The following is a 62,107-nucleotide window of genomic DNA, read 5'->3' as shown; positions in this document are numbered from 1 at the left end:
GAATCCGACGTCTCTGAGAACCCGGGTTGTAGAGTGTGCCACAAATCCTCGACAACCCACTTGTCGAGGATAAACCCAGACTCTCCATCCTCGCTGTTCCGCTTCAGTGGCTAGTTGAGCATACCGCAGTTTCTTCCTCTCATACGCCTCATCTACAGCATCCTCCCATGGCACTGTTAACTCTACCAGGTGAACAAGGCGTGCTGATCCAGACCACAAGACAATATCTGGTCGAAGGTTAGTGGTGGCAATTTCAGGTGAAAAAATAAGCCGTTGACCAACATCTGCCAGCATTTTCTAGTCTCTAGCAGCTTCCAGTTGTCCTGGGTGAGGATTGGTTTTAACACCTTTTCTTGGTGGTTGCTCTCCTGGGCGGAGGAATGTTGTCTTTTGTGTGTAATGTTTTGATGGAACAGGTGGCAACTTATTGGTCATGTTACGCTTGTCTTCCAATGCTAAGGCCAAACATCACAGCAACTGGTCATGGCGCCAAGTAAACCGTCCTTGGCTAAGAGCCACCTTACATCCTGTCAAAATGTGCCTTAATGTTGCAGGTGATGAACACAAAGAACATGAGGGATCCTCTTCTACCCAGAGGTTTAGGTTCTGTGGTGATGGGAGAACATCATATGTTGACCTGATGAGGAAACTGATCCTGCTCTGTTCCATTGACCATAGGTCTTGCCAGCCAATCTTGCGTTGTTCCACACTCTCCCATCTCATCCATTCTCCCTTTGGCCTGGGAAATGGCCTTTATACACCTCATCCTCTCCTCCTGCTTTTGCACCTCATTGACTACCAGCTTCCTCCTTTGAGCTGGGGCTGCCTTGTGCCATGTAGGAGGAGCTGAATTGAGACCAAGACCCCCTCCTCCATGCTGAACTTGCCCCATGATATCACCAATTCGAAGGGCAGCCTTTGCATCTTCCACAGCTTTCTTTGCCGCCCACTTTCTTCCAGTTTTCAACACAGGTGCTGCCTCCCTTACGCATTTGTAGCGTGACTCTACTAATGTCATTTCCAGTCTGACCTTGGCGCACTTAACCTCCTCAGTTAGAGCGGAGACTGGTAGCTGCAGTATTCCTTTACCATAAAGTCCCACTCTGCTGAGGCAGCGTGGAACTCCCAACCATTTCCTGATGTATGAACTGATTAAAGCTAACAGCTTCTCTACTGTTGTCAAAGAAACCTCGTACACAGTCAGTGGCCACAGCAACCTCGGCAGTAGACCAAACTGAAAGCACCAGAGTTTTAGTTTGCCTGGTAGAGCGCAGCTGTCTATGCTCTTCAACCCTTCCACTGCTTGTTGTCTAACTTCTCCCACACGAACTGTGTCCTTTAGATCCCCGTCGTACCATCTCCCAAGACTCTTCACTGGCTTCTCAGACACTGTTGGTATTGCCTCACCATTAATGAAGAGTGTTTTATCTACTACTTTGCCAGTAATTATAGAGATGCTCCTTGATTTAGTGGGCTTAAATTGCATTCGTGCCCATTCAATGTTATTGGTTAATTTGCCCAATAACCGATTAGTGCAGGCTACTGTTGTAGTCATGGTTGTCATGTCATCCATGTATGCTCGAATTGGTGGTAGTTGCATTCCAGAAGCCAAGCGCTCTCCTCCTACTACCCATTTTGATGCTCTAATGATGACTTCCATTGCCATGGTAAAAGCCAGTGGAGAAATGGTGCATCCTGCCATTATTCCAACCTCTAGGCATTGCCATGTAGTGCTGAATTCTGAAGTTGAAAAACTAAATTGCAAATCTCCAAAGTAGGCTTTCACTAAATTTGCTATTGTCATCGGTACACTGAAAAATCAAATGCTGCCCAAAGAAGTTCATGTGGCACTGAACCATATGCATTAGCCAAATCCAGGAATGTCACATGGAGCTCCTTCCTCTCCTTTTTAGCTGATTGAATTTGTTGCCAGATCACATTGATGTGTTCTAAGCATCCTGGGAAACCTGGAATGCCCGCTTTTTGTATTGAAGTGTCAATGAAGCAGTTCTTTAATAGGTAAGTTGACAATCTCTGAGCAATAATGCTGAAGAAAATCTTGCCTTCTACGTTTAATAGGGAAATAGGACGAAACTGACTGATGCTTGTAGAATCTTTTTCTTTAGGTATAAAGACTCCACTTGCTCGGCGCCATGCTCTTGGTACAACCTGTTTTTCCCATGCCAATTTCATCAATTTCCACAGAATTCGTAGAACTCCTGAAGCACTCTTGTACACTCTGTACGGAACTCCATTAGGCCCTGGAGATGATGAAGCCCTTGCTTTTTTCACAGCTTGCTCTACTTCTTTCCACTTAGGTGCACAGTCCTCCATTTGGTATTCTGGTGGATTGATAGGTGGGATGTCTGACGGAATTGACATAGGCTCCTGTCTTTTTGAATCTGTATGTGTTTCCTCCAAATATCTCTCCAGCTCAACCTTAGATGCTTTTAGTGTGCCATTCTTCTCACTGGTGAATAACTTCTTTACAAATTTGAATGGGTCTTTATAAAAGTTAGCTCTCACACGCTCCTTCTTTTTGTAGCGTTTCCGTAGGCGCTCAGCTGTGCGCAATGTTGCAAGCTTATCTTTTATGGCCCTTTGTAAGAGATTGAGTCCCTCCTTCTGACTTTGTTCTGCTCTTCTCCATTGCTTCCTCAGCTGTCTCCTTTCTCTAACTAAGCGTTCAATCTCCTGCTGCCGTCTAGACTTTCCAGGAATAGTCTGTACTTTTTCCTTCCTTTTTTCAACTCCAAACCTCTCACTTCCATATGCGTAGATGACGTCCCCAAATTTATCCAGCTTCTTTTCAACTGCTCCACTTAATCTTTCCAATGCAAAGCAGAGATCTGTGTTTACTGTGTCCCATGCAGTTTTCTCACAAGCTCTTGGCCATTTAACTCCAGGCTTGTGCCCCTTGAGGTTCTTTTCTCTCTTATGCTGGTTTGTCTGACCGGGTTCACAAGGATCATTAGGTTCATCACCAACTGTGTCCATGCAAGTCCTCCTCACGTCTATGACAGGGGTGCTGATATCCTGCGAACTGTGGTTTGCTTCCTGTCGCTGGATTTCATTCGACTGACTTGACTGACTTCGTAAGAACTACTGATCAATGCGAAACCCTTGTCCCTTCTCCCTCAAGCATTTCATTCTCCCTTGATGAATCTTCAAACCCCTGACCGTTGTCGCCTTGCTCCAGCCACAGACACAAACCTGGAGTTCAATGTCTTTGCTAACTGCAGATCTTGAACTAGTCTTTTGTGAAGTACTCTCCATACTCATATCCGTTTCCATTCCTAAGTCGTTAACCGTGTTGTCCAACATTGAGTCATCTTCCGCCCCCGCTCTCGCATACTCTAGGGATATTTTTCTCTTTAATTTCTTAGAAGCCTTGGGCTTCACTGTGCGTGCAGGATGGGTGCGGTTGTATCGGTCTGAGAGTTCTGAGTCTCGCTGTGTACAAGTCTATCTCAACACATGAGAGTTGTGAGTCTCGCTGTGTACAAGTATTTCTCAACACATGAGAGCTGTGAGTTTCACTGTGTACATGTCTACCTCAACACATGAGAGTGGCATGAATGAAATGTTTGAACATAGGCAGTCTCCTCCACCTCTTTCTGATGATCTGCTCTCATCCATTGATAAACACTTTAAACGACACTTTGCATTTGCTTTCAATGACTTTTACCCTCTTTCGTATCCAGTTATCATTTCACATGTGTTCATGCAATTACAATAGAGACAATAGCCATGCATGCATTCACTGGTGCAGAATTACATGAGATTGTGCTGAATGGAATACACAGTTCTGTGCTACAGTTCCACCTGGTGGTCACAGCTGCAGAATGTATTTGACTTGCTCTCCTGGGTCCTGACGGTACCACTGCAGGTATATCCTGCTGGAAGCTGAATGGGTAAAATTGCAGTGTATTGTAACCGACTGGTCTTCTTGTGCATGCAGTGCAGCAGGCCATTGTGTAACAGAGTCTTGATCTTCAAAACTGGAACCTGTGGAACGGGAACAAGAGGTGATTTTAGGCTACAACACAACAACAATTATTATTTTGTAAATTGATATTCTAAAAAGAGGCCTACAATGTAGCACTACAGGGAGATATTGTACCTATAATTCCAAGAACTGTACACAGAAGAAGAAGCAGGTCCATGTCTGCAGGCACTCTGCAGTATTGAATTAGTGCAGTGATGGATATCGATGAGGGGTCTGTGTATTCGTCTGTTTAAACCTGTTATTCTAACTGAGATACTGAGTGCACTGCATGTTTATGCTGTCTGATCTCCTTTTGCTGGGCTGACCTGATTTTACTGAAATGAGTGTACTGTACCACCACCTACTGTCTGAAAATAAGACTAATGTGCTAATAAGTTCAATTCCAGAGCATTTGGTTATGAGACTGAGTCACCAGTTTATTATGATCTCAATATCTCAGGTTCTACTCTAGTCAAGCCCGTTCTATATGTAGGGGCTGGTCGTATTAACAAGGCTACAGATGGATCTGCTCAGCACTGTATTTTTAATAACATGTACTGTGTAGAATAGGATAATCTGTGTTAGTACATCAGAGGATGTTTTGAAAATGCAATATACATGGGAATTTAAAATAGCAATATAATAATACAAATACTAAATAATAATAATAGCTCAGTTATTCAGCTCTAAAGAACTCTCAACAGTTAATAATGAGCAGGTTTATTCATTTGCCTGTTTCATCAAGTGTGGATGTGGTGTTGTTGTATTCAGTGTTGGACTAACATTAAATGTTGCAATGACTGTGTTTGCTCTTACCAATTGTTATACAGTATTTAGAATAACAAGCTGCCAACATACTCTTGTTCACAAGATGGCAGCATAGACCCTTACAGTAACATAATTACATTGTGTAACTCATATCAACCACAAATGAAATATTACATATAGAGCCAGTAATAACAATGGTGTTTATGGTGCAACACATAAGAACCACTACACATGACCTGAAACTTGGGGTATGCATATCTTGTTCTTCACCTTATTACTTAAAATAGTTTTCTTGTTCATGTTGGTATCTGCAGAATTAGTAATAATGCATTAGGGTACAGACAATGCTAGTTTTACCATGGGGCCTGGGAAAGGTTCAATTAAAACATTAAACATCAAAGCTGCTTGCCACAGTTTAAAGCATTCACATTTCCAATGCAATGCTGAAGTGCAAAGAGCAGCAGGTGGTTGTTGCAGGGCGAGGTGTAGAGTTCCTGTGACTGTGGGCCTCAGAGCACAGTAATACACCGCAGAGCCAGTGAGCTCACACTGCTGTATTCTCAAAGGCACTGTTCAGCTACTGGGGTTCAGCTCAGCTTAGAAACGGGCTGGAAACTCACTTGAGGGATCACTCAGATACTGGCTGGTGTGCAATATATATTCAGGAGATTCCCCATGGTTTTGTTTATACCAGAATAGATAAGGGCTGCTGTCTGTTGTATTATATTGACAGGTTAATGTTGTTTCATTTCCTATAGGTGTCAATATCTCAGCTGGAGACTGTGCCACTGAATTTCCAATACTTCTCTCTGAAATACAGTTCAATAAATCCATGTTAAAGATATAGAATATGTGTGTGCTCCTATGTGAATAATGCGAGTATTTGAATTGAACCCAAGCCCTGCATACACACCTATCAGAATCATCAGAAGAGCTGTAGTGAGAACACTGCGCTGCTGATTTCCTTGCTCCATGCTTGGTGCCTGTGTGAGTGCAGAATGAGGAGAGCTCAAAAACTGCAGTGTTGGAAGATGAGACAGAAGCTGCACACGTGACCGATGATGCAGGTGAGAACTATTCCACACTGGAGTGTTCACTGGAGACATGATGATATGAAACAACATGAGTGATGTGTACTTGAAGCAGCTGCAGTGTGAAGCAGGAATACTGATCCACTCTACGTGACGTCACGCTTTATTTATATTTGGCATCCCAACCTTGTAAAAAAAAAAAAAAAATATATATATATATATATATATATATATATATATATATATATATATATATATATATAAACACTTGTCAATTTAACATACTAAACAACACACAAATTATCAGAATTGAAAACTTAACAATAATTCTCTTTTTTTCTTTTCCCTCATCACCTGATTATTTAACAGCAATTCCTGGCTGCGGAACATTGTGATACAGGGAAGTACAACATTTATTTTTAGTTCTTCACATCTTTGTTTTCAGGGACAGGTAAGTATTCAAGTGACCAGATAACAGCTCGTCACACAGACAAGTCCACGGGCTGCAGTGCGAGTGAGGATCCAGCCTCACAACATTGAATGAGAGGATCTATGCGTTATTGTCAGATTGATACAGCTTGTCTGCTCTTCTGTGAATGTTTTCAACACTGCATTGCAAAGGGCCAAGTCCCCCTGTATATATTCTTTCAAATGAAGGATCACAAGGAAACAATAGCAGTAGTTTCACTGTCATGCCTGTAGGGGTCAGGATTGTCTTCAAAGTGGAGTGTCAGAGACATTATTATATGCTGATTTGGTTGAATGAAGAGTGAAGAAAAAAATAACTTGACAAAATAACTTCCACAAAAAACAACCCCTCCACTACAACAGAAAATAAACTGAAGAAAAAAACCATCAGTGTTGGCAATAAGATTGAAGTGTTTGTTCTCTTTATTTACTGGTACAGCACATTCTATTTGTCTGTATCCATTGTGATGTGGTAAGCCATGATTTCTTGTTATTCTTAGAACGAAGATCACAAGTCAGGAATGATTGAGGTGGAGCGTTTGCAGAGTGTTCATCTCAGGGGTGTGTTCAGTGGAGTCTTCACATCTGGTGCCTTCACAGCACTTTGATAAGTTAGTGAAGTCCTGTATCAAACACATGTTTATTATATTATATTGTTCATTGTGGTTCACCACAACCTGCTCTCTTATTCCAATTCTATGAACAGGGAACATATTTCCAAAGATTGCAGAGAAGAAAGTGAATCAAAGTGCAAACAGTTTGCCTGCACTGAAACCACTTCCTTTATAATGGACTCATGCCAATGATAGTGTGTGGAAGCAGTTCAACACGTCTTTCTTTCATCTTTTACCAGGTAATGGGCCTGTGCAAGTTAGTGCTGAGAGAGTTTTTGTACAGCGTCCCAATGAGTTTTCACACTGTGCTATTATCAGAGCACAGTGATAGATTGCTGTGTCGCTCAGAGCAAGTTTGAAAATGGTGATTGTAGTAGAAGAGCTGTCTGCTCTAGAAGTAAACCGTCTTTTAGCAAAGTCTGCAGTGTGAGACCTGCTACTCCATGAGCGGGCTCCTTTATACAGTATGTATTCCAGGGCTTGGTTTGAGTTCTGCTGGTACCAGTAGAGATAAACATTGCTGCTACTTGCAGTATAAGAGCAGCTGAGCGTTACTGACTCTTCTATTCTGGACTCTGCTGTCTGCTGAGGACTGATGAAATCCCCGCTTGTCATGACTGAACATTGAGGAAGGAAAAGAAGATTTATAGTCAGAAATAATAATAATAATAATAATAATAATAATAATAATAATAATCGTTCTTGTTATGTTCAAATTACCTGGCAGGATAATAAACATACACATGATTAATGTATCCATAGAGGTTTTGAACGTCAAATGTATTTAACCAATCAGCATAGAGAAACAGAAACATGTGGTGTAAATGTGATGTAATCATGTAACTCTGCGGTTCATAGTTGTGGTTACCATCTTGTTTTATCAACACCTTCATTAGCAGTTAACTGGATACAAGTCAAAGAGGTTTCAATTCTTCATTGACTAACTGCAGTCGCCCTACTCAACTTTCAATGAACCTTCCCAGAACTCAGGAAATCCAGCACTCACCACATTATAATGTGCACAGAAGAGCTGTCACTGGAAATGCCATCAGCACTGTAATCACTAGCCTCTACACTCCAGGGTTTTTGTATGGGCAGGGCACTGCTTTGTGTCACTGTGCTGGTTCTATTGCACAGTAGTAGATGGCATAATCAGACACTGAAGGCTGTATTGTCAGGGAGCCAGTTTTAGATGAGGTATCTACTGCTGGTTTATATTTCCCAGAATCCTCTCCATGTGTTCCTGAGCCCCAGGCTTGGGTGATGTATTTTAAACCCTGGTTAGGAGCTTGTTTGTACCATTGCATTGCATAAAAGCTGCTTGTCTGATAGTGACAGTTTATCTAAACTGATTCTCCTTCTGAAACACGCTGTGAATCAGGGCTTTGAGTCACCTGGTCTTCACTGTGCACACCTGAATCAAAATAACACAAAATAAAAACACAGATAAACAAATAATAAACACACAAATACACTAACAAGCAAAGCGATGATCATGGCTTCTTGGAGTCCATACCTGATAAAATCAAGCAAAGAATGACATATTTCAATCTTGTAATTGTAGTAATCCAGCATGTTAATTTGAAGAGTGAAACACAAGTGGATGAATATGCACCTTTCTCTTCATACCAATCTACCCTTGAGATCACATGCATTCATTCACAGTGGTGTTTGTCACAGCTATCTCCTGTTCTTTAAAATATATGTGCTGTGGCATGTTCTGGTAACAAAGTAACAACCTCGCTTGTTATAGCTTAAGCTGTTCATTGTAGTGATCGTGAATCTGTAATGCTTTCAATGTGGAATGATTGATATCAGCCTTGTGCCCTGTGTATGCTGGGTTAGGCTCCGGCTCACCACGACCCTGTAAAGGAGTAAGCGGTTAATGATAATGGATGGATGATTGATATCATAATCAAGGGCATTTTACTGCATCTCATTTAACAGCACAGATGTCACTACACTGGTATATATCATGTATGGCAAAGTGTATTCTAAATGGGAACTGGGGGTTCAAAGTTCTGAGTGATGTTTACAATAGAAATACAAAAGAACACAATGACAGGAGTGTGTATACTGTGGATGAATCCTCTCACAAGCCAATGCCCTGAGGCGAGGTGCAGTTACAACGCTAGAGTTTGTGAGTTTAGACAAAACCTAGTTAGTGTGATGCAGGTGCTGTGCAGCATTTACATCGTAGTTGAAAGATGAATGTAATCGTGACCCCTACAGTATCTGCTGGGTAATGGTGTTTAATCTTAATCACATTGCCCCACCTGCTGGTAAAAATCTGTTATCTCACTTTACGTATACACATCTTATTAATAAAGAATGTTAAATATGTGCGTGTGTTTTCTGTTCAGAGTATACATTGATTGATCAATAGTAACATTTGCACATCATTGTCAATGTGAAGAGACTGAATGAAAATTACATTATATTAGTAAGCATGTTTATTTATTTATATAACACCTTTCATACAACAGAATCTCAAAGCGCTTTATATGTCAATAGAAACAAAACATACAATAAAATGAATTAAAAACAATTAAAAAAATGAACATGTACATGAAAAAGTTATAAAAGTTATAAATAAATCAAAACACCAAAAAAGAGAAATTAAAAGAGAAGAAAGAACACTTTTAACATTTTGTATAAAATGCTAGTCTAAAGAAGTTTGTTTTAAATCTTGATTTAAACTATTAAGTGACTCTGCATCTCTAATGGCAGATGGTAGTTCATTCCATAATCTGGGAGCATTGTAAATGAAATCGCTTCCTCCTTTTGCTTTTGTCATAATCTTTGGGAGGAATCAGCCAAGCTTAAAGCACGTCTAGGTACATAGAGGGACAAAAGCTCTTTTAGATAATCAGTAGGATCTTATAATCAACTCTAAATCGTACTGGAAGCCAGTGTAGAGAATCCAGCATGGGAGTTTTGTGGTCACTTTTTTCTTTTCCTAAGCAACGGCACCGCTGCATTTTGAACATATAATATAAGGTCCATGTGCAGCTGAGTGGTGCTGCCCCTGAGAGCAGGATATTGTGCAGGTGTCTCCACTCCCTCTCTCACTGTGCTCTCACTGCACAATAATACACAGCTTCACAATCAAAAGTGGTGAAGAGATTCTCTTTATTCTCAGTCATGTTGAATCGTCCCGAGGTTTCATTTGTAATGTAAGCAGACAGTATGATGTCAGGACTTTGACCATGTTGCTGTTTATACCACTGCATGCTGTCGTAGTTACTTCCTCACTTCATTTCATGACCATGAACTCTACTGGTTTATGGACTCCTGCTGGGCTGGTCTTTGTACTGCAGGGTCCGGTATCTCACCAACATAGAGCTTCTGTGTCTACACAGGGGAATGGCTTGGTAGTGGGGTCACAAGAGACACTGTATATTTATAGAAAGAAAAAAAGAAAGAAAAAGAAAGAAAGAAAGTTTGTTTTCATTTTCTGAACATTGGGGCTGATGTAAGGATAGGTGTAGTGCAAACAATTGCAGCAAAATACAAATTGTTTAGCTGGCAGGCAATTATTTTGCACTGTAGCCTAGGTAAGATTACGAGCAAATTACTCAACAAGGACAAATAAAGAGCTGCAATCATGATAAAGAATGTCGCAGTGGGTTCTGCCTGTGCATCGGGGTATTTAGTGCTCGCACTTACAGCCCAGAGGTGAGGTGAGTTCAGAGGACAGAGAGCAGTAGATGATGTATGAGAGTTGTGGAGCAAGAAAATCAAACCAAACAAAAAAAAATTTGTCAGAGGAAGGGCAGCTAAGTCCTCTTGGCGCATGGAAAAGAAAAGAAAAGTTTTGTGAGGAGCAGATGAGAGACCTTAAGCCTGAGGTCACTCAGCATGAAATTGAATTATTTGGAAAGGGAGCGCTACATCCAGATAGTTATTTTGTTTCATGTGGAGGTGCAACGACAAAAAAAAAAAAAAAATTATTAATAAAGAACGACCCCACTCTCCACTTAAAAGTACAATTAATATTAAGATATAAAGATTATTATTATTATTATTATTATTATTATTATTTATCAAAAATGAATAAAGGAATATTAATTGTACTTTTATGTGCTAGTGGAGAGTCAATCATGTTTCTATGTACCCACATTTGTTGGGACATTCATAAGGAAATGCTATTTACAATGAATGCACCATAGTTATAATTAGTACTTCATGAAAAGGTGTTTTTTCTTTGTTACATACTTGAAATTCTTCATTATGCTCAAGCTTCATTCATTCCCTTCTCCAAATATTAAGGTTCAATACAATTTTGGTTTCTGTGTAATAAACATGGTTATATAAAGTTATGATGCAATCTATATTTATTTGAATTTATTATAAGAGTTTGCATTCATTTAAAATATTTAACATTAAAGAGTAAAAGCTATCTAATGAACACGTTGATTTGAAATTGCAGTGGGTCAATATGACCCGAAACATACCAGCTGTACCTACATTCTGAACATGCTAGGAGGGTAATTAAGAAGAATGTCTCTGAGTAGCTTCTACACAGAACACAGGCTCCACTGCCATCTTCACCAGCGAGACTCACTCGGCAGGCAGCAGGAGGTTTTTGTATGAAGTGATATAGAGACTCTCACAGTGTGGGCCTCAGAGCACAGAAGTACGTGGCAGAGTCAGACAGCACAGCCGCAGTGATATTCAGATGAAAGGTCTTCTCTGTGTTGTTATGAGATGCAGAGAAACGATTTCGAAACCTTGGTGGAATGTCCTCCTGCTTAGAATATCCACTGAGTATGAGCTGTGGGGCTTGATTGGGGTCCTGAATGTACCAGAAGAGATTTGGAGTAAAGCCTGATGTTAAATCATATTTACAGTGTATAGTGGTGTTCTCTGTTTCTTTAACGAGAGTTGAATTTGAAGGGTGAGTCACTTTATCTCCCTGGATCATTTCTAAAAGAGGAGACAGAAAGATAACCACTGTGAAATTAGAATGAAATAGACTGCAGATACAAGTTGCCTTACAGTAAATAGATAAATAATCATTACAACTGCATCCAATAAATCAATAATCATTACGATCTATGTACAGCACACATGGACAAACTGTAAAATGATGGAACAGAGTTCAGATAAAATAACATGAAAGGCACTGCAAAAATCTTGTCAGAAGTTGTATCTAATTGTGTAGCAGTTTATTTACCTATGATTAAACAGAGAAGTATCAAAGTAAAAACAGCGCATTCCTGTTCCATTGTCAAAACTTTCAAACGACAAACCTCCCTCCAGCGTCTGCTTCAATCTGCAGCTGAAACTGTGAAGAATGTGTTTCTATAGCAGTGATGTCATGAAACCAGTGTCCCACCCCCTAGACAGTGCACGCCTTTATTGCGTCATCACTCTGTTTTGGTCATGGTTAGTCTCTTACATCTCAGAAGTGCAACCAAGATTCAGTTTTGATCAGGTGAATATGTCTATGCAACTCACGAACTGTCGAGACCACAGTGGAAACTGCAATTATTAATTAAACTGTAAGCTGCATTTAGAAAGGAACCTGAGAGTACATATAATTCATCCTGGGCAGAAATGTTCTTTATATAACTCATAATGGACAGAAATTATGTTTTGTTTTTCACAGGTACCTTCAGAAAGGTATGTCCTATTTGTGTATATATCCACATCTAATGGGACATTTATAAAGAAATGAAAATGAACGCACCATAGTTATAATTAGTACTTTGTGTGTTTGTTCCATTCTTGACATTCTGCACTTTGCTCAAGCTTCATTCATTCCCTTCTCCAAATATTAGGGTTCAATATGATGTTGGTCTCTGTGTAATCCAATGGTCCTATAATGTTATGATGCAATGAAATATATCTTTGAGTCGGTATCACTGATAAAGCGTGTTATAAAGCTTGGACTTTGATTCCCCTTAATGATGGTTCTAGTGGATCAATGGTTCTGTTAAGAAACCAAGCAATGTTTAATGTTTTATGTATTACTATTATTTCTTAGCGTGTATAAGGGAATGTTGGCTGAACAGCAGTACACTGGTGGTGATAAACGATGAAGGAAAGCTGCTCTGAGATGAGCACCTTGTTTTTGATAAGCTTGTTGAATGAACTGCATCGCTGTGGGCTGCAGAGCACAGTAATACACTGCCGAGTCATCAAGTCGGAGGTTCATGATCTTCAAAGAGGTAAATTTGACAGAAGTGTTAAGAGATGTTGAAAGACGATCTTCACTTTCGTTTGTTTTATTCTGATGTGTTTCGCTCCCGGTTTTGTACGTCTGGATTATATATTTCGGGGCGCTGTTCGTGTCCTGCCGATACCATTGTAGGTATTGAGTACCGCCACTGATGGTGAGCTCGTAAGTACAATTGACAATCCTGTCTTCTCCCTCCCTCGCAGAGATCGATGCTGGCCACTGGGTTACCTTGTCTTGTAAAGTCGGTCCTAGAAATACATTGAGAGAAAATAAATACATACATAAATACATATATTTATGCATATTCACCATTGTCAGAGGCTCTTACTTAATGTATTTATGCATACATAAATACAATATTTACCATGCAATGCCATGAGCCACATTAGACATGTCAAGTCCACTTTCATGATTGCAATCCCGAAGCTGGAATGTATGTTGCTGCTCTTGTCTGGATGACGTGTAGAGGTGCAGTCGCAGGGCTCTAGAATCCAGGGCAGCTCCACTCTGACGCTGCTGACGCGCTGGCGGAGGGTTTATGGGAGAGGAGACACAGAACTACGGAGTTATGACCTAGATTACTTTGACATGGTAAACAATGACAGACGTGTGCCCGGCACTTGTACGGTGGTGTGCCAGGTGTTTGTCACTACACTGGTATATATCATGTATGGCAAAGTGTATTCTAAATGGGAACTGGGGGTTCAAAGTTCTGAGTGATGTTTGCAATAGAAATACAAAAGAACACAATGACAGGAGTGTGTATACTGTGGATGAATCCTCTCACAAGCCAATGCCCTGAGGCGAGGTGCAGTTACAACGCTAGAGTTTGTGAGTTTAGACAAAACCTAGTTAGTGTGATGCAGGTGCTGTGCAGCATTTACATCGTAGTTGAAAGATGAATGTAATCGTGACCCCTACAGTATCTGCTGGGTAATGGTGTTTAATCTTAATCACATTGCCCCACCTGCTGGTAAAAATCTGTTATCTCACTTTACGTATACACATCTTATTAATAAAGAATGTTAAATATGTGCGTGTGTTTTCTGTTCAGAGTATACATTGATTGATCAATAGTAACATTTGCACATCATTGTCAATGTGAAGAGACTGAATGAAAATTACATTATATTAGTAAGCATGTTTATTTATTTATATAACACCTTTCATACAACAGAATCTCAAAGTGCTTTATATGTCAATAGAAACAAAACATACAATAAAATGAATTAAAAACAATTAAAAAAATGAACATGTACATGAAAAAGTTATAAAAGTTATAAATAAATCAAAACACCAAAAAAGAGAAATTAAAAGAGAAGAAAGAACACTTTTAACATTTTGTATAAAATGCTAGTCTAAAGAAGTTTGTTTTAAATCTTGATTTAAACTATTAAGTGACTCTGCATCTCTAATGGCAGATGGTAGTTCATTCCATAATCTGGGAGCATTGTAAATGAAATCGCTTCCTCCTTTTGCTTTTTGTCATAATCTTTGGGAGGAATCAGCCAAGCTTAAAGCACGTCTAGGTACATAGAGGGACAAAAGCTCTTTTAGATAATCAGTAGGATCTTATAATCAACTCTAAATCGTACTGGAAGCCAGTGTAGAGAATCCAGCATGGGAGTTTTGTGGTCACTTTTTTCTTTTCCTAAGCAACGGCACCGCTGCATTTTGAACATATAATATAAGGTCCATGTGCAGCTGAGTGGTGCTGCCCCTGAGAGCAGGATATTGTGCAGGTGTCTCCACTCCCTCTCTCACTGTGCTCTCACTGCACAATAATACACAGCTTCACAATCAAAAGTGGTGAAGAGATTCTCTTTATTCTCAGTCATGTTGAATCGTCCCGAGGTTTCATTTGTAATGTAAGCAGACAGTATGATGTCAGGACTTTGACCATGTTGCTGTTTATACCACTGCATGCTGTCGTAGTTACTTCCTCACTTCATTTCATGACCATGAACTCTACTGGTTTATGGACTCCTGCTGGGCTGGTCTTTGTACTGCAGGGTCCGGTATCTCACCAACATAGAGCTTCTGTGTCTACACAGGGGAATGGCTTGGTAGTGGGGTCACAAGAGACACTGTATATTTATAGAAAGAAAAAAAGAAAGAAAAAGAAAGAAAGAAAGTTTGTTTTCATTTTCTGAACATTGGGGCTGATGTAAGGATAGGTGTAGTGCAAACAATTGCAGCAAAATACAAATTGTTTAGCTGGCAGGCAATTATTTTGCACTGTAGCCTAGGTAAGATTACGAGCAAATTACTCAACAAGGACAAATAAAGAGCTGCAATCATGATAAAGAATGTCGCAGTGGGTTCTGCCTGTGCATCGGGGTATTTAGTGCTCGCACTTACAGCCCAGAGGTGAGGTGAGTTCAGAGGACAGAGAGCAGTAGATGATGTATGAGAGTTGTGGAGCAAGAAAATCAAACCAAACAAAAAAAAATTTGTCAGAGGAAGGGCAGCTAAGTCCTCTTGGCGCATGGAAAAGAAAAGAAAAGTTTTGTGAGGAGCAGATGAGAGACCTTAAGCCTGAGGTCACTCAGCATGAAATTGAATTATTTGGAAAGGGAGCGCTACATCCAGATAGTTATTTTGTTTCATGTGGAGGTGCAACGACAAAAAAAAAAAAAAAATTATTAATAAAGAACGACCCCACTCTCCACTTAAAAGTACAATTAATATTAAGATATAAAGATTATTATTATTATTATTATTATTATTATTATTATTTATCAAAAATGAATAAAGGAATATTAATTGTACTTTTATGTGCTAGTGGAGAGTCAATCATGTTTCTATGTACCCACATTTGTTGGGACATTCATAAGGAAATGCTATTTACAATGAATGCACCATAGTTATAATTAGTACTTCATGAAAAGGTGTTTTTTCTTTGTTACATACTTGAAATTCTTCATTATGCTCAAGCTTCATTCATTCCCTTCTCCAAATATTAAGGTTCAATACAATTTTGGTTTCTGTGTAATAAACATGGTTATATAAAGTTATGATGCAATCTATATTTATTTGAATTTATTATAAGAGTTTGCATTCATTTAAAATATTTAACATTAAAGAGTAAAAGCTATCTAATGAACACGTTGATTTGAAATTGCAGTGGGTCAATATGACCCGAAACATACCAGCTGTACCTACATTCTGAACATGCTAGGAGGGTAATTAAGAAGAATGTCTCTGAGTAGCTTCTACACAGAACACAGGCTCCACTGCCATCTTCACCAGCGAGACTCACTCGGCAGGCAGCAGGAGGTTTTTGTATGAAGTGATATAGAGACTCTCACAGTGTGGGCCTCAGAGCACAGAAGTACGTGGCAGAGTCAGACAGCACAGCCGCAGTGATATTCAGATGAAAGGTCTTCTCTGTGTTGTTATGAGATGCAGAGAAACGATTTCGAAACCTTGGTGGAATGTCCTCCTGCTTAGAATATCCACTGAGTATGAGCTGTGGGGCTTGATTGGGGTCCTGAATGTACCAGAAGAGATTTGGAGTAAAGCCTGATGTTAAATCATATTTACAGTGTATAGTGGTGTTCTCTGTTTCTTTAACGAGAGTTGAATTTGAAGGGTGAGTCACTTTATCTCCCTGGATCATTTCTAAAAGAGGAGACAGAAAGATAACCACTGTGAAATTAGAATGAAATAGACTGCAGATACAAGTTGCCTTACAGTAAATAGATAAATAATCATTACAACTGCATCCAATAAATCAATAATCATTACGATCTATGTACAGCACACATGGACAAACTGTAAAATGATGGAACAGAGTTCAGATAAAATAACATGAAAGGCACTGCAAAAATCTTGTCAGAAGTTGTATCTAATTGTGTAGCAGTTTATTTACCTATGATTAAACAGAGAAGTATCAAAGTAAAAACAGCGCATTCCTGTTCCATTGTCAAAACTTTCAAACGACAAACCTCCCTCCAGCGTCTGCTTCAATCTGCAGCTGAAACTGTGAAGAATGTGTTTCTATAGCAGTGATGTCATGAAACCAGTGTCCCACCCCCTAGACAGTGCACGCCTTTATTGCGTCATCACTCTGTTTTGGTCATGGTTAGTCTCTTACATCTCAGAAGTGCAACCAAGATTCAGTTTTGATCAGGTGAATATGTCTATGCAACTCACGAACTGTCGAGACCACAGTGGAAACTGCAATTATTAATTAAACTGTAAGCTGCATTTAGAAAGGAACCTGAGAGTACATATAATTCATCCTGGGCAGAAATGTTCTTTATATAACTCATAATGGACAGAAATTATGTTTTGTTTTTCACAGGTACCTTCAGAAAGGTATGTCCTATTTGTGTATATATCCACATCTAATGGGACATTTATAAAGAAATGAAAATGAACGCACCATAGTTATAATTAGTACTTTGTGTGTTTGTTCCATTCTTGACATTCTGCACTTTGCTCAAGCTTCATTCATTCCCTTCTCCAAATATTAGGGTTCAATATGATGTTGGTCTCTGTGTAATCCAATGGTCCTATAATGTTATGATGCAATGAAATATATCTTTGAGTCGGTATCACTGATAAAGCGTGTTATAAAGCTTGGACTTTGATTCCCCTTAATGATGGTTCTAGTGGATCAATGGTTCTGTTAAGAAACCAAGCAATGTTTAATGTTTTATGTATTACTATTATTTCTTAGCGTGTATAAGGGAATGTTGGCTGAACAGCAGTACACTGGTGGTGATAAACGATGAAGGAAAGCTGCTCTGAGATGAGCACCTTGTTTTTGATAAGCTTGTTGAATGAACTGCATCGCTGTGGGATGCAGAGCACAGTAATACACTGCCGAGTCATCAAGTCGGAGGTTCATGATCTTCAAAGAGGTAAATTTGACAGAAGTGTTAAGAGATGTTGAAAGACGATCTTCACTTTCGTTTGTTTTATTCTGATGTGTTTCGCTCCCGGTTTTGTACGTCTGGATTATATATTTCGGGGCGCTGTTCGTGTCCTGCCGATACCATTGTAGGTATTGAGTACCGCCACTGATGGTGAGCTCGTAAGTACAATTGACAATCCTGTCTTCTCCCTCCCTCGCAGAGATCGATGCTGGCCACTGGGTTACCTTGTCTTGTAAAGTCGGTCCTAGAAATACATTGAGAGAAAATAAATACATACATAAATACATATATTTATGCATATTCACCATTGTCAGAGGCTCTTACTTAATGTATTTATGCATACATAAATACAATATTTACCATGCAATGCCATGAGCCACATTAGACATGTCAAGTCCACTTTCATGATTGCAATCCCGAAGCTGGAATGTATGTTGCTGCTCTTGTCTGGATGACGTGTAGAGGTGCAGTCGCAGGGCTCTAGAATCCAGGGCAGCTCCACTCTGACGCTGCTGACGCGCTGGCGGAGGGTTTATGGGAGAGGAGACACAGAACTACGGAGTTATGACCTAGATTACTTTGACATGGTAAACAATGACAGACGTGTGCCCGGCACTTGTACGGTGGTGTGCCAGGTGTTTGTCTTCAAATTTTTTTGACTGTGATCTCAATTTGGAATAGTACATTATTATTAGTAGTCGTAGTAGTGAAAGTATTCAAATGTATGTTTTGTCAAATTACGAATTGTGATAAATTGCGGGGTGGTGTCAACTGATAACTAATCTGAGACCACTCATTTAGATTGGAGATTTTATTTTTTTAAGATTAAAGTCAATCTTAACTCACTTATTGGTTGCTCTTCAATGATGTCCTGGATTTAGGAGCTGGTTTGGTATTCCTACCTGGATGCCATCAATCTAGACATTGTACAAGAGATTGTTGCCGTGTTAATGAAGGTACAGTAATGATGATAATAGATAGGACGATTAATTGTGACATATAGCAACCCAGTCTCGCGAGAGAAACGTGAAGAGACTGATTTTTCTGCATTTCTGCATTTCTCCTTTCTGGTGGAAAAAGCGTCACGTGGGTAACGTAATGGTACGTTGAAGAGAATTGTGGGATATGTCGTTTTAAAACCTTGAAATATACCTTTGCTTCAATGACTTGCTCCCACATATCCCACAATTCTTTTCAACGTCCCGTCCCTGCCTATTGGCTGAGCAAGCTGGAGCGGCACATTCAAAATTCAAACTACACAGAGAGACACGGAACATTTAACTTATTTGCTTTTAAAATACTCACTGTCTCTGTTAAACCGAATACTGTTTTGTTTTTAGCCGTATTTTTATTTTCATCGGCAGACGCGCTCTGGATGCAAGTACAGTCCTGACATGTCATTTCCTAAAATTATATTAAGCGAGGTCTCCCATAAATATATAAAGAAAAAAAGGCAGTGTATATTTTAGCACTAGTACAAGACCATGTACGGAATTAAAATGAATGGACTATAGAATAGTCGTTTTTTCTTGTAACAATTTAATTGGTTTAAAAGCAAACACGATTATCCATAAACTAATGTTCACAGAAAATAAATATAAAAATAGAATTTCGACAAAAGCTGCTGCAAAGCACTGTGGTTGAAAGTGAAAACGTTAACCACCTAACGTTTTTTTTCCACCAGAAAGGAGAAATGCAGAAACGCCAATCTGTTAACGTTTCTCTCGTGAGACTGGGTTGCTATCATCACCTTTCAATGCGTTGGTGATCACCTAATGGACCCCATGTGTTACTCATGAGGGACCACACAGACCATTCCAATGGGTCTGATGTGTCTTGATAACGCCGATTCAATGCATTGATTACAGTCCGATCGAGTGCGCACGCACGCACATACAAAATTAACATTTAAACCATTACATTAAAACAGTCTAATAGATGACTGTTGATAAAACAGAAATTAAAAAAGAGATACAAAATGTGGTTTTAATTGTAAAATTAGAAAAACTAATATATAAAGATAGTATGTAGAGCCACTATCATTTCGATTGTGTGTCTGTGGGTGTGGTATAAAGCCTGTGTTTTTGGCAGGTTCTGTGCTTTTCTATCCCTGTTTTATGACTATAGGAGTGTCTGGTTTGATAGTACTGGCAGAGCTACGATGGAATGTTTCTATTACAGTGGTCTGCTGTTGAAAACGACTTTGTTTTTCTTTATATACCTATACTGTAGTTGTGATGGGGCATTGCTCCACTTCATTGCTTGTTTTTCTTTATGGACCTGTACTGTAGTTGTGATGGGGCATTGCTCCACTTCATTGCTTTTTTGTGGACCTATACTGTAGTTGTGATGGGGCATTGGTATAACCTAAACTGTCCCCAAATGGCTGTGAAATGTCAAACTGTTGTTAAAGGCCAAATCAAAAATCTCAAGTGATAACCATGACTACGAGCAGTGCTAAAGGACAGCTGATGGGTTTTCTTGTTGCTCGGGTCATTGGAAAGGGGTATTCCCATATGGGTGGTTCCTGACATGTATCCTGATTTTGTAATAAAAACAAGTGTGTGTGTCAGAATGTATCAGTGTGTGTTTGTGTGTGTGTGTGTGTGTGTCAGCATGTGTCAGCGTGTGTGTGTGTGTGTGTTCACTGGGTTCACACCGTCACATACACTGAATGATGAAGCAGATTCCTCTATTTGAAACGACCAATTTTAATAATATATGGAAACACTTTACAGACTTTAAAAAAACTGTAATTCTACTACTCTACTGTAATAACACTAATTACAAATATGATTGTGTGAAAAGCAATTAAATGCTTTTTTGAAAATGTAAACTTGTTGGCAATGGCTAGGGTATTTTGTAATAAAACTGTATTTACATGTGGATGTTTATGTACAGTGTGATTGCTATCTAATCAATTTAAAAGTGCTACACAATATATATATATATATATATATATATATATATATATATATATATATATAACTAGGTTACTGATAAACACGCGATCACTGTGTCATCATTGTATTCAATCATCATGTTCAATCAGAGCCAGTAAGAACTGCAGTGCCATTACTATTGAAATTTGAAACAAAATAATACAAGTAAATAAATGCATGAATGCACGATTTCATTAATTAATAAATAAACGTCACAATTGTCATCTAATAGTTGCCACCATGCCATTATTATTCAAAGGGTCATTATGATTCTGCAGTGATATTGCTTCTGACATTTATAAGGCCGCTTCAGAGTGTCCATGTATTTGTATTATATGTTTGATTTTCTATTATATAGTAAACCATGACATTTAACTTCTTGTTATAATTATTGAGGTGTAGCGTTTGCAGAGAGTTCAGCTCATGTGTTCAGTCCCATCTCAAACACACACCTGTTATATTTCCTCAGGGATTGTTGCATGTGGTTAACCATAACTTCCTTTTGGATTCAAATTCTAATAATTGAGAAAACATTAATAATTGAGATCACAGAGCTTACAATTTGCCTGTGACTAAAACCAGACCATTTACAATGGAATCGTGCCAATGATAGTGTGTGGAAGCAGTTCAACACGTCTTTCTTTCATTTTTTACCAGGGAATGGGCCTGTGCCAGTTAGTGCTGAGAGAGTTTTTGTACAGCGTCCCAATGAGTTTTCACACTGTGCTATTATCAGAGCACAGTGATAGATTGTTGTGTCGCTCAGAGCAAGTTTGGAAATGGTGATTGTAGTAGAAGAGCTGTCTGCTCTAGAAGTAAACCGGCTTTTAGCAAAGTCTGCAGTGTGAGACCTGCTACTCCATGAGCAGGCTCCTTTATACAGTATGTATTCCAGGGCTTGGCTTGAGTTCTGCTGGTACCAGTAGAGATAAACATTGCTGCTACTTGCAGTATAAGAGCAGCTGAGCGTTACTGACTCTCCTTCTGTTCTGGACTCTGCTGTCTGCTTGTCATGACTGAACATTGAGGAAGGAAATGAAGATTTATAGTCAGAAATAATAATAATAATAATAATAATAATAATAATAATAATAATAATAATAATAATAATCGTTCTTGTTATGTTCAAATTACCTGGCAGGATAATAAACATACACATGATTAATGTATCCATTTTAGCTCAGTGCTGATCTCTTTAAGAACAGAATAGAAAGGTTCTGTCTCTGTGTTGATTCTGGTGCTTTTCTCTTCACAACGCTGCTCTGAAATATTCTGCTTAGAGGTTTTGAACGTCAAATGTCTAACCAATCAGCAAACAGAAACAGAAACATGTGATGTAAATGTGATGCAATCATGTAACTCTGTGGTTCACAGTTGTGGTTACCATCTTGTTTTATCAACACCTTCATTAGCAGTTAACTGTATGCAAGTCAAAGAGGTTTCAATTCTTCATTGACTAACTGCAGTCGCCCTACTCAACTTTCAATGAACCTTCCCAGAACTCAGGAAATCTAGCACTCACCACATTATAATGTGCACTGCGGTTAAGCTTCTACACAGAAGAGCTGTCACTGGAAATGCCATCAGCACTGTAATCACTAGCCTCTACACTCCAGGGTTTTTGTATGGGCAGGGCACTGCTTTGTGTCACTGTGCTGGTTCTATTGCACAGTAGTAGATGGCAGAATCAGACACTGAAGGCTGTATTGTCAGGGAGCCAGTTTTAGATGAGGTATCTACTACTGGTTTATATTTCCCAGAATCCTCTCCTTTAATGATACTGCAGAACACCTTCCCCAGGTTACTGCTCACACAGATGCCTCAGTAATCATTGGGCTCTAATTTGTCTCCACTTTTGTGAGTTTATTTTTTAAGTTGTATTTTTTTCTGTTTGTTTTCCTGAGTTTTGAATGTGTCGCTGTTGTTTCAAATATGTAATTTATATAATTTATGGCTGAATTTATTCCATCTCTGTTGATTTGAAATGTTTTGGTTAGAAAGCTGTTTAGAATACTTTCTATTTGTGCACTAAACATTGTTTTATTGTATTCCTCAGCACTGCTGTGTGTTCATTTAGAGGCTGGTTTGAGGTTGTATAATTTGGGGGGGGGGTTCAGATTGGAAATGTTTTGATCAGTTCTTTTTAGTTACAGGACTGTTTGACAATGGTCTGATGGAAGGGTCTGTTGCTGGACTATAAATTAATTAATAGACTCTTTGTCCATGTCTGTAATGGTGTAGTCTATCACACTTTTGCCCAGGGCTGAACTGTATGTTTATCTGCCCAGAGAATCCCATTGATCCTGCCATTAATAATGTACAGACCCAGGCCTTTACAGAGATGCAGTACCTGTTTCCCGCTCCTGTTCACTACACATACCTGTTACTCTATGTAGTGATGGGTGTGTGGTACAAAGGGATCTGTCCAGTGATGGGTGTGTGGTACAAAGGAATCTGTCCAGTGATGGGTGTGTGGTACAAAGGGATCTGTCCAGTGATGGGTGTGTGGTACAAAGGGATCTCTCCAGTCATGTGGCTGTCACCCTTTGTGCTGATGTAATCTCTCTGCCAGTCCTAGTGTTGAGATCTCCATACAGCAGCACAGTGCCCCTAGTCTGGAAGTGGGCAATCTCCGATTGAAGGTTTTGAAAGCACCCCACTCTGTGATAGGGGGAGTCATTTGGTGGCATGTAATCTGCACACAGATATGTGTCTGATTGGGATTGGAAGATTTAATTTTTAATTTTGAGCCATACATGTGTCTCCCATCTTTTTATGGGGGCGACAGTCTGAGATCCCCTTTGTACCACACAATGATGCCCCCTGAGTCTCTGCCCCATTTGGTTTGGGCATTCTTTAGGGAGGGCAAGATTAACTGCTGTAGCCTGCGGGACAGTGCGTACACACATCTGCACAGGTCCAGCTTTCATGGAGTACAATTATATCCAGATTGCTGTATTTATAAAATCTGGATTTCTCTCTCTCTCTCTCTCTCTCTCTCTCTCTCTCTCTCTCTCTCTCTCTCTCTCTCTCTCATTTATTTTAAATTAATTTGCCTTGTATGCAGTATTCCTTAACATTAACCCGCAATCATAACATCTTTCATTTAAACAGTAAATGAAGTTATTTATTTATTTATTTATTTTTTAAATCTTAAATCTCGAAAGCATATATTAAAAGTATTGTAAACATTCTTTAGGATAATGAAAACCAATATATTTATTATGTTTGGCATATTAAATATGTAGACCTACTAACCAAATAACTCTACTGATGTGCGCCTATTTATTTAATTAAGAAGGATCTACAGGTTTGTTAATGTAATTATTACGTTCGCTGCATGTTTAGGTCTTGTGACACAAACGGGCATTATGATTAGGTTGCATTACGTTGTTGCCTGTGTGTTGCCAGCTTGTCGACCGCATGATTGTCTCTCATGTGACCAGTGGAAACTGCAAGGCAACACGCACTCAACATATGTGTTCCTCTTGTTGCTGTGTACAAGTCGCCCGAGTGACCGGGCCTTTTGGTTTCTATTGGAGATGATGGAAGACATTGGAGTTTCAGAGCACACAACCTTGACTTTATGAACAAGTTTGTTTCATGGCACAACAACGCCACCTCCTGGTGAAATATGTCAGTTTGTGAAGAGCAGCTTGTGTTTCAGTGTCAGGTAGTTTTTGTACAGTGCTGGATGGGTTTCTGTCACTGTGGGACTCAGGGCGCAGTAGTACACGGCTGCGTCAGTCACTTCAGTGTTTATCAGTTTCAGAAACACGTGTTTATTGTCTTTATCAACCTCTGCTGAGATTCGGTGTTCTTCCTCGTTTGCTTTAGATCCACCCCCCGTTTCAAGGCACATCAGCAGGTACTCCAAAGCCTGTCCGGGATACTGGCGGTACCATTGTAAATTCTGTACATCACCCGTGTAGCTGCACTGGAGGGTCACACTATCTCCTTGTTTAACATTTTCCACACCGGATATTGGAGTAATTGTGTTTTCAAAACTTCCTTCTGCAGACAAAACAAAAAAAGAAAGTCTAAACTATCATCTTCAATGTAGGTGTCTGTCAACACTGCAGATCTACAGATTCATCTTGTTACTAAATAACTGTACCTCTTTTTTTAAGATAAGACGCTGACACTTTTAACAAGTTATTTTGGAGACCGTTTACTGTGTAAAGTCCATTAGTGCTGTAAACTGTAAACAACACAACTGAAATAATAATAAAAAAATCTAAAGTACCTTCATTTAATTCCTCATTGACTCGCTTGGTCATCAGACTTACCTAATAGAAGTGTACAGAGCAGTAAAGTGATAAGCGCCATTCTCACCCGTGACAATACCAGAGGATCTGTGACAGCCCTCCCAAATGCGCGAGGATAGGAAGCGCTCTGTGGACACAGTGCTCTCAGCTGTGTATGATGTCACATTGAAGGCATGTCAAACAGTTTGAGGTGTGTGTGCAGTGATGTCTGGGAGACACAGAAGCAAAAGCATGTGGATTAATACCAGCAGATGCTGATGTGTGTTTTTTTTTTTTTTTTTTTAAATCTACCTGTCTATCTGTGTGTTTGGTTTGTTTTCAAACGACAGTCCCGATAGCAATGCAAACCAGAAAAAAAAAGAAAATGATTCTGAAACGATCCTATGAAACATATCTTACAAGATGTTTGGCATTTTGTCTCAATTGTAAAAAACAGGGGCGGCATTCAGCACATCTTAAAATAAATCCTTTTTTATTTATTTTTATTTATTTATTTTTTAATCAAGATATAACAGCGCCATCCTGGTTAGTTTCTGACAGCTAGCCTAGCATCTTAGTATAGCATCGAGATGATGTGTGTTTAGTGTCTCGAGGCCTCTGATCTTCAGGGGGACAGTTCTGTCAGTGAGCTCAGCAGGGGGTGTCACTACTTTGTGTGTGGTGTCTCAAGGCCTCTGATCTTCAGGGGAACAGTTCTGTCAGTGAGCTCAGCAGGGGGTGTCACTACTTTTGTCATCAACAAATACTTTAAATATATATATTTTTTTTTTATCCAGGTTATTTGTTACATTACTAGAAATTGTGTATTTTGTTTTTAGTTTTATTGAAAAGTGGTTCAAGTTTACTAAATTCTTGTCCTTAATCTTTTTATCTGGAATGATGGTATCCTAAGTGTAGGGTGCCAATACTGCGACTGTAGTTAAACAGCGCCACCTGGTAACTGCAGTTGCGAAGCTTCTTTTTAACAAGTTAAAATCCATCAAGTCAGTCAACAATCCGACTCTCTTCTAGGGAAGTGAGACCAGAGCTGCGGTATTGAAAATTGCTGTCACTTTTGGATAAAACCCAAATGTTCTCAAACACATGTTAATAAAGATTATCGGTTTGTTTTGCCCATAAATGTACATTTCTATGTCGCATTTTATGCACCAGTATAGCCATTGTATGAATGCAATGCCAGTATGTGTTAGCTTTTATTTTTTCCCTAATATAAAATGATCTGCACTGTTGTTCAATCACTGCACTGACAGCTCTCTGTGAATGTAAGGTTTGTTATGTGTGGATTTGGAAGAATGTTATTAAGAGGTTCATGGTAGTCTTTTTTTCTAATTTAACGAACACCAGTTATTGTCTGGTTGTATTGTATGTTCTCAATGTTACACGGGCCACAGTTAGAAAACGATTGTACTGTCGTGTTGGTTAGACGTCTTGATTGTGTTTGATTGGTAGATGAAATTACCAGCATGCATTCTGTTTATATTAAAGCATCAATTCACTGATGTTGAAAGATGGACGACAGTATATAGTTCAAAAACATGAACTCTGTAAAATGGGTCTTACACGCGTTTATAGTAATCAAAATAATTTATAATAATTACAGGGCTTATAGTAATTAAAATAATTTATATATAGGACTCTAGTAGCCACAACAACTATTATTATTAATGGGTGTGGCAAAGTGGTGAATACGTGCAGGTGAGTGCAGTGCAGAGCGGATTAATCACACAGACAATGTTGTACAGGTGCGAGGGTGTTTATTTAAATTATTAAATGTCCAGAGCCTTAAGGCGAAACCTGTAAACAATAGTGAAAGAAGTGGTACAGCGGCGTGTAACACTTCTGTTTATAATCCAGCGGGTTTGACCCGTAACCCAAAGTCCAGTTCTTTCACCCACACAAAACTCATAGACACAGACAGTGCGTGATTTCGTTAGTGGTGCAAAGACGGTTCCTGTAGTGGAAAAGGTGAGCAGTGATGTCCGGTTTTTACGCTGGCCTGCGTCTGCAGCTCCGGATCGTGTGGATTAGTATTCTTTGAATACAACAAACACAAGACAAACAGTGTTAACACACAGACTCACAAATAACACTCACAGTATTCACTTAAACAGCGTGCTCCTTTTAGGTTGTTCTAACCATGCACAAAGGAACAGATCACGTACGCTACCCCCCTATTTATATCCTCGCTCATGACCCCCAAGTTAACGAGTGCATCCGCTCCTCCAATCCTCGGATGCCACACCGTTTACCGTCGGGGTCATTGAGTTTGGATACCGTAGCTCTGTTCCTCTCCTAAATGACCGAGTTCCACCTACCCTACGGAATAAATTGTCGTGCAATTTAATTAAGGGTACTCTGTTTCTCTTGCACCGTGCCCTCACAGGTCGAGAGGGAGATCTAACACCAAGAATCATTCGATCTCTGTCACATATCCCACCGCTCAGAGTGGAGCCGAAGGAACACTCGGCTGAATCTACCTTTCCTATTACTCCCCACTCCCGGGAAAAATAACACTATGTAACACCATTTTTGTTCCTGGGTAGTAAGTGTTATTTCCTAATTGCTTATGCCTCAAAAGTATAGAAAATGGCTAATATTCCCCACAAACTTTGCTTTTGTGACCAGGACAGTGATATTTTGAAATTTACCTATTTCCAATGAGAAAACGGGCAAATTTGAGTCTTTTCGTTCACATAAAGTCAGAAAAAAACAACATATGAATCCAAATTAACACGTATTTATACTAAAGTAATACAAAAATGACTAAAAAGATTTAGAAGTGAGTAATTTTTCGAGATTTACGATTATACTGTAAATCACTTTCACGAATCAGCCCCCAAATGTAGTCTCCCATCATGTTCTCGTTATACTGTCCTTGGTAGCGGCGTTCAAAGTCCAGTATATCCTGGTGGAAGTGCTCGCCTTGCTCCTCCGAGTACGCTCCCATATTCTCCTTGAATTTATCAAGATGAGCGTCAAGGATATGGACATTGAGGGACATCCTACAGCCCATTGTGCCGTAGTTCTTCACCAGAGTCTCAACCAGCTCCACATAGTTTTCGGCCTTGTGATTGCCCAGGAAGCCCCGAACCACTGTGACAAAGCTGTTCCAAGCCGCTTTCTCCTTACTAGTGAGCTTCTTGGGGAATTCATTGCACTCCAGGATCTTCTTTATCTGTGGTCCGATGAAGACACCGGCTTTGACCTTTGCCTCAGACAGCTTAGGGAAGAAGTCTTGAAGGTACTTGAAGGCTGCCGACTCCTTATCTAGAGCTCTGACAAATTGTTTCATAAGGCCCAATTTGATGTGCAGTGGTGGCATCAGCACCTTCCGGGGGTCCACCAGTGGCTCCCACTTGACGTCGTTCCTCCCCACAGAGAACTCGGTCCGCTGTGGCCAGTCCCGCCTGTGGTAGTGCGCCTTGGTGTCCCTGCTGTCCCAAAGGCAAAGATAGCAGGGAAACTTGGTAAAACCGCCTTGGAGACCCATCAGGAATGCCACCATTTTGAAGTCTCCTATGACCTCCCAGCCGTACTCATCATACTTCAAGGCGTCCAGCAAGGTCTTGATGCTGTTGTAATCCTCTTTGAGGTGCACCGAGTGAGCCAGGGGAAGAGACGGGTACTTGTTACCATTATGGAGCAGCACGGCTTTGAGGCTCCTCGATGAGCTGTCAATGAAGAGGCGCCACTCATTCTGGTTACAGGCGATTCCGATTGCCTCGAACAGACTGGTCACATTGTGGCAGAAGCAGAGCCCATCTTGATGGGTGAAGAAGCTGGAAAAAGGTTGGTGACGCTTCCTCTGATCTGCGACTTGCACACTTTCATCCAACAAGTTCCACTGCTTGAGCCTAGACGTCAAAAGCTCGGCATTGGACTTGGTGAGACCAAGATCGCTAATCAAGTTGTTGCGGTCTTTTTGGTTGGGGTAGTATGGGTTTCTCTCCTCAGCTCCACCTCTGAAATTGTCATCTGGATCTACAACGTCTTCCTCGCTCTCTGACTTGCTGCTCTCTTCTAAAGACGGCTGCTCTCTCTCCGGAGGAGTGGGTACGGGGAGCTCATGGCAGTGTGGCACCGGGGCGATGGATGAAGGAAGGTCCGGATACGTGATAGCAGGTGCCTTCTTGCCAGTCCGACGTTTGAAAGGGTCCACCATGCAGAAGTAGCAGTTGCTTGAGTGGTCAGTGGGTTCCCGCCAAATTCTTGGGATAGCGAACTTCATGGCTCTTTTTTCCCCTCTGTACCATCCTACAAAAATACATTTATTTCACCCATGACTAATGTGTGAGAGATTCTCGCAACATTTTTCATATATGATATATTTTTTCAATAACATTGAAAATTGTAAAACATTTTAAAACTAAAAACTTTTACAATTTTAAAAATGTTAACAAATTTTATAACATAAAATTCCGAGCAACAATTGTCCATCTTACCTTCCAGAGTTTTTTTTGCAGTGCTCGCAGGTGAAATGAGGTGCCCAGGGTTTGTCTTGATCCCCAACAGGCATGCCGAAATATGCCTTGTAGGCCTCACACATCTTAGCAGATGCTTCCACGGAGTACTTTTTCGCTCTTGTCTTGATAAATTGGCCGCAGATATAGCAAAATGCGTCTGCCGGATGCTTGCAGCCTCTTGATGCCATCTCAGAAAAATGCAGATATGTATCCACTTAGGCAGCTGGAACTAAACTGAACTGGTGGGCTTAAGGCCCCTGTATTTATACTACTATTTATATTACTGGAAAGTTCTAGAAGTTACTCCAAGTTTACTCAGCACTGAATCTATCTGGAATGTTCTGGAAAATAGGTACATTTCAAAATATCACTGTCCTGGTCACAAAAGCAAAGTTTGTGGGGAATAATAGCCATTTTCTATACTTTTGAGGCATAAGCAATTAGGAAATAACACTTACTACCCAGGAACCCAAAAAAAAAACCATTTGTTACACAGTGTAATCCGCATTTTGGTGGTCTTTCCCTGCACGGTGTACCATGTGGTACATGAAGGGCTGCAATGCCAGATACCACCGAGTTATCTGGGCATTGCTGTCCTTCATTGTGCTTAACCACTTGAGTGGGGCGTGGTCAGTGACGAGATCAAATGAGTGTCCCAGCAGGTAGTATCTCAAAGAGTGAGTAGCCCATTTGATGGCCAAACACTCTTTTTCGACGACGGAGTAGTTGCGCTCCCAAGGGAGCATTTTTTTACTTATGTACAGAATAGGATGTTCTACTCAGCCTACCATTTGGGACAGGACTGCACCCAAACTGACATCCGAAGCATCGGTGTGGAGGATGAATCTCTTGGTGAAGTCTGGAGTGATGAGAGCGGGGGCCTGGCAAAGTCTCTGCTTAACAATATCAAACGCCCCCTGACATTCTTCTGACCACTTAATTGAATTTGGTGCGCTCTTTCTGCTGAGGTCAACTAAGGGATTAACCACTGTGGCATACTCGGGGATAAAGTGGCGGTAATAACCGGCTAACCCCAGTAGAGACCTCACCTGAGCCTTGGTTTTGGGGATTGCCGCGTCCAACGGGTGACAACGGGTTTCACCCTGCCATTCCCCATTATAAATCCCAAATATTGTGTCTCTTTCTTGGCAAACGCACATTTCCGCAAGTTAGCTGTCAGCCGGGCTGCCCTTAGAGACTGAAGGACGGCTGTGATCCTAGCCAAATGCTCTCGCCAGGTGGAGCTGTAAATAACCACATCATCAATATACGCTGCCGCATATTCACGATGTGGGTGTAAAACCTGGTCCATCAGCCTCTGGAAGGCAGCAGGCGCACCATGTAACCCAAACAGCATGGTTGTAAAATGAAACAGCCCCTCTGGTGTTGAAAATGCGGTTTTCTCTCTAGAACTACGAGTTAACGGGATTTGCCAATATCCCTTCGTCAGGTCCAGAGTGGAAATAAACCTTGCCGTCCCCAGTCTATCTAGAAGCTCGTCGACCCGAGGCATGGGATATGCATCAAACTTGGCAATAGCGTTTACCTTGCGGAAATCAACGCAGAAGCGGTTGGTGCCGTCCTTTTTGGCCACTATCACAATTGGACTGCACCACTCGCTCCTGGAAGGCTCAATCACCCCAAGTTCGAGCATGTCCCATACCTCTTTGCGAACACCACTCCGTCGACTTTCTGGGATCCGATAAAGTCTCTCTCGCACTGTGACACCTGGGGGGGAGACAATGGCATATTCAACAAGGTTAGTTCTACAGGGCACGTCAGAAAAAACATTGTTGAATTCCTCAATTAACATACGCAGCTCATGTTGCTGATCAGGAAGTAACTGTTCCCCCATCGAAATGTCCTTTGTGCTAGAGGTCTCTAGCTCGGGGCCCAAATCATCCTCTACATTGCCTGATGCTATCCTGCCAGGGCTTTAATAAATTTATATGATAAATTTATTTTTCATTACGGCGATCGGGCGGTCTAATTTCATAATTCATCTTTCCTATAGCCCGAATCACTTCATACGGCCCCTGCCATTTAGCACATAGTTTTGATTCTGAGGAGGGAAGCAGCAGCATTACCTTGTCTCCAGGTCGAAAGGTTCTAATTATTGCATTTTGATTGTAATGCTGCTGTCGTCGGTGCTGAGCCGATTTGAGATTGTCCTGGGCCAAACGACCGACCAAATCCAGGCGATCTCTAAGTAGGAGCACATGCTGCACTACATTTTTGGACGAGCCTTTGTGCTCCTCCCACCCCTCTCTCAACAGATCGAGAATGCCGCGAGGGGGAGAACCCTGTCGAACTCTGCGGCACCTCTCTCACTGCAAAAAGGAGGTAGGGGAGAAGTGATACCCAATGTTTCTGCTCCTGATTCACAAATCGTCTCAGCATCGACTTTAGGGTCTGATTAAAACGTTCCACCAAACCGTCCGTCTGTGGATGATAAACAGACGTCCTGATGGGACGTATTTAATATTTTGTATACTTGCTGTAACGTATTAGACAATAAGTTAGTTCCATGATCAGTCAAGATCTCCTTGGGGATCCCTACTCTAGCCATAATCTGCACTAGCTCTTTGGCTATCGCAGCGGCACTAGTGGACCTCAATGGAACTGCCTCCGGGTATCGTGTTGCGTAATCTACCACCACTAATATATGCGTATACCCGGAGTCAGAAGGTAGCAAAGGGCCGACTATGTCCATTGCAATGCGTTCAAAGGGATATCATCCGCCAGCCTCATGACCTCCAGTCGACAAGACGGGAGAACCAATAACTGTGTTACAGGCTGTCCTGTGCCCGTGGCAAGATTTACCCTATACAGTAATTGCCCCTTGATAATGAAATGTGGAAATACTAGTGCCCGAGCGCCTTCAACATCCTTACCTTCATTAGACCGGACCTGTCCCCAAGTGTGCACTAGTGAGGGGTCATTATGTTGGCCCCACACTATGTCCGCGCTTGAGTGCCATATGTCCGGTATATTGAGAGAGGCGGGAGTAACATCTGCCCTTGATGGCCCAGTAACCTCGCCCTCTCGGTCACACTGCGTTCCGACCCCCTTTGACTGGCATTTGTTACCATTGTAGCAGGCTCCCACCAGCCCCCAGCCTTGTCTCATTAATGCTCCCTCCCATTTCCGCATCCTTCTCTCTTTATTTGTTTTTCTCGGGTGGAACAGGGGAGAAAACATTTCAGTTTGAAAGGGAAACACATTACCAATCATTTCCCTTTCGTCTTTCTCTGCCACGTTTACGTGTGCGGTCGGGACTGCCATTAATTTCACCAATTCTCTATAGTTTGGCCAGTCTCAACCCAGAATAATTGGGTATGGTAACCTTTCCGCCACCCCCACTATCAGGTGTCCGCGCTTGAGTGCCATATGTCCGGTATATTGAGAGAGGCGGGAGTAACATCTGCCCTTGATGGCCCAGTAACCTCGCCCTCTCGGTCACACTGCGTTCCGACCCCCTTTGACTGGCATTTGTTACCATTGTAGCAGGCTCCCACCAGCCCCCAGCCTTGTCTCATTAATGCTCCCTCCCATTTCCGCATCCTTCTCTCTTTATTTGTTTTTCTCGGGTGGAACAGGGGAGAAAACATTTCAGTTTGAAAGGGAAACACATTACCAATCATTTCCCTTTCGTCTTTCTCTGCCACGTTTACGTGTGCGGTCGGGACTGCCATTAATTTCACCAATTCTCTATAGTTTGGCCAGTCTCGACCCAGAATAATTGGGTATGGTAACCTTTCCGCCACCCCCACTATCAGGTGACGTTTTATTGGACCGACCGATGAAGTATGCTTTGACTGTGGGGTATGTTGCCGTGTCTCCATGGATACAGGAGATAGCCACCTGACCTTGTGGCTGCCACAACACACCGCCCAAGAGAGATGTTCTAATTAAGGTCTGACCAAACCATGTGTCCACTAATGCGTGGGTTTTCACATTTCCCAAAATTACATTAACCATACAAGGCCCCTCCCGACCATTTTTCCCTCGCTTACCCGCTTCTGATGCCAGATTGCATGCGGCCACGTCACACTCCATCGCACCCGGCTGGTGGCACCTAAAACAGATAGGGGGAAAGGAGGGCACAGAGGTTAAATATCTGTCCCGCTGCTGGTATGGCAACGGGGCGGGGGCAGCACCTCTACCCCAGCTGGGGGTCAACCTTGGTCTCCATGGAGGGGAGGCAAGGTTGCCCATTGGGGCCGGCGGTCTAGAAGGTCTGTGACCCGGTCCCGGTGGTGGGGGTGGAGGTGCAGAGAGAGGGGGTGGTGAGATGATGCTCCGTTGGGCCGGAGCGGTGAGTAGCCCTATCTGGGCTGATGTCAGGGAGTACTCAAAGTCCTCAGCGAGTTTCACTGCCTGCTCCAGGGTGTCGGTGTCGGTGTTGTGGCGCCGTATCCAAGTTTGGGTCTCAGCGCCGACCACATGGCAAAACTGCTCAATTACAATGGCCTCGCCCATCTGGGCGCTTGTCTTCTGAGCAGGGTTGAGCCAGTGTACCATGTGGTCACAGAGTTTTTGCGCGACCACCCTGGGGCGTGTATTCGGGGACCTCTTGTACCCCCTGAACCTCACCCGGTGAGTTTCCTCTGTGATGTTGAGATGGCGGAGAATGGCCAGCTTTACCAGGTCATATTGAGCGGCGTCGTCATCAGCCATTGCCTGGTATGCTGCCTGTGCTTCACCAATCAGGCAGGGTCCCAATTGGCTCGCCCAGAACTCTCTGGGCCATGACGCGGTGGTAGCCAGCCGCTCAAACGCCACCAAGTATGCCTCCGGGTCATCCTCCACCGTCATTTTCTGCGTCCTCGCCTTTGGGGCCGTCATGGTAGGTCCCGCTGATACTGTGGGCGGTATCGCCAGCCCGACCCTCTCGATCAGCGCGGTGTACCTCTGCTCTCTCCGTCTCTCCTCAGCCTTGCGTCTGCTGTCCAGCTGCTCCAGCAGCGCCGACAGTGCTGCGTAGTCCATCCCTCTTCTGACAACCACGTGTGGCAAAGTGGTGAATACGTGCAGGTGAGTGCAGTGCAGAGCGGATTAATCACACAGACAATGTTGTACAGGTGCGAGGGTGTTTATTTAAATTATTAAATGTCCAGAGCCTTAAGGCGAAACCTGTAAACAATAGTGAAAGAAGTGGTACAGCGGCGTGTAACACTTCTGTTTATAATCCAGCGGGTTTGACCCGTAACCCAAAGTCCAGTTCTTTCACCCACACAAAACTCATAGACACAGACAGTGCGTGATTTCGTTAGTGGTGCAAAGACGGTTCCTGTAGTGGAAAAGGTGAGCAGTGATGTCCGGTTTTTACGCTGGCCTGCGTCTGCAGCTCCGGATCGTGTGGATTAGCATTCTTTGAATACAACAAACACAAGACAAACAGTGTTAACACACAGACTCACAAATAACACTCACGGTATTCACTTAAACAGCGGGCTCCTTTTAGGTTGTTCTAACCATGCACAAAGGAACAGATCACGTACGCTACCCCCCTATTTATATCCTCGCTCATGACCCCCAAGTTAACGATTGCATCCGCTCCTCCAATCCTCGGATGCCACACTGTTTACCGTCGGGGTCATTGAGTTTGGATACAGTAGCTCCGTTCCTCTCCTAAATGACCGACTTCCACCTACCCTACGGAATAAATTGTCGTGCCATTTAATTAAGGGTACTCTGTTCCTCTTGCACCGTGCCCTCACAGGTCGAGAGGGAGATCTAACACCAAGAATCATTCGATCTCTGTAACAATGGGTCAGCTATACAAGCTGTCTCGGCTATTGTTATTGATAAAAGCATCAGCCGATATGTCTGCTTCACTATTAACAGGGCCGTAGCCAGCCATGAAAAATCACTGCAAACCGCAGCCCTATAAATAACATTAATAATTCCGATGATTAATTATGTGTTTGCATTATAAGGGCACTGATTAAAATACAGAGCAATTCATTTTATTCCACCCCTTCATTCTGTACGTTAATAACGTTATTCGCTCGAGTAGATAGACGATAGAAGTTAATCGGTTCGTTTCAGTTTTTATTTAAAATAGAGTCGGTGTCGCAACAGCCTGCAATGACAGAGGGACTTGCGAATTAATGTGCGCACACAACCAAGGATGAAATGCGCTTTTATTTGCGGGTGCCTCATAGCGGGCTACCGCCATGCTATTAATATTATATACAGTGATTACATTGGTCTGTTTGTAAGTTATAGTCGTGGTCGATGCAGGGAATATATATGTATTTTTTTTTTTTACAAAAATAAGTCTAGCTTTCGGGGTTTCGTCCGTTTTTACTTGATCTCCCCTGTTCTTTATAACTGAATTTGCTTTAAAGAATATTTTCAAATCGGGTAATTAGTACTCCTTGTTCTATAGTGTTTATTGATCTTTTCTATTGAAGGCTCGCTGTTGAAACATGGTAGCAGGCTATGTGAAGTTGGCAGGATGTTTTTGTATGAAGCTGTGTGTAGATTCTCACACTGTGGGGTTCAGCGCACAGAGGAACATCGAAGAGTCTGAAAGCAGCACTCGGGTTATCTGCAGATCGAATGTCTTCTTGTCCTTATCATGCTTCACTGAAATTCGATTTCTGAAACTTGCTGGAACACTTGTAGCATCCATGTTCTCATAATATAGGATTTTTCGAGCTCGGTTGTGATTTTGAAAATACCAGAACAGACTTGGGAACGTAGCGTTTTCATAAGAACAGGGTATAGTGGTATTTCCTTCTTCTTTTACTATTAGAACTGAAGACTGCTTCACTGACTGTCCCTGAGATGTTTCTAAATGAAAACACACAAAAAAATAAATAATAATACAAATACGTGTTCATCAAGCAGTAAATAATCTATCTAAATCAATCATAATACCCGTTGAGACACAGAGAAGCAGGGCTGTGTATAGAACTCGGTGCATCATTGCATTCTCCATGCTCCACTCGTGTCTGATGAACCCCTCTCTAGATAACGGGTGCGAATGAAAGAGCTTGTTTCTAAACCTGTGTTTTACTTTGCCCAATGACACACCCCTTTCCAATTTAGCATATGTACAGCAGTTAACATATTTCTTAAACTATTTAGACTTGGCCATACAAATACAATGAGCCTACCTTGTGTAGTTTGTACGGTTTGACGGTCTTTGGCAGACAGATTTATTTTGTATCTTAAATAACTGTCTAATTACCTTGTGCCTAACACAACACTGAGCAAACTTTAAGTCTGAGATAAGCAATGCGGGAAGACAGTCTCGAGCCAGCTGTGGTGCTGAAATGTGGCGAGACATCTACTAACCGTAAACCATGAATTGGTTTAATCAGAACAATATAAAACCTGAAAATTGCACTCTGCTGAAGAGTGGGGTTACAATGAAGTTAGCCGCTGTTCATTTCAACGCTGTTCAAGTTTTATAGAGTTGTAGGTTCAATCCCAGGTGGGGGACACTGCTGCTGTACCCTTGACCAAGGTACTTTACCTAGATTGCTCCAATAAAAACCCAACTGTATAAATGGATAATTGTGTGTAATGTAAATAATAAAAAATGTAATTGTATGTAAAAATAATGTGATATCTTGTAACAATTGTAAGTCGCCCTGGATAAGGGCGATTGCTAATAATTAAAAATGTATTATGTTTTATGGATTAATTAACTGTAGAGCAAAAAAAAAACAATTTTATGCAAGGGGAAAAGATATGACTACAGCTATAACCAAAAAAAGTTTGCAATTAACAATTTGCTTCAGAAAGTCGAATGAAATCTGCTGCATAATTTTACTTTAACATGATGATTTACATACCACTTTGTACTTTTCCATATAGCCTACTTAACAAAAAACTGACTAAAAACTGACAAAAAATTGAAAAATGTGACATTTCGAAATCTAACAAATCTAATACTGTACTACTATTAAGGCATCTGGTACACTTGCGATATCATTTTGTAGTTTCGTTGATTACATGATGTGAAATAAAATATCTAAATTATGTTAATGTAGATTGTTTTTTAAAGTGTGTCTTGATCCTCAAATTCTAGATGATGCAAAACTTTTGGCCATAATTGTAATGTTGAGCTCAAATTGAATACAATTAATACAATTACTTATCCATTATTATTAATTATCATAACTGAAAAGCAGTGATAATAATTAGTAATAGTTTATAATTAATTGTATTAATTGTATTCCGTTTAAGCTCAATAGTTTTCCTATCAGCTTCCAACACGTTTGTCTAAATAAATGATGATATTTTGTATTAAGATTTGTTAATATAAATATAGGTCTACAATCCCTGCACATATTAAAAAGCTAAACACGAGCAGATCTAAATCTTCATCTTCACTGTGCGTGCAGGACGGGTGCGGTTGTATCAGTCTGAGAGTTCTGAGTCTCGCTGTGTACAAGTATTTCTCAACACATGAGAGCTGTGAGTCTCACTGTGTACAAGTCTACCTCAACACATGAGAGTGGCATGAATGAAATGTTTGAACACAGGCAGGCTCCTCCTCCTCTTTCTGATGATCTGCTCTCATCCATTGATAAACACTTTAAACGACACTTTGCATTTGCTTTCAATTACTTTTACCCTCACTTCGTATCCAGTTATCATTTCACATGCGTTCATGCAATTACAATAGAGACAATAGCTACGCATGCATTCACTGGTGCAGAATTACATGAGATTGTGCTGAATGGAATACACAGTTCTGTGCTACAGTGCCACCTGGTGGTCACAGGTGCAGAATGTATTTGACTTGCTCTCCTGGGTCCTGACGGTACCACTGCAGGTATATCCTGCTGGAAGCTGAATGGGTACAATTGCAGTGTATTGTAACCGACTGGTCTTCTTGTGCATGCAGTGCAGCAGGCCATTGTGTAACAGAGTCTTGATATCCAAAACTGGAACCTGTGGAACGGGAACAAGAGGTGATTTTAGGCTACAACACAACAACGTGTGGTCAGAATTATTATTTTGTAAATAGATATTCTAAAAAGAGGCCTACAATGTAGCACTACAGCGAGATATTGTACCTATAATTCCAAGAACTGTGCACAGAAGAAGAAGCAGGTCCATGTCTGCTGGCACTCTGCAGTATTGAATTAGTGCAGTGATGGATATCGATGAGGGGTCTGTGTATTCGTCTGTTTTAACCTGTTATTCTAACTAAGATACTGAGTGCACTGCATGTGTATGCTGTCTGATCTCCTTTTGCTGGGCTGACCTGATTTTACTGAAATGAGTGTACTGTACCACCACCTACTGGCTGAAAATAAGACTAATGTGCTAATAAGTTCAATTCCAGAGCGTTTGGTTAAAAGATTGAGTCACCAGTTTATTATGATCTCAATATCTCACGTTCTACTCTGGTCGAGCCCGTTCTAAATATAGGGGCTGGTCATATGAACAAGGCTACAGATGGATCTGCTCAGCACTGTATTTTTAATAGCATGTACTGTATAGAATAGGATAATCTGTGTTAGTACATCAGAAGATGTTTTGAAAATGCAATATACATGGGAATTTAAAATAGCAATATAATAATACAAATACTAAATAATAATAATAGCTCAGTTATTCAGCTCTAAAGAACTCTCAACAGTTAATAATGAGCAGGTTTATTCATTTGCCTGTTTCATCAAGTGTGGGTGTTGTTGTATTCAGTGTTGGACTAACATTAAATGTTGCAATAACTGTGTTTGCTCTTACCCATTGTTATACAGTATTTAGAATAACAAGCTGCCAACATACTCTTGTTCACAAGATGTCAGCATAGACCCTTACAGTAACATAATTACATTGTGTAACTCATATCAACCACAAATGAAATATTACATATAGAGCCAGTAATAACAATGGTGTTTATGGTGCAACACATAAGAACCACTACACATGACCTGAAACTTGGGGTATTCATATCTTGTTCTTCACCTTATTACTTAAAATAGTTTTCTTGTTCATGTTGGTATCTGCAGAATTAGCAATACTGCAATAGGGTACAGACAACGCTAGTTTTACCATGGGGCCTGGGAAATGTTCTATTAAAACATTAAACATCACAGCTGCTTGCCACAGTTTAAAGCATTCACATTTCCAATGTAATGCTGAAGTGCAAAGAGCAGCAGGTGGTTGTTGCAGGGCGAGGTGTAGAGTTCCTGTGACTGTGGGCCTCAGAGCACAGTAATACACTGCAGAGTCAGTGAGCTCACACTGCTGTATTCTCAAAGGCACTGTTCGGCTGCGGGGGTTCAGCTCAGCTTAGAAACGGCTGGAAACTCACTTGAGGGATCACTCAGATACTGGCTGGTGTGCAATATATATTCAGGAGACTCTCCAGGGTTTTGTTTATACCAGAATAGATAAGGGCTGCAGTCTGTTGTATTATATTGACAGGTTAATATTGTTTCATTCCTTTCAGGTGTCAGTATCTCAGCTGGAGACTGTGCCACTAAATCTCCAAGACTTCTCTCTGAAATACAGTTCAATAAATCCATGTTAAAGATATAGAATATGTGTGTGCTTCCTATGTGAATAATGGGAGTATTTGAACTGAACCCAAGCCCTTCATACACACCTATCAGAATCATCAGAAGAGCTGTAGTGAGAACACTGCGCTGCTGATTTCCTCGCCCCATGCTCGGTGCCTGTGTGAGTGCAGAATGAGGAGAGCTCAAGAACAGCAGTGTTGGAAGATGAGACAGAAACTGCACATGTGACCAATGATGAGGGTGAGAACTATTCCACACTGGAGTGTTCACTGGAAACATGATGATTTGAAACGACACGAGTGATGTATACTTGAAGCAGCTGCAGTGTGAAGCAGGAATACTTTTCCAAACAATGCCGCTATTTTTAGAATGATAATATGCTATTATGTTGATTGCGTGAGTCCAGCTCCATGCAGTAAGAACATAAGAACATAAGAAAGTTTACAAATGAGAGGAGGCCATTCAGCCCATCTTGCTCATTTGTTTAATAGTAAATACTTTTTGCTAAATGAAAATAGCAGAGGATGGTTTCGATCCATCAACTTCTGGGTTGTAGGCCCAGCACGCTTCCGCTGCGCCACTCTGCTACATATTCTGATCACAATCTGACCTGCTCTGAGTGACATCACACTTTATTTATATTTGGCATCCCAAAATTATTGGCACCCTTGATAAAGATGAGCAAAAAAGGCTGTATAAAATAAACAACACAGGTAATGAGCTATATTTTATGCTCAAATATATGGGAAAACCATATTCTTTTATTCTAATACAATTGCTCAAGTAATAAAAAAAATTCTCAAAAAGATAGGTGTCAGAATTATTGGCACCCCTAAAGATTCTTATAAATAAAATCAAACAAAATTAAATCTGCATTAACATTCTACTTCTTTAAGTTCACCTCAGTCTTAAGGAACTGTATTTTGGCCTTCCATGGCTTCCTGTTTCACTGGGGTATAAAAATGAAGTAACACGCATATAAAATCCATTTGTCATCCATCACCATGGGGAATGGCAAAGAACTCACAAATGAAAAGAGACACATGGTTGTTGACCTTCATAAATCAGACAATGGGTACAAAACAATAGCTAAAAAACAAATATACCACTTACCACTATTAGGGCAATAATTAAGAAGTTCAAGACCACTGGAACAGTGGTAAACTTGCCTGATAGAGGACGCAAGTGTATCTTGCCCCCACACACAGTGAGGCAGATGGTTCGGGAGGCAAAGGGAAATCCAAGGGCCACAGTTGGAGAATTACAGAACTTGGTTGCATCTTGGGGTCACCAAGTCTCCAAATCTACAATTAGATGCCACCTCCATGCCAATAGGCTATTTGGAAGGGTTGCCAGAAAAAAGCCTTTATTGAAGCAACCAACAAACGTAAGCGCCTGGAGTTTGCTAAGCGGCATTGGCACTTCGATTGGAACCAGGTGCTATGGTCAGATGAGACAAAAATAGAGCTCTTTGGCCACGCACACCAGCGGTGGGTTTGGCGTCAAATGAAGGATGCATGTGCAGAATAGAACCTCATATCTATTGTAAAATATGGTGGTGGATCTTTGATGTTATGGGGCTGTTTTGCTTCCACTGGTCCTGGAGCCTTTGTTAAGGTCAACTTCATCATGAACTCTACCCAGTACCAGGACATTTTAGCCAAAAATCTGGTTGCCTCTGCCAGGAGGATGAAATTTGGCCGCAAGTGGATCTTCCAGCAAGACAATGACCCCAAGCACACATCAAAATCCGCAAAGAAATGGTTAATTGATCACAAAATCAACATTTTGCAATGGCCATCTCAGTCTCCGGACTTGAACCCCATTGAAAACCTGTGGTTTCAATTGAAGAGGGCAGTCCTATGCGCAGACTGAAGGATATCAAGGATCTGGTAAGATTCTGTATGGAGAAATGGTCTAAGATCCCTCCCAATGTGTTCTCCAATCTCATTAAACATTATAGAAAAAGACTCAGTGCCATTATTGTTGCAAATTATCAGAATTAAAAAGTTAACAATAATTCTCTTTTTTTCTTTTCCCTCATCACCTGAGGATTTAACAACAATTCCTGACTGCAGAACATGGAATACAGGAAAGTACAATATTTAATTTGAGTTCTATACATCTTTGTTTTCAGGGAAAGGTAAGTATTCAAGTAACCAGATCACAGCTCATCATACAGACATGTCCACAGGCTGCAGTGCGAGTGAGGGTCCAGCCTCACAACATTGAATGAAAGGATCAATGCATTATTGTTGTATTGATACAGCTTGTCTGCTCTTCTGTGAATGTTTTCCACACTGAATTGCAAAGGGCCACGTCCCCCTGTATATATTATTTCAAAAGAAGGATCACAAGGAAACAATATCAGTAGTTTCACAGTCGTGCCTGTAGGGGTCAGGATTGTCTTCAAAGTGGAGTGTCAGAGACGTTCTTGCATGCTGATTTGGTTGAACGAAGATTGAAGAAAAAATAACTTGACAAAATAACTTCCACAAAAACAACCCCTCCACTACAACAGAAAAAAAAACTGAAGAAAAAAATCATCAGTGTTGACAATAAGATTGAAGTGTTTGTCCTCTTTATTTACTGGTACAGCACATTCTATTTGTGTGCATACATTGTGATCTGCTAAGCCATGATATATGGTTTCTTGGTCTTGTTATTCTTAGAACTAAGATCACAAGTCAGGGAATGATTGAGGTGGAGTGTTTGCAGAGTGTTCAGCTCAGGGGTGTGTTCAATGGAGTCTTCACATCCAGTGCCTTCACAGCACTTTGATACGTTAATGAAGTCCTGTATCAAACACGTGTTTAGTATATTATATTGTTCATTGTGGTTCACCATAACCTGCTCTCTTATTCCAATTCTATGAACAGGGAACACATTTCCAAAGAGTGCAGAGAAGAAAGTGAATCAAAATGCAAACAGTTTGCCTGCACTGAAACCACTTCCTTTATAATGGACTCATGCCAATGATAGTGTGTGGAAGCAGTTCAACACAACTTTCTTTCTTCTTTTACCAGGTAATGGGCCTGTGCCAGTTAGTGCTGAGAGAGTTTTTGTACAGCGTCCCAATGAGTTTTCACACTGTGCTACCAACAGAGCACAGTGATAGATTGCTGTGTCGCTCAGAGCAAGTTTGGAAATGGTGATTGTCGTAGAAGATCTGTCTGCTGTAGAAGTGAACCGGCTTTTAGAAAAGTCTGCAGCGTGAGAATAGCTACTCCATGAGCCAGCTCCTTTATACAGTATGTATTCCAGGGCTCGGTTTGAGTTCTGCCGATACCAGTAGAGAAGAACGTATTCACTACTTGCAGTATAAGAGCAGCTGAGCGTTACTGACTCTCCTTCTGTTCTGGACTCTGCTGTCTGTCGAAGACTGATGGAATCCCCGCTTGTCATGACTGAACATTGAGGAAGAAAAAGAACATTTAATAGACAGTCAGAAATAATAATAATAATAATAATAATAATAATAATAATAATAATAATAATAATCTTTTTTGTTATGTTGAAATTACCTGGCAGGATAATAAACATACAGATGATTAATGGATCCATTTTAGCTCAATGCTGATTTCTTTACGAACAGAATAGAAAGGTTCTGTCTCTGTGTTGATTCTGGTGCTTTTCTCTTCACAAAGCTGCTCTGAAATATTCTGCTTAGAGGTTTTGAACATCAAATGTCTGTAACCAATCAGCAAAGAGAAACAGACACATGTGATGTAAATGTGATTGTGTAAATGTATACACGTAACTCTGGGGTTCATAGTTGTGGTTACCATCTTGTTTTATCAACACCTTCATTAGCAGTTAACTGGATACAAGTCAAAGAGGTTTCAATTCTTCATTGACTAACTGCAGTCGCCCTACTCAACTTTCAATGAACCTTCCCAGAACTCAGGAAATCCAGCACTCACCACATTATAATGTGCACTGCGGTTACCCTTCTACACAGCAGAGCTGTCACTGGAAATGCCATCAGCATTGTAATCACTAGCCTCTGTACACTCCAGGGTTTTTGTATGGGTAGGGCGCTGTTTTGTATCACTGTGCTGGTTGTATTGCACAGTAGTAGATGGCAGAATCAGACACTGAAGTCTGTATTGTCAGGGAGCCAGTTTTAGATGAGGTATCTACTGCTGGTTTATATTTCCCTGAATCATCTCCATGTGTTCCTGAGCCCCAGGCTTGGTTTATGTATTGTAAACCCTGGTTAGGAGCTTGTTTGTACCATTGCATTGCATAAAAGCTGCTTGTCTGATAGCGACAGTTTATCCGAACTGATTTTCCTTCTGAAGCTCGCTGTGAATCAGGGTATTGAGTCACCTGGTCTTCACTGTGTGCACCTGAAACGAAAGAGAAGCTTGTGAATTAAATACATTAATTCATGAATTCATTATATTGCTATATCCAGTTTAACGTACCTGACATAATTAGGCAAAGAGCTAAATATTTAAACATTGTGACACATGGAAAACAATATATCATAAGAAGTCTTGTGCTTTCTAAATGTTTGCTCTTGTTTGTATTCCACAGTATACTTCCTGTGGTAACTCTCACACCAATCATCACAGTTTTCTCCCTCACATTACCACAAGGTCATGTGATCAGAGACAGACACACAGCAACACAGAAGCTCATTTTTAAACTCAGAGAGAGTGAGAGACAGAGAGGGAAGGTTGAGATTAAATATTTTATCGTATTAATTAATAAGTAGATTCAAATGTATTTCTATGGACCCTTTCATTTCCATTGTATGACATGTGTAATCATTCTGAGTGGTATTAAAGACCCCTTTTTCATTCTCAAGTAATAGCTCCCATTGGAAGGTAAGTGAGGAGGAGCTGATAGTGCAGAATGTGGCAATCCAGTCGCTGTCCAAACCTTTGAGTTCTTCACGTTTGCAAATGGAAGCTTCTTGGTTTCATGGGAAAGGTAATACAAGCTCAATGTGTGTTATTGTGCAGTAGAATACTTAATTATTTTCTACACTATAATGTATTAATTTATTTAGTAGTATTTAAAGCCTCAGCCAACATCAGTTATGCTACCAAAGAGGCCATATGGTCCTCTATAATGGAGAAAGTCAATGCTGTCGGTGTTACCAGGAGGACAGTCAACCAGGTGATGAAAAGGTGAAATTCAGCTATTAGGTCTAGGATGACCTGCAGAGTGAGACGATCACGCCACCGCATCCTCCGGCATCCCAAACAAAGTGACCTGGTTTGTCTGTCCTCAACAAGAGTCAAGTGTCGCAGCCATCCTGAAGCCAGTGACAAGTCTCTGCAGGTGTGTGCTTTTATACAGCTCTTAATTACTCGCTTCTACATAGTTTGCACCTTGTAAGAGGAGGTGTAAAATTTTTGGAGGGTCGGCAGAATCCTTAAATCTCATTATAATGTTTGCGCCTGCATAGTATTCCAGATCCCTGTACAATTCAATGCTTGTTTCTTCATTTGAATACATTTCAATATAATTGAAATTGGTTAATGGTAGCAAAGTGCTAATTTGATAGCGGGTGCAGAACGCCAGGTGAAAACCTTTACAAACAACATTTTTTGTGGCCGCTAAAAATGGTTTGTGCATAGAAAATGCAGATTTTGACTGCAGTATGGGTGTTTTGCAGCCACAAATCACTTTGCACATATCCTTACATCAGCCCCTTTATGTCCTATGTTTGTATATACCCACATTTTTTTGGGACATTCACAAAGAAATGTTATTGACAATCAATGCACCATAGCTATAAGTAATACTTCTTGAAAAGGTGTTTTTTTGGTGTATACTTGATATTGTGCATTATGCTCAAGCTTCTTTCATTCACTTCTCCAAATATTAAGGTTGAACACAATTGTGGTTTCTGTGTCATAAACATGGTTATATAACGTTATGATGCAATGTATATTTATTTGAATTTATTGTAAGAGTTTACATTAATTTAAAATATTTTACATTTTAAGAGTAAAAGCTATCTAATGAACACATTTTGATTTTAAATTGCAGTGGGTCAATATGACCCAAAACATACCAGCTGTACCTACATTCTGAACATACTAGGAGGGTTCAATAGATTCACATTGAGTGCTTTCAGCAGGGAGCTACACTGGTCGCTGTTCATGGGACTGAACTGGTCTGACATGGAACTGCATTGGGATAAAGGGCTTGAGGGATGTATCTGAATGTATTTCACATTCTGTGCTATTAATGTATCGTCATCTCCTTATTGCCTGGTATGTGCCTTGTTGTTTAATGAGGGAAGCATTGTGTGATTGTGAATATTGAACTTTAAACACTGACAATTCATTGTCCTACACTGCCCCCTAGTGGGCGTTTATTTGAATTGCAAGGTAACAGAATCTTTTATGCGGGACTTTGTCAAAAACTTTCTGGAAGTCTAAATAAGCCATGTCGTATGCTTTTCAATTATCCATTGTCGATGTTGCATCCTCAAAAAAATCAAGCAGGTTAGTTAGACATGATCTCCCTTTCCTAAAACCATGCTGACTGTCTCCCAGGATATTGTTACCATATAGGTAATTTTCCATTTTAGATCTTATTATAGTTTCCATAAGTTTACATATAATAGAAGTCAGGCTTATTGGTCTGTAGTTACCTGGTTCGGTTTTGCCTCCCTTTTTGTGGATCGGTACTACGTTTGCAATTTTCCAGTCTGTTGGTACAACCCCTGTGTCAAGAGACTATTGCATGATCTTGGTTATTGGTTTGTAAATAACTTCTTTCATCTCTTTGAGTACTATTGGGAGGATATCATCCGGCCCAGGGGATTTGTTTATTTTAAGAGCTCATAGTCCCTTTAGCACTTCTGCCTCTGTTATGCTAAAGTTATTTAAAACTGGATAGGAACAGGTCGACATGTGGGACATGTTGTCAGTGTCCTCCTTTGTAAAAAAAACTGTGAAAAGTAATCATTTAATATATCAAGGAATCTTCAAGCAAGTGGGTAGCCAGGAGTGGTGAGATCGTTTGCATTTATTTTTTCGTTGTATTTTTTTTTTTTTTTGCTGGAGTGTTTTTATTTTATTTGCTACTTTGTTTGATGCAGTGTTTTATCTTCTCTGCGTTTCTGCTGTGATCGGGACTTTGATCAGTGCTCAATATACCTGTTTGTCTTGATCAAGACTGAAGTGCCCATTATCTGTCTGTACACGCTGTGTGTGTGTTTGTTCGCCTATGAAAACCAGTAAATGTATTGTCTGGTTTAAATGATTGATTTATCATTCTTTTTTTTATTTGTAACTTAAAGATCCCGCATCTTTGCGCTGTTGACCCGCCTTTCGCCATTTATTAAATATTTTCGGCACTTGGTTCAGGGAGGTAACTTTTCTGTTGAAGTTGGCTTTTTTGCTAAAGGTGTGTTTGTTACAGTATCATAAACCTTCGTGGAAAATCTGTAAGCCCTCCGTTAATACGGAATGCTGGGACCGACACATTGATGAATAGAGCTCACTGTGCTGACCTGTGTGAGAGGTGCAGTGAGCAGGGTCCTATGAATAGAGCTCACTGTGCTGACCTGTGTGAGAGGTGCAATGAGCAGGGTCCTGTGAATAGAGCTCACTGTGCTGACCTGTGTGAGAGGTGTAGTGAGCAGGGTCCTATGAATAGAGCTCACTCTGCTGACCTGTGTGAGAGGTGCAGTGAGCAGGGTCCTATGAATAGAGCTCACTGTGCTGACCTGTGTGAGAGCTGCAGTGAGCAGGGTCCTGTGAATAGAGCTCACTGTGCTGACCTGTGTGAGAGGTGTAGTGAGCAGGGTCCTATGAATAGAGCTCACTGTGCTGACCTGTGTGAGAGGTGTAGTGAGCAGGGTCCTGCTGAATCAAGGTACCTGGCACATGCAATACTTTTCCATTCAGCCATTTGTTCCATGTAATCTCTACGATATGGGTAAATAAAGATTTATATTATCGATACTTGATCAAATTCAATGCGGATAAAGTTGACGCTGTCCGCAGTTCTGAATGTGTCAGATACGAAAAGCAAATGAAAAGTTTCCCTGAATTGAATGTATTCTTTGCTTATTTGTTGTCATGGTATATTGACTGAGATTATCAAACACTTTACAGAACATTGTGCGCTGTTTAATGTGGGTAGTTTCTAAACACAATACAGGACAGTGTAAAGGGATCTATTAAGCATATTGTTATACCCAGAACACAATATTCACTCCGCTTTTCATTTTTTATGTTCGTCGATTTTAACCACAAACCTCGCTCCACCCTTTGGTTACATTTGCAACTGAAAACAATGTGAAGAATGCATCTGTAGCAGAGAAAGAGTCGACCCGACCCTTACACAAACCTGCAGCTTGCGCAGAATCGGAATTTTCTAGTACTTGTGATGGCTCTCGCAAGACATGTATGTACCGGGCTGTATTGTAACTTTACCAGTGTAGTTCAGCGCTGCGTCTCTTATCGAGGGCAGAGGGTGAAGCAGGACAGGAAATATTTATTTATTCATTCATTTAAATAAAAAAAAAAGATCAGAAAGAATGAACATGTCAAACCAACTGCACTTTTGATAAAATAATAATAATAATAATAATAATAATAATAATAATAAAAACACGGTGGTAAATGCTTTATGAAAATATCCCATACTTTATGTAATCATCCTAAACAGACATTTAAAATAGTACAATGAGTCTAACGTTTGAATAAAACACATGCAAACTCACCGCAGGGTGTATAAAATGAACACAAGGCAAAACTCTTTGAATCCGGGATATATGTACCTGTGATTAAACGATAATCGATTCCCTTTATATTGATACCAAGCACGTCCTTGTCTGACTTCATATTGAAGCACAGGTGTGTGCGCATTGTTTGGTTGTTTACTAGATGTTGTACATGTTGAGTTTCCTGTACAATGTAATATTTATTACTGTAGGTTACATGTGTGTTTGAGAAAAGGTCTTTATTAGAGAGCACAGTAAATACATATATACAATATTTTAAAAAAATGCCCAAAAAACGTTTATTCATTATGCATTTGTGTATTTATGTATTGCTTATAACCAAGCAGTGCTGTTTGATATGACAGGACCAACAGCACATTGTAATGCGGCCTGTAATGTTGATCAAAGCTCTCAAATCTGGAAGAAGATTCCAAGCAATGCTGTTTGACAAAACACACAGTGAGCTTCTAAACTACACAACAACAACACTACAGCAACAAGCTAAACAATACATACAATTAATACATACAAATAACATAAATAATAGAAAAATACATTTAACAAATAAGACATTCTTTTTTTTATTATTATTATTTTTATCAAATGTTCCCTGTAATTCGACTGCTGTTTTAAACTCCATACACTCTCTTAAGTACCTAATAATAACATACTCTACCTACACATTGTAACTAAGATGTTTAAACCGTGTTTTTCCAGTGAAGTGGTTAATTAGTGCGCACTGAGTGTTATTGTAGAAGGCAGTAATGTAAAGACAGCACCGTGGTACTCAGCGCACACAGGTACACTGCAGAATCACACAGCTGCGTGTTCACGATTTAAACTAGTCATCTTCTGCGATGTGTCCAACTGACTGGAAAACCTGGCCTCAGTTTCATCTGATCGGAGTTCATCAGTGGAAGCTTTCATGCGATGAAGCAGATATCGAGGGGAGCTGCCTGGAGTCTGCTTGTACCAGAACAGATTCTCATTGCTAGCTCTATTGCTCAGGGAGTAATTGCTGAATATCCTCGTGTCGCTACTAACTTTCGAGGTAATAGTGTCATTGAGTTGATTAATTTCATCTCCACGACTGGAATCTGTAAAATAAAAAAATAGAGTTACGCACGATGTGGTAACTGCAGCTGTATCCACGAAATTGTTATTACAATAAAAACACATCTTTACCAAAGGTTAAATCGAAGAATGCAGTGAGAAGACCTGCATACAACATGGTTATCACTGTTCATTCAGTTTGAATGAGTTCTCTGTCTCTGTTCTGTTGGTTTCTGCTCAGTACTGAATGCCAGTCTGCAGCTGCACCACCGAGAGGATCAGTGGGAGTTTCTTCCGTGTGTCGGGATGTTTCTCTGATGTCCAATCAGAACCCATGAACTCGCGCTGTGCTCTGTCTTCTTCATTACACAGTGAAGCACCAGAAAGGGGTTATTTCGTGTCATGAGTTGTGTTCCAATACTGTTTAAGCAGGGAGTGCATTTGGATTACACAGTAACACAGTGGTTTCTGTCGAGCGCTGGGAACGGGCTAAAAATAAATTCCTGAATCTAAGGGACATATTTTCAAGTCATCTTAAGCACTCTCGTTGTGCTTTTTTTAATATTGACATGGCTCAATGTCTATATTTGATCATGTGTACAGTGTAGACATTGTCAACATACATTGCCTGCCTGTAGTAACTAGATGAGAGTGGTCTGAAGACGCAATTTGTTGGCGTGCGGTGTTTAAACCGTGTGAGTATAATTCTAAAAGTAAAGTGTTTGGCATTTGGAGATCATGTGTATTGAATAAAGCTCTTTTTTCAGTTTTCTGAGTGCATTAATGTTTTACGATCTTTGCTGTGTTTGTTTTTATTATGATTGGTGTGGTTTTGCTGTTTGTAGAAGGTGGGGGTTGCTAACAGGTGCGGGTGAGGGCACGAGCCACCTATTAGGCCTGCTACTTAGGTAATATAACTTCTATTGTGTTGCCTTTGTTTAACATTGAAGTATTGCCAGTTTATTGTTAACAAGCAATTAACCCTTAATACTGTTGAGCCCTGTATTTTGCTGCTAACTTTTCTAATGCTGTTGAATCCTGTGTGTTTATTAACGATCTGGTTTTACTGTAGAACCCTTGCGGTTTCCTGTAGATCTGTTTCCATCTATGTACCCTCCTTAATTAAGTGCAATTGCTGTTAGACTCTGGTCTACGGCCCTTCCCTTTGACTACAGTATTTATTGATCTTTATTTGACCCCTTTTCCTTGTCAAGCTTTGATGGATTTGTGTGGTTATTTAAATTGATTTCTAGTGCAATTCTGAGTTGATTGTAATAAAACTTTTTTTAACTACCACCCTGCCTCGACCATTCAGTTGCTATTTCTGGTCACTTTACCTCTATTCAACAAAACAAATTCAAATGTGTATTACCCCATCAGAGAGTGGGAGGGTTGCAGGGAGAAAGTGTACAGATTCATGTGTGCTGTTTACTGAGTAGAGTGTAGGGGAATAGTTACCAGCAGGTACAGGTTCATGTGTGCTGTTTTCTCTAGTAGAGTGCAGGGGGATAGTTACCAGCATCTTCACCAGCGAGACTCACTCGGCAGGCAGCAGGAGGTTTTTGTATGAAGTGATATAGAGACTCTCTCAGTGTGGGACTCAGAGCACAGGAGTACGTGGCAGAGTCAGACAGCACAGCCGCAGTGATATTCAGATGAAAGGTCTTCTCTGTCTTGTCATGAGATGCAGAGAAACGATGTTGAAACCTTGGTGGAATGTCCTCCTGAGAATGTTCACTGAGTATGAGCTGTGGGGCTTGATTGGGATCCTGAATGTACCAGAAGAGGGCTCGAGGAGTGCCTGGTGTTAAATCATATTTACAGTGTATAGCGGTGTTCTCTGTTTCTTTAACGAGAGTTGAATTTGAAGGTTGAGTCACTGTATCTCCCTAGATCATTTCTAAAAGAGGAGACAGAAAAATAATCACTGTGAAATTAGAATGAAATAGACTGCAGATACAAGTGGCCTTACAGTAAATAGATACATAATCATTACAACCGCGTCAAATAAACCAATAATCATTACATATATGTGCAGCACACATTGACAAACTGTAAAATGATGGAACAGAGATCAGATAAAATAACATGAAAGACATTGTAAAAATCTGGTCAAAATGTTTGTCTAATTGTGTAACAGTTTCTTTACCTGTGATTAAACAGAAGTATCAAAGTGAAAACAGCGCATTTGTAGCGCCCCCCTCCAAAACACCGTTCAATAGTTAACCAAGGATAACCCCCTCGGTGATCCCTATAATTAAATTGACTATCTTAAAATTAAGTAGAATTAATGACTACACCAATTTGAAGTTAATATAACTCCAAATAAATAACAGGTTCTTTAAAAATCAAGACAGCACAGTATGTAAAGTGAGGACAACAAGGTATAAAAACAAGAATTTTATTTAAACAAAATATCACAGCTTTTACCTATAGCAGCAGATTAGATAGCAACAACCTTTAAACTATAGCAGCAGATTATTAACCAAGAGCGATCCCATTAGACTCTAAGCACTAGGATACTTTAAAACTAAGTCATGTCACACCAACACTTCTAAATAAAAATAATTCACAGCACAATAACTCTTTTAAATAACAACCTTCAAAACAAATAATGGTTTCCACAAACACAATTCCAAACAAAAAAAGAAACTTAAATAATACACTTTAAAAAAAACTAATAATCAGTGGTTTTCATAGAAAAACAAAAAAACGTCGTGCAACCTAAAAAAAAATGCCTAATGCTTAAACACTCCAATGGCCGCTATTTTCGTTAATACACAAGTTGATAAAGTGCAGGTGTGCAATCAACAGTTAACAGGCCTTTTATAACTATACATTGTAAACACATACACAATTACAGTTAGGATAATCAGGACAAAGTCTAAAACAACCAGTAACACAGGAAAAAAAAAAGGTTCTTATGCAGCGCTCAGATAATTACATCGATATTCACAGGATCGTAATTACCAACTCAGAATACAGACAATGCACATTCTCTTTTGTAATCAACCCCATACAATTGCGACCGGCGTCTAAGAGCACGGGGAATACTTTACTGAAACCACTCCAATATAGAGCAGACCAAACTATTCAATATGAATAGTAGTAGTTTACCATTAACTTCTCGCGCTTCAGTATTACACTTCGAAAGTTACAATCCTTACCAAACAGTAGTTCCCCGACCCGTGCTCTCAGCTCACAAATCTCTCAAACCCGGTCGCTCTCTTGCTGATCAACCCCACCTGTTTTTATACAGTTAGACCCATTACGAATTATCACTGCAATTACTATTGAGACCAGTAGTCTCCCTGGGGTTTAAAGGGACAGTGCAACAGTAAATATAATAAAAATCACACAATAAAACTCAATCTTATTACATTCAAAAAAATAAACAATACATCCATTGCACATCCGTTACACATTGCAGTTCCATTGTCAAAACTTTCAAACGACAAACCTCCCTCCAGCGTCTGCTTCAATCTGCTGCTGAAACTGTGAAGAATGCGTTTCTATAGCAGTGATGTCATGAAACCAGTGCCCCGCCCCCTACACAGTGCAACCCTTAATGCGTCATCACTCTGTTACATCTCAGAAGTGCAACCAAGATTCAGTTGATCAGCTGAATATGTCTATACAATACACGAGGTGTAGATACCACAGTGGAAACTGCAATTATTAAATAAACTTTGTAAACTGTATTTACAAAGGAACCCGAGAGTACATACAATTCATCCTGGGCAGAAATGTTCTTTATATAACTCATAATGGACAGAAATTATGTTTTGTTTTTCACAGATACCTTCAGAAAGGTATGTCCTATTTGTGTATATATCCACATCTAATGAGACATTTATAAAGAAATGAAAATGAACGCACCATAGTTATAATTAGTACTTTGTGTGTTTGTGCCATTCTTAACATTCTGCACTTTGCTCAAGCTTCATTCATTCCCTTCTCCAAATATTAGGGTTCAATATGATGTTGGTCTCTGTGTAATCCAATGGTCCTATAATGTTATGATGCAATGAAATATATCTTTGAGTCGGTATCACTGATAAAGCTTGTTATAAAGCTTGGACTTTGATTCCCCTCAATGGTGATTCTAGTGGATCAAAGGTTCTGTTAAGAAACCAAGCAATGTTTAATGTTTTATGTCTTACTATTATTTCTTAGAGTGTATAAGGGAATGTTGACTGAACAGCAGTACACTGGTGGTGATAAACAATGAAGGAAAGCTGCTCTGAGATGACACCTGGTTTTTGATAAGCTTGTTGAATGAACTGCATCGCTGTGGGCTGCAGAGCACAGTAATACACTGCCGAGTCATCAAGTCGGAGGTTTGTGATCTTCAAAGAGGTAAATTTGACAGCAGTGTTAAGAGATGTTGAAAGACGATCTTCATTTTCGTTTGTTTTATTCTGATGTGTTTCGCCCCCGGTTTTGTACGTCTGGATTATATATTTCGGGGTGCTGTTCGTGTCCTGCCGATACCATTGTAGGTATTGAGTACCACCACTGATGGTGAGCTCATAAGTACAATTGACAATCCTGTCTTCTCCCTCCCTCGCAAAGATCGATGCTGGCCACTGGGTTACCTTGTCTTGTAAAGTCGGTCCTAGAAATACATTGAAAGAAAATAAATACAAACATAAATACATTTACAGCATATTCACCATTGTCAGGGGCTGTTTCATAATGTATTAATACATACATAAATATAATATTTACCATGCAATGCCATGAGCCACATTAGACATGTCAAGTCCACTTTCATGATTGCAATCCCGAAGCTGGAATGTATGTTGCTGCTCTTGTGTGGATGACGTGTAGAGGTGCAGTCACAGGGCTCTGGAATCCAGGGCAGCTCCACTCTGACGCTGCTGACGCGCTGGCGCAGGGTTTATGGGAGAGGAGACACAGAACTACGGAGCTATGACCTAGATTACTCTGACATGGTAAACAATGACAGACGTGTGCCCGGCACTTGTACGGTGGTGTGCCAGGTGTTTGATGACTTCAAAATTATGACTGTGAAGTCAATTTTGAATAGTACATTATTATTATTATTATTATTATTATTATTATTATTATTATTATTATTATTATTATTATTATTATTATTATTATAGTAGTAGTAGTTAGTAGTTAATAGTAGTAGTTATCAAAGCATTAAAATGTATGTTTTGTAAAATTACCAATTGTAATAAATTGTGGGGTGGTGTCAACTGATGACTATTCCCTACATGGATGCCATAAATCTACACATTGTACAAGAGATTGCTGCCGTGTTAATGAAGGTGCAGTAATGGTGATAATAGATAGGAAGAGTTGATTAACTGTGACATACAAACACCAGCTTTGACATTGTCATATAAGATGCGTGTGTGTTTATGACGCTGGCAGGCACCCAGACTAACACATTATATAAGATGCGTGTGTGTTTATGACGCTGGCAGGCACCCAGACTAACACATTATATAAGATGCGTGTGTGTTTATGACGCTGGCAGGCACCCAGACTAACACATTATATAAGATGCGTGTGTGTTTATGACGCTGGCACACTAGTTTCTGTAAGTCGCCTTGGATAAAGGTGTCTGCTAAATAAACAAATGACAACAAACATTGTGAAGTGTCTGCGGTCTCTGTCGTCCGCCGAGCACATCATGATCGTTTCTTTGTAGTAGTGTTTACATACAAGCTGAGGCTGTAGTCACACAGAACGACCAGCAGACTACAGGCGTCTCTTTTGCATCAACACCACAGACACGTTTTTGTCAGCAGCTCAAGCCTGCCTCCTTCACTGTGGGACTCAGAACGCAATAGAAAACTGCATCTGTATCCCGCTGATGTTCAAATGCGTGTATTTATTCTGCGCGTCAAGTAAAGCCGAGAATCGATCTTCAACACCTGCTGCATTATTCCCATCTTCAGCACCTCCAGGTAGTGTGTACCGCTGGAGAATGTATTTGACTCGCTCTCCTGGGTCCTGATGGTACCACTGCAGGTATATGCTGCTGGAAGCCGAATTGGGTAAAATTGCAGTGTATTGTAACCGACTGGTCTTCTTGTGCATACAGTGCAGCAGGCCATTGTATAACAGAGTCTTGATCTTCAAAACTGGAACCTGTGGAACGGGAAAAAAAACAGGTGATTTTAGGCTACAACACAACAACGTGCGCTCAGAATTATTATTTTGTAAATTGTTATTATAAAGAGGCCTTCAATGTAGTACTACAGCGAAAAAATGTACCTATAATTCCAAGAACTGTGCACAGAAGAAGAAGCAGGTCCATGTCTGCAGGCACTCTGCAGTATTGAATTAGTGCAGTGATGGATCTCAATGAGGGGTCTGAGTATTCGTCTGTTTAAACCTCTTATCCTGTTGTTCTAACTGAGATACTGAGTGCACTGCATGTGTATGCTGTCTGATCTCCTTTTACTGGGCTGACCTGATATTACTGTAATGAGTGTACTGTACCGCCACCTACTGGCTGAATATAAGACTACATGTGATAATAAGTTCAATTCCAGAGCATTTGGTTAAAAGATTGAGTCTCCAGTTTATTATGATCTCAATATCTCAGGTTCTACTCTAGTCAAGCCCATACAGTGCCTATAGAAAGTCTGCACCCCCTTGAACTTTTTTCACATTTTGTTGTTTCAGTGCCACAGAGTTTCATGCATTTAAAAGAGGATTTTTTTCCACTTATCTACACACCATACTCCACACTGTTGAGAAAGAAATTATATAATAAAAATACAAAACTGAAAGATCATAATTGGATAAGTCTCCACCCCCCTGAGTTAATACTTGGTGGAACCACCTTTGGCAGCAATTACAGCTGTGAGTATGTTGGGATAGGTCTCTATTATCTTTTCACACCTAGATTTGGCAATATTTGACCATTCTTCTTTACAAAACTGGTCAAGCTCTGTCAAGTTCCTGGGGGCGTTGATGGACAGCAATCTTCAAGTCATGCCACTCATTTTCGATTGGATTTAGGTCAGGGCTCTGACTGGGCCACTCAAGGACATTTACCTTTTTGTTCCTTAGCCGCTCCAGTGTAGCTTTGGCTGTTTGCTTTGGGTCATTGTCATGCTGAAAGGTGAACTTCTGTCCCAGTTTCAGCTTTCTTGCAGAGAGCAGCAGGTTTTCCTCGAGGACTTCTCTATACTTTGCTCCATTTATTTTCCCTTCTATCCTGACAAGTGCCCCAGTCCCTGCCGATTGGAAACATCCCCATAACATGATGCTGCCACCACCATGCTTCACAGTAGGGATGGTGTTCTTTGGGTGATGCGCTGTGTTGGGTTTGCGCCAAACATAATGTTTTGCATTTAGGCCAAAAATGTCCATTTTAGTTTCGTCAGACCACAAAACTTTTTGGCACATGGCTACAGAATCTCCTGAGTGTTTTTTTGCATACTTCAAATGGGATTCAAGGTGAGCTTTCTTGAGTAATGGCTTCCTTCTTGCCATCCTACCATACAGGCCAGATTAGTGGAGTGCTCAGGATATTGTTGTAACATGCACACTTTGACCAGTCTTGGCCATAAAAGCCTGTAGCTCTTGCAAATTTGCCATTGGCCTCATGGTAGCCGCTCTGATCAGTCTCCTTCTTGCTCGTTCATCCAGTTTGGAGGAACGGCCTGATCTAGGCAGAGTCATGGTGGTGCCATACACCTTCCACTTCTTAATAATCGTCTTGACAGTGCTACAAGGGATATTCGAGGCCTTTGATATTTTTTTTATACCCATCCCCTGATCTGTGTCTTTCAACAACTTTGTCCCGGAGTTCTTTTGAAAGCGCCTTGATGCTCATGGTTGAGTCTTGGCTTTGAAATGCACTACCCAGCAGGGGAACCTACAGGAGCTGCTGAATTTATCCTGAAATCATGTGAATCAATACAATTTATCACAGGTGGAGGCCACTTAAATTGGTGTGTGATTTTGAAGGTGATTGGTTACACCTGAGCTAATTTACGATTGCTATTACAAGGGGGTGGACACTTATCCAACAAAGCTATTTCTGTTTTTATTTTTAATTAACATTTTTTCACTTGGAAGTTGTGGGGTAGGATGTGTAGATAAATGAAAAAAAAAAACTATTTTAATGCATTTTAATTCCAGGCTATAAGGCAACAAAAGGTGAAAGGGGGTGTAGACTTCCTATAGGCACTGTATAGGGGCTGGTTGCATAAATAAGGCTACAGATGGATCTGCTCAGCACAGGGATACATTTTTTAATAATATATATTGTGAAGAATAGGATAATCCATGTTGGTACATAATAATAATAATAATAATAATAATAATAATAATAATAATAATAATAATAATAATAATAATAATAACTCCGTTATTCAGCTCTACAGAACTATAAACTGAGCAGTTAATACTGAGCAGGTTTATTCATTCACCTGTTTCATTAAGTTTGGGTCTGGTGTTGTATTATTCAGCTGCACCGTAAGCCTGACATTACATGTTGCAATGGCTGTGTTTGCTCTTACACAGTAGTATACAGTGCAATATTTAGAATTATGAGGCTGCAACATAGTCTTGCCCACAAGAGGGCAGTATAGACATTTGACAAACAGTTCACCTTTAATTAAAGTAACCATAAATAAATTCTGTGACTCATGGCAAACAAAAACTAAGTTGAGGGTACACTCAGATACTGGCTGGTGTGCAGTATATATTCAGGAGATTCCCCAGGGTTTTGTTTATACCAGTATAGATCAGTATTGCTGTCTGGTATATTATATTGACAAGTTAATATTGTTTCATTTCCATCAGGTGTCAATATCTCAGCTGGAGACTGTGCCACTGAATTTCCAATACTTCTCTCTGAAATACAGTTCAATAAATCCATGTTAAAGATATAGAATATGTGTGTGCTCCCTATGTGAATAATGGGAGTATTTGAATTGAACCCAAGCCCTGCATACACACCTATCAGAATCAGCAGAAGAGCTGTAGTGAGAACACTGCGCTGCTGATTTCCTCGCCCCATGCTCGGTGCCTGTGTGAGTGCAGAATGAGGAGAGCTCAAGAACTGCAGTGTTGGAAGATGAGACAGAAGCTGCACACGTGACCGATGATGCAGGTGAGAACTATTCCACACTGGAATGTTCACAACAATAGCAGTAGTTTCATGTCATGCCTCTAGGGGTCAGGATTGTCTTAAAAGAGGAGTGCCAGATACATTATTGCATGCTGATTTGGTTGAATGAAGAGAGCAAAAAAAATAACTTGACAAAATAACTTCCACAAAACAACCCTTCCACTACAACAGAAAATAAAAATCATCTGTGTTGACAATAAGATTGAAGTGTTCTCTTTATTTACTGGTACAGTACATTCTATTTGTGTGTATCTATTGTGATGTGGTAAGCCATGATATATGGTTTCTTGCTCTTGTTATTCTTAAAACTAAGATCACAAGTCAGGGAATGATTGAGGTGGAGCATTTGCAGAGTGTTCAGCTCAGGGGTGTGTTCAGTGGAGTCTTCACATCCGGTGCCTTCACAGCACTTTGATACACTAAAGAAGTCCTGTATCAAACACATGTTTATTATATTATATTGTTAATTGTGGTTCATCATAACCTGCTCTCTTATTCCAATTCTATGAACAGGGAACACATTTCCAAAGAGTGCAGAGAAGAAAGTGAATCAAAATGCAAACAGTTTGCCTGCACTGAAACCACTTCCTTTATAATGGACTCATGCCAATGATAGTGTGTGGAAGCAGTTCAACACAACTTTCTTTCATCTTTTATCAGGTAATGGGCCTGTGCCAGTTAGTGCTGAGAGAGTTTTTGTACAGCGTCCCAATGAGTTTTCACACTGTGCTATGTTCAGAGCACAGTGATAGATTGCTGTGTCACTCAGAGCAAGTTTGGAAATGGTGATTGAGGTAGAAGATCTGTCTGCTGTAGAAGTGAACCGGCTTTTAGCAAAGTCTGCAGTGTGAAAATAGCTACTGCTTGAGCGGGTTCCTTTATACAGTATGTATTCCAGGGCTCGGTTTGAGTTCTGCCGATACCAGTAGAGAAGAACGTATTCACTACTTGCAGTATAAGAGCAGCTGAGCGTTACTGACTCTCCTTCTGTTCTGGACTCTGCTGTCTGTCGAGGACTGATGGAATCCCCGCTTGTCATGACTGAACATTGAGGAAGAAAAAGAACATTTAATAGACAGTCAGAAATAATAATAATAATAATAATAATAATAATAATAATAATAATAATAATAATAATAATAATAATAATAATAATCTTTTTTGTTATGCTGAAATTACCTGGCAGGATAATAAACATACAGATGATTAATGGATCCATTTTAGCTCAATGCTGATTTCTTTACGAACAGAATAGAAAGGTTCTGTCTCTGTGTTGATTCTGGTGCTTTTCTCTTCACAATGCTGCTCTGAAATATTCTGCTTAGAGGTTTTGAACATCAAATGTCTGTAACCAATCAGCAAAGACAAACAGACACATGTGATGTAAATGTGATTGTGTAAATGTATACACGTAACTCTGGGGTTCATAGTTGTGGTTACCATCTTGTTTTATCAACACCTTCATTAGCAGTTCAAAGAGGTTTCAATTCTTCATTGACTAACTGCAGTCGCCCTACCCACTTTCCAATGAACCTTCCCAGAACTCAGGAAATCCAGCACTCACCACATTATAATGTGCACTGCGGTTACCCTTCTACACAGAAGAGCTGTCACTGGAAATGCCATCAGCATTGTAATCACTAGCCTCTATACACCCCAGGGTTTTTGTATGGGTAGAGCACTGCTTTGTATCACTGTGCTGGTTCTATTGCACAGTAGTAGATGGCAGAATCAGAAACTGAAGGCTGTATTGTCAGGGAGCCAGTTTTAGATGAGGTATCTACTGCTGGTTTATATTTCCCAGAATCCTCTCCATGTGTTCCTGAGCCCCAGGCTTGGTTTATGTATTTTAAACCCTGGTTAAGAGCTTGTTTGTACCATTGCATTGTATTAAAGCTGCTTGTCTGATAGTGACAGTTTATCTGAACTGATTCTCCTTCTGAAACACGCTGTGAATCAGGGCTTTGAGTCACCTGGTCTTCACTGTGCACACCTATAACAAATAACACAAAATAAAGAACACAGATTAACAGATCATAAACACACAAACACACTAAGAAGCAAAGTGATGATCATGGCTTTTTCAGAGTACACATCTGATTAAATCAAGCACAGAATGACACATTTCAATCTTGTCATTGTAGTAATCCAGCGTGTTAATTTGAAGAGAGAAACACAAGTGGATGAATATGCACCTTTCTCTTCATACCAATCTACCCTTGTAGATCATGTGCATTCATTCACAGTAGTGTTTGTCACAGCTATTTCCTGTTCTTTAAAATATATGTGCTGTGGCATGTTCTGGTAACAAAGTAACCACCTCGCTTGTTATAGCTTAAGCTGTTCATTGTAGTGATCGTGAATCTGTAATGCTTTCAATATGGAATGATTGATATCAAAATCAAGGGCATTTTACTGCATCTCATTCACATAAGAGCTTTCTCACAAGCCCCTTATTGTTTCACTGTTCTTCTTCTTATTGTCCTCACTTTGTTTCTCCTGTGAAGCTCATCTATCCTGCAGCTTTCTCATGGGCAGATGGGTGGTCCTGCTACCTCCTACAAAGGAAGTGAACCAGTTGTATAGCATTGTGTGAGGAACACTTGGCTTTATCTGAAGCAAAGAGAGAATACAATGTGGAAAACAAAGGGATTATCAGGAACACTGAGGCATGTTACCTTGCTTATGAGAGGGTTCTAAGGTCTTGGATATGAGTCCTTCCATTGCATTTCAACAAGGACATTCCCTCATTTCTGTTAGGAAAATTATCCAATATCATCCAATATCCAGATCAAGAACCAAAGTGTACATTGAGACTGGTAATCACTGTAAAGCACACGGTATATAAGTGAACCTGTCCAACGTCTATTTGATTCAATTAGAAGTGAACGTTTATCTGACAATTCTCAAACTGTATCATTCACTACAAATAGTACATTACAGGATCTTAAACTACAGATACCTGTGGCTACAGAACCAAATAATCAATAATTAAATAGAATACAAATCACAATGATGAAATAGAACACATAATCATTGTCATAGCAACCACTGCCTGGAGGTCCACATCTACAGGTAATTGTGTTAATCTTAATCACACTGCCCCACC

The 62,107-nt window shown here is 40.3% G+C and overlaps 3 long non-coding RNA genes across 3 annotated transcripts; all 3 read right to left on the bottom strand.

Annotated features, from left to right (window-relative positions):
* Nucleotides 1-10,956: 10,956 nt before the first annotated feature.
* LOC131699192 (uncharacterized) lies at nt 10,957-12,403 on the bottom strand. Its single transcript, XR_009308080.1, has 2 exons — nt 12,049-12,403; nt 10,957-11,798 (listed from the first exon to the last, which is right to left on the bottom strand). It is a non-coding gene; the product is annotated as an uncharacterized LOC131699192 (long non-coding RNA).
* A 3,435-nt stretch (nt 12,404-15,838) lies between these two features.
* LOC131699191 (uncharacterized) lies at nt 15,839-17,285 on the bottom strand. Its single transcript, XR_009308079.1, has 2 exons — nt 16,931-17,285; nt 15,839-16,680 (listed from the first exon to the last, which is right to left on the bottom strand). It is a non-coding gene; the product is annotated as an uncharacterized LOC131699191 (long non-coding RNA).
* Nucleotides 17,286-17,288: 3 nt separating this feature from the next.
* Nucleotides 17,289-18,989, bottom strand: LOC131699190 (uncharacterized). The gene is made up of 3 exons (XR_009308078.1): nt 18,789-18,989; nt 18,303-18,462; nt 17,289-18,186 (listed from the first exon to the last, which is right to left on the bottom strand). It is a non-coding gene; the product is annotated as an uncharacterized LOC131699190 (long non-coding RNA).
* Nucleotides 18,990-62,107: the final 43,118 nt, after the last annotated feature.

Source organism: Acipenser ruthenus, chromosome 21 (genome assembly GCF_902713425.1).
Source record: "Acipenser ruthenus chromosome 21, fAciRut3.2 maternal haplotype, whole genome shotgun sequence".
Classification (NCBI taxonomy): Eukaryota; Metazoa; Chordata; class Actinopteri; order Acipenseriformes; family Acipenseridae; genus Acipenser; species Acipenser ruthenus.
This window is presented reverse-complemented; position numbering and strand designations above follow the sequence as displayed.